The 72,089-nt window shown below is 34.9% G+C and overlaps 2 non-coding genes across 2 annotated transcripts; both read right to left on the reverse strand.

Annotated features, from left to right (window-relative positions):
* Window positions 1-12,091: 12,091 nt before the first annotated feature.
* Trnac-gca lies at window positions 12,092-12,163 on the reverse strand. Its single transcript has one exon. It is a non-coding gene; the product is annotated as a tRNA-Cys (tRNA).
* Window positions 12,164-17,147: 4,984 nt separating this feature from the next.
* On the reverse strand, window positions 17,148-17,219 carry Trnac-gca. Its single transcript has one exon. It is a non-coding gene; the product is annotated as a tRNA-Cys (tRNA).
* Window positions 17,220-72,089: the final 54,870 nt, after the last annotated feature.

Below are 72,089 nucleotides of genomic sequence, written 5' to 3' on the forward strand. Positions count from 1 at the left end.
AATTGAAAGTTAAACGAAATATATTGAAAACAAATCATTAAAATTTTCACCTAAAGATTCAGCATAGTTAATTTAGTATGTTGCAGCTCAAATCTACAAACAAATTTCGTGAAAAAGGTTTATTAACAGTGGGTACCTGTGTTTTAACAGCTACACTTAATACTATTTTACAATCTCAGATCTAGCTAATTCCGTATTCTCAGATCGTTCCATTTCAATCTAGTCATCCGAAACCACGGATTCCCGTTACTCCCATCTCATTCCCGGAATGAAACCCGAGAAGAACAATATGTTTCAATAAAGCCACACTTAATTGGATCTTATTCGGTGGGTGCCTAAAGAATTAAACGAATTTAAACGTAATATAGAACATGATAAAGACAATATTTCTGCTTGTCCGGCGAGCAACTCACCTAATAAATCACGAGATAGTTCAGAGTGTATAAGTGCAGTATTATGGCTTGAATAAACAAAGGAGTCTATCTCGTACAAGATTTTATCGCCACCATCTGAATACCTACTCCAGACTTCATTCAAACGCAGCGTAGGCAGTTTCATACGCCGCCAAGTTATCTACGAATAGATCTGTTGCGCTACCTCTATATACACTGTGGTTTTCACTTTTCAGGAAGATCCAAGATATGATCTAATGTCGTGTGCCATTTTATGGTGCCTTGGATGTCTAGGGCTTTGCGTACATTTGTGCGATAGAGTGAAAATTCATACGAGATGGTGGGTAAATTTTTGATAATGTTTATTTATTTATTCATCCTCCTAATAAATACATGGAAGATTTTTTTAACCCATCAAAAGTACATTGGGAGTCACCATCTGATGTAGAAAAAATATATAAAAAAACATCAATACCATAAAAAGCTAACAAAAAACAGATAAGTCACAGATCCAGAAAATATTCATTCATCTAGTAGTAGGCCTTCTCCAGTAGATACTTCTTTAAATGACTTTCAGGGTTCTTCTTGTTAGTTGCCTGAAAACCTTGGGGTAACTTATTATAAACCTTCAGGGCTGTATGATTGATGGTCAGCTGGGAAGATCCTACCCTATGATGTTGAAGGACAAGGTTGTAAGCATGTCTGGTAGAGTAGTCATGATGAAAGTTGTTCTTCTAAAAAGTATCTAGGTTATCATGAACAGAGAGTACACAGGCCAAGATCAGGAGAGATGGTAACGTTAGTATAGACTCCCTAACGAACAAACCTCTGTAGCTATCTAGGCGTCCTGCACCACACAATGCCCTAATGGCCTGTTTTTAGACCTTTTTCCTCCAAATTATCCAAAAAAACTCTCATTTTGCTTTGTACCTTCAATTTAGAATTTTATGATGATGGTCCATGACAATTGTTTGAAAAATTACATGAATACTAATTTGAACAAGTATGCTTGACTCATATCTCGTCACTGCTCAATATTTTTCAAGCAGAGTCATGCTAAAAATATATTGATAGTTTGCTTGATTAAATAAATTTGTTTCATGATGTAAATTATTATAATATCTACATATATATTATCATAAATTCTTTCAACGAACAATATTGAAGAGATACCAAGGTAGATACTGACAAAAAAAAAACGCTATGATAAATTAGCATCGATATAATCTCGCCCTGCATTTTCGTAAGTGAAAGTATTGAAAACCAGTATGCAAAACACGGTCATTTTTGTCCATTTTTTTCATAACACTTTTAATCGGCTTTTCTGGTTACGATAAGTGGATTTATTGTTATTCGATAATTTGTCTCGATTGCTATCTCTATTGATTTATTCATTTCAATTATTCCATTTGTGTACTGCAGTGTGAAGTCATCAATCTTTCATTTCAATCGGGTTGTTAAATAGTAGAAATTTAAATACTTATATAGTCACCTACCTGAACTGAATTTTATTTCGACCGGAATAATTTTTATTTGATATTCACTTTCCAAAATGACACTCGTCTTTGGTTAAAACAAACTAACCCAATACCCTGCACTAGTAGGTACTCTACACTGTGTCCGTAAAGTATGGAACAAATTCATCTTCATCTAAACAGACCTTTAAAAATAATCCTGAAACACGTCGATTTTTTATTTTAATTTACCGTATTTTAAAATAATAATATAATATACAGTTTGAATTACTTCCGAGTAATCATGTCACTGTCATTTCGTTTGAATGGAACACCCTTATTTTGTCTCAATTTTCCGATTACTCTAGTTGAGCTGATTCCAAAAATGTATCACATGTAGGTTCCAGTTGGTACAGGGTGGACAAAAATACAATAGTTTTGTGTGTGCCATTAAAGTAACGCGTAACATTCTTTATTAGTTAAATTGACAATATTAAACTTATTATCTAGCGGCAATTGGTTTGAATGTAACACCCCATAGTTTGTTACATTTTTAGATTAATAAAAATGAGCTGTTTCCAAACATGTTTGGTACTTTTGGTTCAACAGACAGAATATGAAAGAAATTATTTCTTATTTTTATACATTTTTATTCATCTAAAAATGTAATAAACTACAGAGTGTTACATTCAAACCAATTGCTGCTAGACAATAAGTATTTTTGATAATATTGTTAATTTAACTAATAAAAAATTTTACGCGTTACTTTATGAGCACACACAAAACTATTGTATTTTGTCCACCCTGTACCAATTGAAATCAAGATACATTTTTGGAATCAGCTCAGCTAGAGTAATCCGAAAATTGAGACTAAATGGGTGTTCCATATAAAAAAAAATGACGGTGATGTCATTACTCGAAAGTAATTCACCCTGTATATTAGATTATTATTTTAAAATACGGTAAATTGAAATAAAAAACCGTCGTCTTTCAGGATTATTTCTTAAAATGGTCTGTTTAGCTAAAAATGCATTAGTTCCATACTTTACGGACACAGTGAATAACAATAACACTAATAAACTTTCAATAAATTGGTTTATTTGTTCCTCACTATAATATCTAAAATATCTATTATTTTATATTTGAAATGCATCCGACATTCATTATATTGCTATTAGCTTCAACGAACTCAAACACTATAAGTATAAGAACATTAATTTAATATTTTTTTTCTAATTATCTCCAAGACCAGATGACCTAAAAAATCAACATCAGAATATGCATACTTTCAAGGAAGCCGTGAAGTTATAACTTAAAAAAAAAGGATATTATAGTGTCAAGGAATTTTTAGATGATGAATCTCTTCAAAATAATGTATTAAGATTGTATTATATGTTTGTGTTAATTTTCTCTTAGAAATAGCTTATTATTTTGTACTTCATTATATATGACTTGTTCCATACATTCTTTGTAATGTCGAAGGGATCAATAAAGAATGAATAAAGACCACAAATAGGTAATTGACCTTCAAAAAATGAGAAAAATAATGTGTATTGAAGAACTTTATACATTGCTTCGTCCATAAATTAAGCACAATACTGAGTGCAGATAGGATTGATAAGAAAGACAAAAGAAGGAATTAGAAAGGCCCACGGTTCTTCTTTGAAGCACACCTAACACATGTGAAGGTGCGCCATGAACAAGAACAATTTCTCCCATAAAAGATTAAATGAATTTCCAGGCATCCCAGAAAATTCAAGCAAACGTTCGCAGAATCACAAGCACTGGGGCATAGAAATTCCCAGCGTAGTACCTATCTGGGTGGCGACATAGAACAATAACATTAATGCCACCTTAACAGAAGCATAAATCTCCATAAACTGGCATAAGTAAAGTTAATTGGTTTAGTAACAATGTATACCGGAGCAGAGTTACTCTAAAATCGTGACTTACATCTTCGAAGATTCACAACAGATAATGATGAGTTTTTCCCCAGGCTTAGATACAACTGAACGAACAATAATAATACAGGTAAAAATTGCTTTTGCAGTCTCGATTTTCTATTACTTAGCCGCCATACTGCGATAGTAGATGAAAGTGTGCGGTAGCTTTATTGAAACATAATTGTACTCATATATCATTGGCAATAAACAGGTACACAGGGTTGAGCGCTGACAGAACAACTTTTCATAAAGAACGTTCATTTGATTGTGTCGATTGAGATCAAAATCAAAAGTTATCCTGATACTTGTTGAGATACTTTTCCCCAATTGACTTTATTTTTTTCTGGAATTTAAATAACAATTCATGGTTATTTATTAGCTCACCGAAACACTTTGCCATCTGAAATATCATGTAATTTTAACAAAAAAAAAAATTAAGGAACATATGTTCGATGTCGAGTATTTGAGGAAATTCAAAAGTTTCATTCATTTCATTGTTATTCAATAACAACACCCTCTATATCTCAACTTCGTTGGTTTTGTGGTCACGGAAAAATTGAGTATATTTTTTCGAATTTTCTATCATTCTGAACTTGAATATTGAAATTGTAATTATACAGGCTCACTACGAGAAATATTTACATTTTAGAAAAAACAAAACAGTAATAAATTTTCCAGATGACTTATTCGACTTATGTTACATAGTTGTGGGTATACGCCATTTACTTTGACATTTTTCTTCCCTTAGAAAATTTTTATTCTGTCCAAGAAACTCATCCTTACTTTTTCCATTGTGATGTTTTTCTGGAACAGTGCCCGCTTCTTTTCTCCAGTTTTTTTTTTTGGTGGACCACTGGTAATATAGAAAAATGTAGAAAGAAACTTTGGTACAGTATTACACCTTTTGGTCTCTTATAGTTTTGTTCTATCTACTCTTGATTGGAGGAATCATGTTGATAGTGTTTGTGGGTTATCTAGTTCTTATTGTGCTATAAGACGGGTTCTAATTTCTTTGCAACTATTGTGAACCTTCCTTTTACACTAGCACGTTTTTTAACAAGCATTCTATCCATAATGAATTATATACTAATACACCTACTGAATATAATTAAATGAATTAAATTTGTTGACTCAAATAGAATTGGCAAGTAAAACAAAGGATATTCAACAGATGGATTTCTTTGGATCTTTCTCACACGACAACAGTATTCTTCTGGAGATTTCCTAGCACTTTCTTGGTTTCCAACGCTTGGGAACAGAAAGGTCACTAGTTTTCTTGTTCAAATAAACTTGACTTCAACTTGAAAGATGGACTTGATTCCTCTGGCACTTTTTTGGTTTCCAATGATGTTTTCTTTAAAATAGGAACAGAAAGGTTACCAGTCTTCCGATGTAATAAATACATCGGAAGACTGGTAACCTTTCCTTTTCTAGGAAGTATCAATTTAGTCTTTGTGAGACAAAAAAGGATAATTCGACTCATTTTCAATCTTAAACCAAGGGAGTCCTCTAGATTCCGTATTTATCAATTATAGAATTCTTACTGAACCTTGCATATACATCTTGAAATCCCTGCTGTATATACATAAAAATTTTAATTCAATGTTAAAATGTTCTGAATATCATGAAAATCATACCAGACAAAAAGAAACTCTTTGTTTTCCAAGGTATCGTACAACTAAATTTTAGCAGTCTCCGACATACAGCGGAGCTTAACTTTTCAATCATCTGCCTCTTAGGCTGAAGGAATTGGAACACAGAAAACATGTGAAATCACTCCTAGCGGAGATATGCTTTTATAGCAGAATAGTTATTTATAATACAAGTGCAGAAGGCATTGATATTCTTCCACGAGTTCAAAATTCAAAAACGAGCCACGAAGTGGCGAGTTTTGGAATGAACGAGTGGTAGAATGAGCCTTCTGTACGAGTATTATACATTATTTTCTCTAATTCATTGCATTTTCGTTGAAATTAATGAAATATTTCCATAAATATAATTTAGTGATTTTTGCATTGAAAAATGTTGGTTGGCAGAACTAATTTCTTTAAGGCAAATTGATGAATTGACAGATAAAGCCGTGGCGGAAAGTTCGGAGTACCAATATAGAATAATAAAATATAACCATGAAAACTGTGCGTTTCTGATATATTCTCGCACGATTTTGTTCTACAAGATGTGGAAGAATGAACGGAATAACCACAGAATTAGAGAAATGAATATTTAAGTTCAGTTATTATCTGATTTGATTTTTGTTTGGGTATAATTCTTTCTTTCTCTTCTTTTACTTTATATTGATGTATGATGTACCCTATACAAATTTTGTATAAAAGGGTGAATAAACTACCGATTTAAAAAAAAATCAACAAATTCTTTAGTAATCCTCAGGGAAATCCAAATTATTCAAAGATGTAGTTGGTAAGATTGATAAAGAATTGATGAACTGGTATAATCATCACAAGAAATGAGTACTACAAGGAACACCCTGGTATCTCGAAAACATAGCATTTATAGAACTTTTTTCTTAGAATTATCCAAGGGATCTCTCATATTCCTTTGTACCTCCAATTTAGGAACACCCTATAGAAGCGAGATACTTGTATTGGCAAAAGTATCTAATGACTATTGCTATCGAACCAAACCTCGACTGATTGCGATTATATGTGTAAACTAGGACTTATTGTGATTGATGTATCACGCCAAATATACAGTAATTCCGTCTGTATGCTTGAAAGGATCCGGCCAAGTCTTATTCTGTGACTATTTAGCTAATAAAAACGATTGGTAGGAATTCGATTCAACATTGTAGGTGCTTCAACCAGGAAGAGCAATCTAAACTAATCGAAAAAACACGAACGTGTTCTATAGGAGAGGAGTTTTGAAGTTCATCGTTTTTGATAATTTCCCCTATACTAGAACGTAGAACATTATTGGAGTAATTGCGCTGTATTCACTATTAAAGACTAACGGAGAATTAATAGTGTTTGGAAACGCCTTTCAATATTGGAATTATACGAAGCCTATATAAGTTATATCATGACTTCGTTCACAAAAATATTCGATAAATTGCAATGCACTGGAAGTAATAAATAGAATATTTCTAAAGTGAAGTCATGATCTGCTTCGGAATCAAACAATTGAGTATATCAGTCCGCTGAGGAGTACTTCTTGGAGATCTACCAAGATCTAGCTAGATGATCGGCTGATCTACCTCCTTCACAGATCTATCATCTATCTAATCGCCTAGATCCTTTTTGAATATTTTTATAATTTTATTCCGTTTAATTTAGGTACAGTTAGTATTTCTACATCTACATAATATTGGTATGACTTACCATCAAGAGTGATACGTGTACACGTACAGCAACGGTCCTGTAACAATTCAATACCTTATCTGTATAAAAATACTCATTTCAACCTCAGCAATCACTTGATCATTAGAGCCAAATTTCCCTGGAGCACCTTTCAATTGTTGTTGTCGAAGGACCAAAATCTGCATAACACTTATTAAACCATTGCTTCACTTTTAATTTTTCCTGATTTCCCTGCAAAAACTCATTTTCCAATATGATCCAAAGTAGAACATGTGCCCAACGATTTTAAGTCATATGTTCTTATTTGAATAAATCCAAATCAAATAAAATACAATGAAAGACTCGTCCCCAATTTGAAGAAATGCTTACTGATCAAATTTGGATTGAAGGAAGTCCTTCACTTCTTAACTATGGCTTAAACACCTCAATTTCCAAGGACTCCACGAAGTTCTTAGGTATCTGCATTGCTCAATATAGTCCATATTAACATAAAACTCAGTTCTTTCTTCTATGAAGTCCGTCGTTTAAATCATCTTCCACTCACAGATTTTCTGAATGTCTATTTTAGCTAAATGTAAAGCCATGTTGCCTACAATATTATGACTTGGGGTTGCTTTGTCGATTTTGTCATGGTATTATTAGCTCAGAAATGTATTCTGAGAATGATTTTCGGATATCGCAAGAACCTGTAGGAATTGAAAATAAACAAAACCGATCAAAGAAGATACATGAATAGACCGAGATAAATATTTCAAATTTTTTTTTGACATCCACATCGTCATCGAGGCGAATCTTGTCATTTGAGACAATTTCATGGTTGAAAATTCTAAAAATACAGATATACACTGTGTGGAACAAATTCATTTTCAGCTAAACAGACCATTTTAAGAAATAATCCTGAAACACGTCGATTTTTTATTTTAATTTACCGTATTTTAATATAATAATCTAATATACAAGGTGAATTACTTTCGGGTAATGACGTCACCATAATTTTTTTTGAATGGAATACCCCCATTTTGTCTCAATTTTTGGAATACTCTAGCTAAGCTGATTCCAATTGGTACAGGGTGGACAAAAATACAATAGTTTTGTGTGTGCTCATGAAGTAACGCATAACATTCTTTATTAGTTAAATAAACAATATTATCAAAAATACTGTCTGTCTAGTGGCAATTGGTTTGAATGTAACACCCTGTAGTTTGTTACATTCATTACATGTTTTTGAATTGATAAGAAATAATTTCTTTTATATTCTGTCTGCTAGAGCTAGACCCAAGTACCAAGTATGTTTGGAGACAATTCATTTTTTCTCATATAAAAATATACCAGAATACAGGGTGTTACATTCAAACCAATTGCCGCTAGACAATACGTATTTTTGATAATATTGTTAATTTAACTAATAAAGAAAGTTATGCGTTGATTCATGAGCACACACAAAACAATTGTATTTTTGTCCTCCTGTACCAATTGGAATCAACATGTGATACATTTTTGGAATCAGCTCAGCTAGAGTATTCCGAAAATTGAGAAAAAATGGGGGAGTTCCATTAAAAAAAAAATGACGGTGACGTCATTACTCGAAAGTAATTCACCCTGTATATTAGATTATTATTTTATTTTGAAATAAATAAATTGAAATAAAAAATCGACGTGTTTCAGGATTATTTCTTATAATGGTCTGTTTAGCTAAAAATGAATTTGTTCCATACTTTACGGACACAGTGTATATCTTATGATAAGGAATTTTTAAGTTATTAAAATTGCAATTACATACTGATCCAACTGATTCATTCCACCGTCTCACATGCGCACCAAGACATCTATTCAACGCGGAAACCCAAAGATCTTATCTCCCGAACCAGTAGGAAGCAAAAAAGAAACTCACCAATTACTTGCAAAACCGATTAAGGTACAGGGAGTTCCGAACAGCTACCAAGGGACCAGACGATCTGCAATATACCCCCTACCAGGCACCTCGAAATTAAAAAGGAGATCGCCTCTTGTTACAATACAATGCCTCAAAATAAACAGACAAGGCTCCAGAGGCACCGTGACTTATTACATTCGTACATGCACTTTTGTATCCATTGTGTCATTGTATGTGGCATAATGAAAGCCAAAATCATCATTTAAAAGCGGTGAATGCCGGAAACCATGTCGCTTGATTAAATTCCTTGTAATTTTTGTGTCAGACATTTACTTGTGTGAAAAGAGAAACTACTCCTGATTGCAGTTGGATTGAAATATGAGGCTTTGTAAGGGGATTGATGATTAAAATTCGAGATGTCTTGATACGGATGTTTTTGAATGTTCAACATATTTTTTTTCTGTTTGGTAGTGTTGATCTGAAACTTTAACCGAATGTTCCAGATTGTCATCATCAACTAATATTTCTATTCATATTGAAATTTACCTACCATGAAATTCATCGTCTAAAAAATCCTTTCAAATATACATGTACTTAATAATAATGCTTATAACTAATGAAACATCGTAATATCTTTAGAAATATCCTTTACCGCTTTTTCTAATAGTGAAAAATATTATATCGAGTGATTTTTTTGAAATTAATCTCGATCAAGAAACATATTACGGAAAAATGTTTGGAAATCTGATAAGGAACGCTAATTATGTCAGAACCTTTTTCATCAAGTTCCCCCTTGTGTGGGGTATAGGTGTCATTTTTGAAATTTCCAATGTGGTAAATTTCATTGCAGATTCGTAAGAATCAAAATAAACAAAAGTTTTTTACGAACAAATTTTCCCGAATCCCAGTATTCGACTTTGAATTCTTCTTCTGAACGTCCGATGTTTCCTTTTCAAGATTTTTGGCTGATACATCTTTCTTCTTGAAGGAAACTATCCTAAGCTACATGTATTTCATGTCTCAATTTCCAATCCTTCTTCCTATGATGTCACAAACCTTCTAGGCACATCCGGTGCCTACTCCTCTTCGATTTTGGGCATTATTTAACCACACTTGACAACATCTCATAACCGTAGTTCGATTTCTGTTCGTAGGATAGGCGATTCCTGAAATGACAATCCTGCCTCCCTCAGACTAATGATTTGACCTCTTTCAAATTCACTTAGCTGGCGATAAATTCCGCATACACGTGCTCTAGGAATTTTAAAAACAACATTAACTCCGGATCTCCTCGAACAGCTGGTTTGTAGTTAAAATTCAAAAAAACTACAATATTCAAGTAACAAAAATTGTTTGCATGAAAAAACCTTCACGATTTTTTCTTCAAATGCAGTATTTAGTCGTTGCTATACTATCTATGTTTTACCAAAAAAAAATGTAAACAGCTTCTTCAGAGTGTTGCAGTTTCTTTGTCAGTTAGTATAATTCCTAGTACGGTTCTGCATCGAGCAGATCACTTTCTTCAATTGTTAACATTCTGTTATTCGCCGAAGATATCCTCTCAATTGATAAGGGTCAAGAAAAAGTGCACTGTATATCATCAGCAAACCTATGCATATAAATAAGTTAAGACAATTGGAAATCCACCCAAGCGGAAATAAACGATGCACGCGAGGTAACTAGTGCAGAAAATTATACTGAATATCACTATCAGATGCTTAACGACATGACTTATGTGTCACGTTGCTATAAGGATATCTTGAGGATGTCTTCACAGTTTCATGAGAGGATTTTTAACGGATTCGAAAATTGACAATGATTATCTGAGGTTTCTCTATGTTTTAACAGGAAACTGATGCTTTGGTTAGCATTTCAGCCAGGGACTCATTACATGCCATCAGCGAACCTTTCTAGTGACGAGATGATAAAGAAAAAAAGCATCGAGAAAACCTTCACTACTATAATAAGTACAGGAAGGAAGATTGGAAAAGGGAGTTCACAATCCCAGCTCTCAAAAAGAATACCATTAAATGGTATACAGATAGTTCTAAAACCACAAGGGGACTAGCACTGGCACCAAATGCTCAATGCTCATTTTTGTTAGGCCATTGTCTAAGTATCTTTCAGGCAAAGATATTTGCAATAGAAAGATATGTGGAAATTAACTTAGCAAGCAACTATCAGAAATGTGATATAGTTTGATACATTCTGATAACAATGCTGCAATCAAAGCACTACATGAGCTCACATATCATCGATTCTAAGATGATATTGGAGTGTCGAAGAAAACTCAATGAAATAGGCAAGAATAACAAGGTCCTTTTAGTATGGTTTCCCGGCCACTTGGAAATTAAAGGGAATGAATAGGTCAACATACTTGCCAGGAAAGGAGCACAAACTCTTTTCATTGTACCAGAATTCTTCTTTGGTATAGGCCCACAAGAAAGTGTTTCAGTAGAAGACAAAAAATCAAAAGAGAAATACTCTGGCGGAATCTCCTAAGTTGGATCATTTCAAAAAGTTTCTTTGGAACTTGAATAAGAAGAATATACTACACCCCTTCACTGGATTCTTCACAGGGCATTCTCTCCTTAGGAAACACCTTATGTATCTAGCAGAAAATGACGAGTGCAGATCCTGTGGGGACGAGGAACCAACTCCAGAGCATCTGGTGACGGAATGCCTCGCCATCAATAGCCAACGCAAAATCTGCTTTGGACAAGAAACTTGTAGAAGTGAGGAAGTAGCCACCTTGAAGCCATCCCATATACTGAAGTTCATTAGAACTCTGGAACTAGAAGTCGACCTGTAGATCAAGCTATGGCGGGAAAAGCTCTGATGGACACAATAGACCATTAGGTCGCAGTGCAACGGAACCAACTCAATTAAAAATTAAATCTTAATCTAAGAGCCAAAAGATTCGAATCCTCCGTTCAGAAATAGTTGAGTCTTGTTGGGCCCTCAAATGGTTACTGCAATTTTTGAGTTTTAATCCGGAAATAGCCTTAAACGATAAGGTTCGACTCACTGATGACTACTACGTTCTCAAATTCGATATTACCCCTATGGGTCCATTGCAGTCTGCTAAGTATTGATTGGAATACATAAAAAAATAAGGGGGCACCCGGGTTTGAACCGGGGACCTCTCGATCTGCAGTCGAATGCTCTACCACTGAGCTATACCCCCTTCCACTTTCATTGATCATAATATAATTAATCAATTTTGAATCGAAAGGAACCATGATAAATCTTTCACTTATTTATTATTTGAATATCAAAATGAACCTTAGATTGTAAATCCATCTTGTATTATTCTTATCAGATAAACTCCTAATCTAAGAAGGCGGCGAATATCAGAATATAGTATCGTATATACCCTTATCATTTGGATTTCCTGTTGATAATTTCTCATTGACTATGTTACTTGTACTCAAAAATATTCAATTGATATTGCAGATGTTTTGTGATTTATTTTGCTCATGTTGGTACCAGGTCCAGACGGAAAGAGATGGCGCTTGAATTGAAACTTCTCAATTCTTCCAATGTCATCTTATTTGGCATTAGTTAGGTTGATGAATTCTTTGATCTGTCCGTGATTTGTATTTTTTTAACTACAGTCCATTCAGGAATTATTGACATCGAAGTAGGCCATGAACGTCTAGTCGCGGCTTTATTTCTGGTTACAAAAATATCACTAAAAATTGCTATGGTTCATCATAGAAATAACCAGTTTAAATTATTTTCATCATTTTTGTATGCGAAAGATCCTGAATTTTCGAAATTACTATTATTACGAAGGGACGCATACAGTCATGATTTCATAAATTGAAATTCAGATTATATAACGTAAAAATATAGAGAAATCTCTTTTCAAGGAAATCCAATGAAGAGATATATATTCATTTAAGAGTCGCCCATGAAAGATCCCTTTGAAGATCATTAAAATATGCATATTCCTTTTCACCAAAGGCTCTTCAAAAATTGTTGCATTACTGATGGACACTGGATACCAACCTGCTTGCAAAATTCTTATCAAATAACTCTTATGGATCATTTTAACTTTAACTGTGGTGTCTAAACTGGTGAAGAAAACAGAAAAAACTGGTTGATAAATTTAAATAGTGTAGCTTAGTGAATGAAAGAGCCATATTATAATAAGACAGAAATAAAATTCAAAGAATCCATTTAGTATATGAAAAATTTTGACATCACAGTTGTACTGCAACTTTCAAAATTGGAACCAATTTATCAGCCGATGTGTAAATTACTTTCTAAAGTACCTATTTATTGAAACTGACATGAATGATTGATTAAACTTGTATGAAAAATATAGGTACTATTTGTACTCGAGTTTTCTGTTTTTTATTGAAATGCTTGTATACTAGTTTCTATTAAATTACATAAATTATTTTGCCCATAACAGCTTTAACTCACTCACTAAAAGCATTTTTGCATGAAATTATTTTTGATTTGTGAATTTTAAAATTTAATTGCATTCTATTATTATCTTCAAGTGGGTAAGAGGTGAAGAAATTCTTGAAGTTACTCTTCTGAATATATTTTTCGATTAAATACTCAGTAAAAATTCTATAAAGCAATTGGAATTTATTAGATTTTTGGATTACTCATTGAAGAACAAAAAACAGATATAACAATACTTAATTTCAATATAGAATATAAACTATAGATGCAATGCCAAGACTTTGTTTAGCAATCCAATTATAAAATAATTCTCTCTTCATAGATTTATAAAATCCTCATGATCACCACTGTCAAAACAAAACATCCAGGTAAAAATCCAAATATCCAGCATTCAAAATAGTGCTCCTTCTACTTTTACCCTTGAATATACTTGAAAAACATTGTGTTTTCTTTCTAGAGTCCACTGTTGAATAATGCTGGCATTTTCAAATAACCAAGTTTCCTCCAGATAAATGAATTTCACATTTTGTTGCAAATATTCTCTGTATTCACCATAAAATCGTACTCAACTTATTATATTTTTCTGTTCATCAATAAGAATTTTCCATTTATTAACTGTTTTGAACTTGTAACCAATTAAGTTCATGTAATGTTGTCTTTGATTGATTAAAATCCAGATGCTTTTTGGTCAAAGTTCATCCAGGCTAATATATTGGTTGCTTTTGGCTCGGCTTCTGGTAACAATCAAATCATTCAATGATTCTTTGAAGGTGAAATTGTATTGCACAGGTATTCTTCCACTAATAATCCAGGTTGTAACGACTTGCCTTCTTCTTTTTTCAAACAGTACTGTGAGAAATACTCAAATAAACTAATCAATGTGTGTTTGAAATTGATACAACTTTTAAGTTTCAAAATTTTTTCGAACAAAACAAACACAAACAAACTGAAATCTAACCTCCTGTCAATGACATTTCAAATGCCAACCCGAAATCTGCAATTCAAAATGTTACTGAATGAGCCAGTACCAACTTAATTTCGATTTTCCAAAGCCACCCGGGATGTCAATAATTCCTGAATGGACTGTATAATGAAAGGTGTTAACTAGAAATTTGATCGTTATACAAGGTGTTCCTAAATTGAAGGTATAAACGAAGAAAAAAAAAATCCTATAAACAAAGGAAAGGATATTGCACGCCAAGAAGAAGTGATTTTGAGAGTCTGATCAGATTCCTCATCTCTTTATAGGATAAAATTGGACCTTTAAAATATCATTGAATTCTAACCTCCAACAGATTGCTATAAAAATTATTCCAAATATCTCTTTGAAATATTGCATATACAGGGTGTCCCATAAGTGGCACGTCACAGTGACACCGGAGGTAGGTCAGCTAAAGAGGGACCTAACCAGCCTAACATGACCCCAGTAAAAGTTGCATGGTTTTCGAGTTATTACCAAATTACGTTTTTTAGTGAATTTTCACCTTTTTTAACATTGTCAGGGTCAGAATTCTGCTAGAAAGCTCTCGAAGCTTATTTTTTTTTGTTGTAATGGAATCTTAAATAGTTATTTAAGATGACATGAGTATGATTCTGTCAAAAAGTTATGTGGATTTCCGTAAATTAATGGATAAATCTTGATTTCAATTGCTAGCAAAACGAGAATTTTGGACACCTGCTGTGAAAAAAAAATCCTTGAAACAAAACGAGCAAGTAACATCAAAAAATTGGGCATTTTAGACAGATTTAGAAATGGTACAATACACGAATCTTATGCCCATAAAACTAGGTATTTTCATCATTTTACCGATGCCCTACTTAACTAAGTTGAAACTAGGAACCCCGCTATCAGGTAATTTTGCCGCTTGCTATGACATTACATTTGATACCGGGCTTTGTTATTATTTGTTAAAGTCACAATAGGGAAAAAGATGGATTAGGGGAAGCGAAAAAGGAATATTATTGAAAAAAAAAGGTAAATTAATTAAAAACAGACTTAACTTTCGATTAAAAAAAAGGAATTCATAATGAAAATCACTGTTTTAGTATAGATAGGGTATCTACTTGATACTTATCCCAACTAAACTATATACTTTATCTTTTTTATTGATATTTCATTGTGCAATATATATTTAGGCAAATTAAAAATATCGATCATTTACATGTTCAACAAGCATCAGTGATTAATTTGGGAATATTTGAAATACCTATCAAATGGTCTTGTGAAAAACAAGCCAAAATTGGCGGAATTCGTTTGGCTTTCGCAGAATCTGAGGCACGTACGAAACTTCAAACAAATAAATATTTCAGCAGGGATTTATATCGACAGTGTAACGACAAGACCGACGGACATTGGATAATGAATGTTCGGACCAATATAAGAATCAGTTGTAATTTAATTTGCATGGTTGACCGACAGAAGAGCCAATTGAAAATCATGTGAGATGACTGCACGCACGCTTTGTTTGCATGTGACGCGCTGAAGAAACCACTAAATCCGATTCGACAGAAGCACAAATGATGAGCTTTTTATTCCAATGCGGCGAATCGTCTGAGGATATCGCTAACTGGGAAATTGTAAGCAAAAAAATTACGTCCTGCTACTTTTTTGCATTCTTCGTTCTTCTCCCTGTTCGAGACGGAAAAATGTTAACAATCTTTGCACTCCATTTGCCTATATCGGTTTTTAGAAAGAAACTGTTTTATTGACTCTCGAATGCTTCTAGGACAAGAATAGAGCCTTGTGGAATTCGAGTCAAATAAAATTTGAACTCTATTATGCAAGCATCAATTCGAGAGAAGCACAAATGATTAGCTTTTTATTCCAATGCGGCGATTCGTCTAAGGATATCGCTAACTGGGAAATTTTAAGCAAAAAAATTACGTCCTGCAGCTTTTTTGCATTTTTCGTTCTTCTCCCCGTTTGACAGAGAAAAATGTTAACAATCTCTGCACTCTATTTGCCTATATCGGTTTTAAGAAGGAAACTATTTTATCGACTCTTGAATACTTCTAGGACATGAATAGGGCCCTGTGGAATTCGGGTCAAATGAAATTTGAACCCTATTATGCCAGCATTGATTCGACAGAAGAACAAAGGATGATCTGTTTATTCCAATGCGGCGAATCGTCTGAGGATATCGCTAACTGGGAAATTGTGAGCAAAAAAATTAAGTCCTGCTACTTTTTTGCATTCTTCGTTCTTCTCCAAGTTCGAGAGAGAAAAACGTTAACAGTCTCTGCACTCTATTTGCCTATATCGGTTTTTAGAAGGAAACTGTTTTATCGACCTTCGAATACTTCTAGGACAAGAATAGGGCCCTGTGGAATTCGAGTCAAATGAAATTTGAACCCTATTATGCCAGCATTGATTTGATGTTCATTTGTTCTGAACAATATTCGAAATGAAAAAGAACATCTATTTCTTTTTATTCCAAATATTCAGTTAAAATCTTCATTATAAAATGTCTTTTCGGTATGGAATATATGAATTAAATAAGGATAAGAAGAATATAAGAAGAAATAGTTCCTTGTACCAGTTTTGTTAAAATATATTCATTTTATTAATTAAGTTCGGCAAATCAGGAATTATGAGCAAATTCGTGCAAATATTTTGCACATAAATTTTCTATTTCAAGAATAGAAAATTTTCTTTCATGATAGCACTTAAGTGACTTAAGCGTTTGCAACATATTAATTTTTTATTGGAGTTTCATTAAAATTATGGATTTAAAATATGTAAAAATATTAGGGGGCACCCGGGTTTGAACCGGGGACCTCTCGATCTGCAGTCGAATGCTCTACCACTGAGCTATACCCCCTTCCACTGTAATAGGTTATAATACTATTCAAAAACATATAAACGTAATTTCTCGATAAAGAATTATCAACCAAACGATTTAATCAATAACTAAGAATGATCACGCAAAAAATTTCACAAGGTGGTCAAACTACATGATCACATGAACTTTTTACCGAATGAAACGGATATCAAAGCAATATCGTAATTCGTTTATATTTCTATTAGTTTGAATCAAGTAGGTATATCTTAAACTGTAGAATGAATTACCTATTAACTATAAAAATAAATTACATACATTAGACATCAATATCATTATTAATTATGATTTTCATGATTCAATTTGGCCATGATTACAACACAAAAGAACAGTTTCAGTTGAATTGAAGCATCCATTCTCCCATTTTTCTGATCTAATTAGGAATGTTACAGACTAATGAATTATTCAACTTCTTTGAGTATTAATTTTCCACCATATCATCAGCTATCAATCATTCCATCAACTTTTACCTGTTGAAGGATTGCTTGGCATCTTGTTCTTATCTTAATTAAGAGATAGGGAAGGATGTGAAAATTGCTTATTTGGATAATGAGCAGATAAATAAGTGATGAACTGTGAGCTTCACAGACTTTACAAGAAGGAACCTGAATTGAACACTAATTCGATGATAGGAAAGGCATCAGACTGGGAAGATGAGATGATAAATAATATTTCAATATTTTGATGTTACATATGGAAGCCGCTTATTTATTCTGGAAAATATAAAAATTACAAAAAATTCTCAAAGATAAACTTATATTTTCAATTCAATTGATCACTTCAAATATTCAGCCATGAACCTTTGATATGGTTTCAAGAAACCCCAAGAGGAATATCCATTATAAGTCACAACGCTCAATAATTTGATTGTGTAAAAATTTAATCAACGAATTCATCAACCAGCGATTAAATAAAAGGGTTCGATCTGATCCTACTGTCGTTGGCATAATCATCATTTATTTACGAGCTATAAATGTCAAATTGATGTTAAAAATGAAAAACCGGGTAAAATTAATAAACTTCTGATGTGAAAGCTCCTAACTACTCGAATTGAAAATCAATCTCAAGAAGTGTTTGGAAATTCAAAGGACATCGGATGCGATTAAATAACTTTATTTTTCTTTATTTATTATTTATATTCTTTATTGTTTGTTATTGAGGGGAGGAATGTCACTTTGATAATTTTAACGTTTATAGGTTACTTTTGGGGTTTGCCAATTAAGTTCTTTCTCTATTCTTGTATTTTAGTATGTATTGTTATAGTTGAAGTATAGTATTCAACTTGGGGTAATGGTCATAACCCACTTGATGAATTACTGCATTACCTGCGGCTCGTAACTTCATCTGCGTGAGTTTTGACCTACATTACCGCTCGTTGAATAATACACTTTCATCTACTCCTATTGAATTATATCTTCATTTTTGAGCAATTAATAGTATCTATTAACAAACAACGTGAGTTATAACAATTCACTGCTATAACTCACTATACTGAATCGGAAAAGATGGCTCTGTGCTTCTATACTTCTGTGCTTCTATTCGGTTGACCGAAAGGGAACATTCCATTATTGTTATTGAGGGGAGAAATGTCTCTTTGACAATTTTGACGTTTATTGGTAAATATTAAAGTTTTTCAATAATAGTATATTATTCAACGAGCGGTAATGTAGGTCATAACTCACGCAGATGAAGTTTGCAGCACGAGCCGCAGGCGAGTGCTGTAATTCATCAAGTGAGTTATGACCATTACCGCAAGTTGAATACTATACTTTATCTACGACTTCATCAATAAATACTAAGAAAAAAATACAGACTTAGAATATAGACAGAAGGAACGGGAAATAAACATATGTGCTCGATCCCGTACAAGAGAGATGGAAACTTAGTGTCACCAATCACAATCGAACTAGTTTCGGCTAGCTCGAATACAGTACAGAGTACGACAACTTTATTGAAAAACCTTAATAGTTGCCTATAAAAATGCATTAAAATATATCAAAAAACATTCCCTGTAAACGATGACTTAATGATCTTACTGCTACACCAATCTTGAAAATGTTTTCAAACTCCTTTATAATTTTTTGGTCAAGTAATTCTGTATGGTAACATTAGCTGTTTGTCTTTTGGACATGTATGCCTATATAATATTTCATCTTCATCATCTGAATTAATCGCTTTCAGCAAAACATTCACAATAATTAGATATCAACTTAATTTGAAAACGTCAAAATTATTAAAGTGACATCCCCTCGGACATTCCTCCCCTCAATAACAATAATGGAATGTTCCCTTTCGGCCAATCGAATAGAAGCAGAGAAGTATAGAAGCACAGATCCATATTTCCTATTTATTATAGTGAGTTATGGCAGTGAGTTATTATAACTCACGGTGTTTGTTAAGAGATACTATTAATTGCTCAAAAGCAGTTGAATAATGAATAGATAATTCAATAGGAGTAGATAAAGTTCTTTCTCTATTCTTGTATTTTAGTATTTATTGTTATAGTAGTGGATGAAGTATAGATATTATTCAACTTGCGATAATGGTCATAACTCACTTGATGAATCTGCGTGAGTTATGACCTACATTACCGCTCGTTGAATAATATACTATTATTTTTTAATTATCCAAGGAATCTCTCATTTTCCTTTGTTCCTACAAAAATTGCTTGCTATGCCACTTTGATCTGAACTACATGAACTGTTTCTTTACAAAACTTTATGATCGTTGAAAATTTCCTTTTTTTTTTAACAATATGAAGCTTTTCATTTCGAAAATAATAAACGGTGAGCAAAATCGCCAACTATTCAGCAGAAACGTGTCATTTTTTCATCATCCTGTGGACGGCTACTCATCCTTAATGAATCACATCAGGTAGTCAAATACTCGCTCATCCTGAAGCTCAATTCTTGAGTAACCATGTTTGTCTTTTTGCTAGCCGCATCAGCCGCCTTGATTTAGTGATTAATTGTGAATTATAGCTGCGAGGGATAAAATTACGGTAAATTTGGCGAGCGTGCTTCGAGATTCCTAAGTAATTCCTCAATATCCGAGCCTTTGATAATAAGTTCGTTACGAGGCTGCTCCCTCATCGGAAAAAGTTTATTAAAACCGCTAACAAGACTGGCGAAATTAATGACGAACGTCGATCGAATTCCTGGGATTTAAATGACACGGCCACTTCTTATCACTTCCTGAAGGCATCTGCCTCGGTTATCTGGTCGGTTTTCTCTCGCAATGATGCATTGCTGGTGAGCGGAGTCGGTATTAGTTGGTTATCAAAAGAGGAGAACGAGATTCAGTAAGCAGCCAGAGACTATTACCTTCATCTGTATAAGGTATAAATGTTCCATTAGCTTTCTGTTAATGTGATTTTCTTAAACTTGTCGCAAACATATATGTGAGAATATTTCGCCTCGACTACATTACTCCGAAAAGAGGTTAGATTCACACGCTGGACGTCATTGGCGCACCCGTAGGGGTTTCAAAGTGAAATATCAATTTTTTTTCATTGTTAGAACCTTCAAAAGATGCTTGTTAAAATTTCGGTACATAGAGTTGAATAGTATTGATAAAGGTAGAGCTAGAGAACTTTAAATTGCAATGAAACAACGATGGATTATTCAATTGACATGAATTTTATTTATCCGCAAGATAATCTTGTGGCATTTCATTTTAAATATGATTTCTGGCATATGACCGCCACGGCTGGCTCGGATGTAGTCCAATCTGGACGTCCAATTTTCGATGACTTCTTCCAACATTTGTGGCCGTATATCGGCAATAACACGGCGAATGTTGTCTTCCAAATGGTCAAGGGTTTATCGCTTATCCGCATAGACCAATCACTTTACATAGCTCCACAGAAAGTAGTCTAGCGGTGTTAAATCACAAGATCCTGGAGGCCAATTCACAGGTCCAAAACGAGAAATTAGGCGGTCACCAAACGTGCCTTTCAATAAATCGATTGTGGCACGAGCTGAGTGACATGTTGCGCCGTCTCGTTGGAACCACAGCTCCTGGACATCATGGTTGTTCAATTCAGGAATGAAAAAATTTGTAATCATGGCTCTATACCGATCACCATTGACTGTAACGTTCTGGCTATCATCGTTTTTGAAGAAGTACGGACCAATGATTCCACCAGCCCATAAAGCGCACCAAACAGTCAGTTTTTCTGGATGTAACGGTGTTTCAACATACACTTGAGAATAAGCTTCACTCCAAATGTTGCAGTTTTGTTTGTTGACGTAGCCATTCAATCAGAAGTCCGCTTCATCGCTAAACAAAATAAAATGGACGTAGTGCGCGATACGTATTTCGCACAGAACCATTATTTTCGGAATGAAGTTGCACTATTTGCAAGCGTTGTTAAGAAGTGAGGGTATTCATGATGAATTGCCAAACCAAACTGAGAATAAATCACTTGACTGCCATTAAATCGGTCGGCATCTTGAACAGTACTGCCAACTTAAAGTTATATACTTCGAAAAAAAAACACCCTATACAATACTCTTTTTTAATGGAAAAAAATACTTTGCAAACAAAGCAATGGCTAGTTGAAATATTATTATGCCTCTATTCCTTTTACAACAAAAATTAAAATGTGGTATGCTGACTTTAAACGAAGAACCATTGACGATACTGAACATTCTGGTCGTTCAATTTTGGCTGTGTTTTCAGAAATCATCAAAAAAATTTCGAGCCATCGTGAATTGAAATTTGTGGTAGAGCTGAAGATATCAGAAGGGGAGTGTATTCACTATTTGCAATTTTTCCATGAGAAAGCTTTGTTCAAAATGGGTGCTACGATTGCTCACCACTGATCAAAATCTAAAACGCATCGTCGATTCTGAACGCTATTTGGAGCTGTTCAAAAGGAATAAATATGATTTTTGGCATTGATATGTGACAGAAGATGAAACATAAATTCATCTTCTCATTCCTGAGTTGTAAGAGAGCGTCAAACAAAACCTAAAGTTATAGGATCGATTGAGTGCAATTAAGGAAAACATTGCCTCAAATGAAAAAAAAATTAACAGTCACAAAGATGGTGGCTAGATTGAATGAATTGCGCTCTCAATTGCTTGATCATCGAGCTCCTTCTCCAGATCCCTAAGTGTCCCCGAGTGATTAGTAGCTCAATACAGACCTAAAAAGAAACGTTCAGGGAAGGGAATTTGGCTCTAATGAAGGAGTGATTATCTAGATTGAAGCCTTTTTGGAATGCAAAGAAGACAAATCGTACTAAAGAAAAGGCATTGAAAAGTTAGATCAGTGTAGGAGTATATGTACCTTTATATCACTCCTGAAGCTGACTATAGTACTCCTAACCGATAGACGCGTGGAACCAAACCTAGAATGGCACTATTAGAAATATGACATAAAAATCCATTTTAACAGTCAAGCTGTTATTTGATAGTCTAAGATCCCGATATAAAACGACCTCCACCGAAATGCTTATTTGATAAAACGTATTTTATATTTAATTTAACATGTCAATAAATATATCACATATGGGTTGCCTGACAAATTTAAGTCCAGAGTAGGTTTAATTAATAATTAAAAAAATTTTTTTTTTAAACATTTCACCGGTTTGATTATTAGATAAATTCTATACCAATCGAAAGTATGAAGCCCATACAATGTGCAAACGTTAGGTTGCCTATTTTTTTCCGGTCACAACTCTCGGGTAGCCAGGTATAAACAGGTAAATCTATACTAGCATTTTGCAACGGTCTGATTATTGAATCAAAATCAATAAAATTGAAGATTATTTTATTATGAACACGGTGGTATAGGGTTGCCTGCGAAAAATCAGTCCCGAATCCCGATTGTCGAATTTTAAAAAGTTAAGTATCCCAATCAACCATCTCATGCGATAGAAGAGGACACAGCATAGCAGCGGCTTGAAGTCCGTCCAGTGAAAGAAAGAGAGTGCGCATGCTATTTGTTCTTGGAAATGAAAAGGATAGCGATAGACTCGTATATGCGTGCATCATTTTGGAGTAGATTGTCGCTATAATCACAACTGAAAAAACGTGCTACTATTTATTGTTGGAAAATGGCAAAAAAGTGTTTTTTGTGTGTTTCGGATGGTTATATAATTGATTTTAACGATGAAACTCTTGAAAACTGTGTAGTAAAATTAGCTTTTCGTAAAAAAAACTTCAAATACAATTTTGTTGAGCTACCCAGTGCGTCACTTGAATTTGTAGGTTATCATAGTGTCACATAAAAAATATACACACATAAATCATTAATTGATCAAAAGAAAAAATTAAATATCTATTCCTCTATTTTGATAATTATCTACTCCAAAATGATGCACGCATATACGAGTCTATCGCTATCCTTTTCATTCCCAAGAACAAATAGCATGCTCACTCTCTTTCTTTCACTGGACGGACTTCAAACAGCTGCTATGCTGTGTCCTCTTCTATCGCATGAGATGGTTGATTGGGACCTCTCAGTCGCACACATTCACTCGCAGCAATATTTAACTTTTTAAAATTAGACAAACGGGATTCGGGACTGATTTTTCGCAGGCAACCCTATACCACCGTGTTCATAATAAAATAATGTTTAATTTCATTGATTTTGATTCAATAATCAGACCGTTGCAAAATGCTAGTATAGATTTACCTGTTTATACCTGGCTACCGAGAGTTGTGTCCGGAAAAAAATAGGCAACCTAACGTTTGCACATTCTATTGGCTTCATACTTTCGATTGGTATAGAATTTATCTAATAATCAAACCGGTGAAATGTTTAAAAAAAAAATTTTTTTTAATTATTAATTAAACCTACTCTGGACTAAAATTTGTTAGGCAACCAATATGTGATATATTTATTGACATGTTAAATTAAATATAAAATACGTTTTATCAAATAAGCATCTCGGTGAAGGTCGTTTTATATCGGGATCCTATACTATGAGTACTAAGCTCACACGTCACCTATTCCAAGTTGATATGAGACTGCCGAAGGAGAATCAATGAATTAGGAAAAAAAAAGATCTTTTTAATCTAGGCTCCTTGTCACAATCAAAGGAAAGTGAGAGGCCAATACACTTACCAGAAAGGGATTACGAAACCTTTTACTATGGCTCAACACTTTTTTGTTGAACAGAAGAAAGCACCTATAATAATAATAATAAATGAGAAAGCTTTCGAAAGCGGCGGGTGAAACCGAAGAAAAATACTTTGCCTAAATCTGCCAGATATGGATCGCTCCAAAAAGTACTCCAAAAACGTGTTTGGGTCTCAGAAAGAAAATGCTTATGTTTCACCTCTTCACTGGCTCCATCACAGAGTACTACTGCCTTTAGAAGCACCGAATTTAAATATAGACTGACGAGTAGAGATTCTGTGGAGAAAAACAAACTTGTGGTAACATGGTCACAAAATTTCTGCTATTGCATGCTCAATCTAAAAATGCTTTGGACTAGAAATTTTCGGGAATGAAGAAGCCTTAAAGCCAACCCAGATACTGTAGTTTGTTAGAATTCTGGATCTGGAAGGCGAGTTGAAGATGGTTGACAAGAAAAGCTTTGAAAGGGGACACAATAGATCTTAAGATCAGGGTGCAATGTAATCCCATAGCAGTGATCAGTAGTCAATGCAAGAGACACGAAGTTGCTGGTGATCGACCTGAACATTAAAGACCTTAGACTATTTATGCAAAATACGGTGTAATGTCGTTTGTGGAACGTCAATTCCAAAGATCAATGAGAAATCGATAAATCTGGGTTTTCGTCAACACAAGCAATATTCTTTGGTGTTTGTTCTTAAGCGATGCACACGATTTTGATTCTTCATATCACTAACCTGTCCCAAAAACTCAAATTTGTTCACCAGTTTCAAAATTATTATTTTTAGTAATCAGGTAGTTTTACTTGACAAATAATTGATGACAGCAGCCCAAATAGCGGGCTATTCAAAATGAAAGCTCCTATTGTACAGTGCATCCCATTTTGGGTGAGACTGCCAGGTTTCTCGCTTGTTATTTAAGATAGAGCCTTGCGGTTTTCACGTTCCTGTCCTACTTTTTCGTGAAACTCAAGTTGGTCTAATCAGATTTTGCATAACTGTTTCCGTTCAAGAGATACAGGGCGATTTTGGAAATTGATACTTTTCGGACCCCTCCTTTATCTCCGAAGTTATTAGAAATAATGCTGAGGTAAAAACTACGTCTGAATCAGAATTCTGCGTAGAATCCAGTGGCATACTCGAATTTTTTTTCGGGGTACGGTTTTGAAGATTCAACACAAACCTATTTTTTTTAGAGGAACACCCTGTATATTATTACTTCGTTGGATTCGTATTTTTTTTTCCTTCAAAATGATGTATGATACTATGTAGGTAGGACGTTCAGAAATATAAAAAAAACACTAAAACATCAAATAATGATGGTTTTTTTGTTAATGGGTCATGAATTTCCCAAGTTTCAATAAGAGGATTATTACTTTTGATTTTTAGAAAGTAGTAGGTCATTGATGATACAAACATTCTTGATGTTATTATGGCTACTATGCATTTGGCAGCATTGTTTTATCAAGCCAGCATAAGGAAGAAAAAACAAATCTGATCTAGCTGTCATCGCAATGAATTATTATTATTATTATTTTTTTTTATATGGAAAATCCATTGCCCATTAACAAAAAAGCATCATTATTTGATGTTTTAGTGTTTTTTCATATTTCTGAACGTCCTACCTACATAGTATCATACATCATTTTGAAGGAAAAAGAATTACGAATTCAACGAAGTAATAATATATAGGGTGTTCCGTTAAAAAAATATAGGTTTGTGTTGAATCTTCAAGACCATACCCCGAAAAAAAAAAATTGAGTACGCCACTGGATTCTAAGCAGAATTCTGATTCAGACGTAGTTTTTAGCTCAGCATTATTTCTAATAATTTCGGAAATAAAGGAGGGGTCCGAAAAGTATCAATTTCCAAAATCACCCTGTATCTCTTGAACAGAAACAGTTATGCAAAATCTGATCAGACCCACTTGAGTTTAAAAAAAAAGTAGGATAGGAACGTGAAAACCGCAAGGCTCTATCTTAAATAACAAGCGAGAAACTTGGGTGTCTCACCCAAAATGGGATGCACTGTACAGGGTGGGCAAATAAGCGAGGTAAGCGGCTATATCTCAGGAACCACTCATCGTAGAGACTTGCGGTAAAAAATTTTACCACTAAAGTAAACAGAATAAAACACTGGAAATTGTTTTGAAGTTCATACCTCCACCGCTAGGGGGCGTAATAGCTAACGTCGAGTAGAAAAATGCATTTTACTCGAAAAATTTTCATATTAAGTTGGAAAAGAAATATCATCACTGTAAACCTTGGAAAATTCTCTATCTGTTTGAATTGTCACTTTCGATTTTGCGACATCAAATAAGGGTGGGGGAAAGATAGAAATCTGACTGATTGAAATGTCTGTAACTTCAGTTTGGCTCAACATTTTTGAGCAAATTAGATCTTATTTGAGAGACAACATCTTGTTGATTAAGGAAAAAATATACTCATGATGACTTTGATTCAGCTGCTTCTGATAGGGAGCGCTGAGTCAGAAGTTCATTGTTTTGTTCATTTTTCTCTGAAATTTCAAATGTAATGATAGGATTTTCTTAACAGAAACAAAAATTTCATTGAATTTGCATGAAAAAACCTGAAGGTCGCAAAGCGATAATTTGAGGCGTTCTGAAGAAGATATTCTTCAACTGATGCACTGCGAAAAACCAAATTGAGTCTTCAAGTTCTAACAGAAACAGAAATCCCATCAAATTTGTATGAAAAAACCAAAAGGTCGCAAAGCGATAGCTTCAGGGGTTCTGTAGTTATGGACGAAAAAAGATATTCTTCAACTGATGCACTGAAAAACTAAATTGTGTCTTCTTTCGGCCATAACTCCAGAACGCCTGAAGCTATCGCTTTGCGACCTGTTGGTTTTTTCATACAAATTTGATGGGATTTCTGTTTCTGTTAGAACTTGAAGACTCAATTAGGTTTTTCGCAGTGCATCAGTTGAAGAATATCTTCTTTCGGTCATAACTTCAGAACGCCTGAAATTATCGCTTTGCGACCTTCAGGTTTTTTCATGCGAATTTGATGGAATTTCTATTTCTGTTAAGAAACTCCTATCATTACATTTTAAATTTCAGAGAAAAATGAACAAAACAATGAACTTCTGACTTAGCGCTCCCTATCGGAAGCAGCTGAATCAAATTCATCATGAGTATATTTTTTCCTTAATCAACAAGATGTTGTCTCTCAAATAAGATCTAATTAGCTCAAAAATGTTGAGCCAAACTGAAGTTACAGACATTTCAATCAGTCAGATTTCTATCTTTCCCCCACCCTTATTTGATGTCGCAAAATCGAAAGTGACAATTCAAACAGATAGAGAATTTTCCAAGGTTTACAGTGATGATATTTCTTTTCCAACTTAATATGAAAATTTTTCGAGTAAAATGCATTTTTCTACTCGACGATAGCTATTACGCCCCCTAGCGGTGGAGGTATGAACTTCAAAACAATTTCCAGTGTTTTCTTTTGTTTACTTTAGTGGTAAAATTTTTTACCGCAAGTCTCTACGATGAGTGGTTCCTGAGATATAGCCGCTAACCTCGCTTATTTGCACACCCTGTACAATATCAACAAAAGAGCCTATTGCAGCAAATGCTGTCGTAATTTCTAGCCATCCTGTATATTATATGGATCGCGTGGCACTTTTCCCATGGCTCTGACTTTCCGATTGCTCTCACACAATATGCATATTTCGTTATAATTACGCATAGATACTCGGAGACATAACATACACAGAATATCATCGCACTAATTACGCATATTCTCATTGCTGTTCACGTAGATGGAATCGAACCTATGCACATTCAACATAGGATTGCTTCATTAGATTAATAGAAGTATCGATCTATGAGATCTGAATTGCGGCAACGCTACGTACGAGTTGGGCATGCAATAATATACTACTGGGAAAACTGAATTTTTGCTTTATTACCAGTAGCACTTCTTGTACCAGGGAATGTTTCGCTAATGATAGGAATATCTGAATATCTAACAGGGTTTACTACAGGCGGTCTCGCTTGATGATGAAATTTATATATCGTCTTCTGTGTTGCGATAATTTCAGATCGAAAGGTTATGTGTAGATATGTTGTATCAGCAGATTTATCGATGTTGTATCCGAGATGGAATTGCTGTTATATAAAGACAGATTCTCTAATGAATCGTTTCGAAGATACATTTTAGAATTAAATAGATTTCTTGAGGTAACTTTGACTCAATTTCTATTTTATTCGTATAACACAGTACATTATTTTGGGGAGAGATGAAATGTATCGTCACAATGTCTGTAATTTTCGAATTTTGAGTCGGATATTGACACAAACCAGATCAAAGGTTTACTCACTAATGACAAATTTGATAATGTTCGACTCTAAACACGATAACTCTCTAACGAACAAAATAAGCAAAACTTCAAGCCACGTGTGAAATTTCAAGCTGATCACATCATCAAAACCATATCTAAAAAAATCAAGAAAAACCTCTAAAGAAACATACACAATTTTTCCGTGACAATAAATTTGATCAGGTTGAGAATTTGCGTGCATATAAAGAGTAACAATTTCAAGGACCATTAAAAATTCAAGCAGATAATCAAAAAAAAAACCTTATATTACTGTCACAACAAATTCTACTAAGTTGAGATTTTGCAAGTGCAGTAAAATCGAATGGTCTCTGTAATCTAGTCTCTGAGTTGAAAGTGGGCCCTATCACTGAAGATGATTTTTCAATGAGGTTGTGAATGATTTTTATGCATTTTAAGGACCCAATCAAGAAAAATACGACGTTTTAGATAGTGGACTATTCAAATTGAAACCTTTTATGGAAAATCTCTTCACAATTACTGAACTAAAGTGATACAGTTTTATACTCGACAACAGTAGTTATAGTATATCCAAAGTAATTCGAAAGAAGCCAGAATATTTCGATTATACAAGGGTTGTCCAAATTTCCAAAAAAATCATTAAGAGCCAGGATATTCATTGCCTAACAGTTCTTTTCAATAAACTCTGGTTTTATAGAGGACCTCTTGAACCATAATATGCAGATCAGGCACGTTGATAAAATAAGCATTTCTTTTTGGTTTCTGTTCATTGTGTAGCTGATTTTTTTTTTTATTTGGATGAACTCACTTGAATAGGCCAGAATATCTTCAATATTCAAGAGTTTTCCAAACTACCAGAAATTTATTTGGAAACAGGGTTAGCAGAGAACTTATTGTCTTAAGTACCAGCCCTTTTGAATAGATCCTAGTATGCTTGTTGAACGTCTTATGAAATAGTATTTGTCGATTTGGTCACTTTCATTGCTCGAAATAGTACACGTGTTGTGGTGTGGCAATATATCCCCCTTATTGGCGGGAGATACTGCAATCATCGAGAAAATGAGAGAAGTTTTTAGTGATCTCGACGATGGTGTTTGGCAAAATTCTGTGACTCATGTTAAGAACTGAAGATGATAATTTTGCCACCAAATCTATTTCTCCATTTAATTTCAAAGTCGGTAATGATACTTCTAGTTCTAAAGAAAATAATTTCTTATCCTAAGTACTGTCATACCACAGTAGAAAAGATTTCTGGTGGAATACGAAAAGCACCGTGTGAGGTAAACCAATAAAATTCTTCATACATTTTATGATCAATTTCATCAATGCTATTACTAGTTAACAACAGACAGATCATCTCCAAGTCTATCTTAAACAATTTTGTGGGCTTATAACTTTACGCAATGATTATATCATCAGAGTTGATAATGTTCCTCGCTACTATATTATAAGTCGAGAATAAACAATTTTCAACTTTTAACACAGTAGAATAACATGGTCGTTCAAGTAAGATTGGAAGAACTATAGTTTTCTGAGTTTTTTTTTTTACTTATAAAACTTAATGAGTCCATAAAAGCTTCAACCTATTTAGTCATCTGTTTCATACTGTTTTTCTTCATTTGGTCTTCGTATTGTACTGATAATGAACATTTTTCAAATCAAGTGAAATGAAAGGGGTACAGTTATATTTCTTTATTGATTTCAAGAGCTTCATTGTCTAAAGCATATTGCTAGTATGAGTCATTATAATGATTTGAAAACTTGTATAAAAAAAAAACATTGATTTGATTCCTAATTTCTCTTCTTAGAGATAAACAATGAATGACTAACAAGATATTTCGTCATGATTATTAACTACTTCCCGAAAAATAACCATTTATAGTAAACGGCACCAATTTCCAGAAGCGTGACTGTGATATCATAGATGAATATTCATGAAAGATTGTCGGCAACTAGATCTAGACGCCATCAAGCGTTCAATTCAAAGAGACAGGTAGCAGTGATATTGTGTAGGAGGCTGACATAGTGGCATAATCAAGGCTATCGGTGTGTAGGTTGTATACCTCAGTGCTCAGAGTCTGTTTGTTTGAATATCACGGACTGAAGAGGAATCGTACGTAATCAATACAGGGAGTTTTCAAGGATAATATCCTTTCCTGGACGTTTCTACGTTTGTTGAAAGGGAGATATCGACGGCCGATCAAGCGAGAAACTAACAAGGTATTCCATATTCATTAATATTTGAGGAGGTTCTTGGCATTTTCGGTTGGCAGAATCGATAGCTCAGTGATCTATGTACATAAAGGGTCTTCCATTTTTTGAGAGATCGTTTCTGAAAGGGTATGCATTGAGCATGTGCAAATGTAAGATTTCTGGGACTTATATATCTGACACTCTATACTCGTCCGGTAAGGATATTCAGATCTTGTAGTTAAAGGTTTCATGAAATTTTACCCCTTTTGAATGGATTCGAAGTTGAAATACCTTTGATTGTAATATGCCTTCTACAATTTAGAATTGGATGGAATTTGCTAAGATAACACAGGGGAACAGCTGTTTTGGTGACGAGGTTTTTTGAGTTGCTTCTATATCAATTTGATGTCCTGAATTCGAATAACGTATTCATTTTCACCTGAGAGGTTAAATTTTTAAGATATACAATTTTAGAGAAATAAAAGTTACATTATTCTAACACAAATCCGTAAGTATAGTAAGCAAAAGTAGATACGAAATTTTTATTTTAGTTATACAAAATATACTATTATGTCGTACTTACAAACAAAAAAAACATTGAAGAAATCAAATAGTCACTCAACACTCCGAAAGCTTCTTTTCCGCAACATTCTTGAATGTTTTTTGAAGTCTCTTTTTAAACTTCAGCAGTAATCTGACATCATGTGCATGTCCCATCTTCCTTGGTAGTTGTCCTCCATAACTTTAATATCTTGGTGAAATATTCCACCTTGTTCCTCACTCATGTCTCCTAAATTTTCTGAAAAACGGTCTAAGTGGCTGTGTAACTAGTTTATTTCAATACTCATATTGCCCCCTAAGGATTTGAAACTATTAGGCATCTTGTTAACCATTTCAACATAGTTTTGAGCTCTCTGTTTGTCTAAAAAAGTTTCTACAACTGCAACAAATGATGTGCAAGCTTCTCGTTCAACTTGATTCATTGAATTTATGAAAGCAGGATCCTTAATTAATTGCGTTGTTTTTGGGTCGTCAAATATCTTTGCTTTGAGTTTTTCTGTGCTCAACTGATGCATTTTTACCCCTTATATGCGAAACATGACCCATTTTCATCCAAAGCATTTACAAATAGCTTCATTAAGCCCAACTTTATATATAACATATAGGGAGTATGATTTTTTCTCTTTCAATCAAAGCGTCGTTAATGACATTTTTTCCCAAACGTCCATGTTTTCTCTCTGAGGCAATTTTTTTTCTAATCCAGTTGTGTGTTTTGTTCATAATATCCCATAAGGAACAAAAAACAGATATTTCGTGTAACCACTTAGCTGCCAAAGAAGTTTACCATTTTTGAGTCTACACAAATCATCCATTTATGTTCGTGATACTTCATCTTCTGCAAAACCAAAGCTATAGTATTATATTCTTCTTTCAGTTTCGTTGTGTGAGCTAGTGGTGTTGAACCATATTTATTCCCATTATGTAGATATAGTAGCAAAGAACGAATATGAAAGAAGCCGAACACATTGTCATAAATTTTTATGATCACTACAATGGACTAGTTTTCATTTTTTTGTTAAGGATTAATTCTAAAATTTCAAGTAAAATGAAACAAAAATGTGGAAGAATCATTGAAATATATCTAGAAATGAAAAAGTTATGGGACTTTGAAGTTGCGCTTGGAAGAATAATTTCATAGTACGTGTAAGTGTCGTGACGTCACACACTAGACGACTGGTATTCGCAGAGTGCTTACGAATTCATTGGTGTACAATCACTTGTGCCGTTCGTGTCGTGTTTTGTTCGTTACACGATGACTGAAATAACTTACTATATACATACATATAAATTACTTTTTTCTCCTTTCACTTTTTACTCCTCACATGCCATTGATAGACTTCAACAACCAGTACTCAACTACAAACTGTTTATGAAACGTTTTTTAAATAAATCATCGTTACGAGTTGAACCATGATGAAGCAAACTCAAAAATAGATACTTACTCGAAAAGTTTAACTCCTTTTATTTCAGCACTGACATAAGATGGAGTTGAAGAAAAAAAACTCCATCACTGCGAATATATCTATTTTAGGCAAATTGTCACTTTGTCCTTTCATGAAGCCTTCTTCCATTATGGTGACATAGAAACAAAACTCGAGTTAAAACTACACTGTACAACTACAAACGGCGCGAGAGCCTTGGCGCGGCTAAGTATTTAAACGTAACTTATGGTGTAGCGATCACAGGCAAGTGCCGTGACGTCACAGACCAAAGACGTTCCGCGCTAAATACGTAAATTTAAATAATCTATTTTTCAGTCATTTATTGATGGATTTTCAAAATTTTTTCACTGATTTATTAGTTTTGCTCTATATTTTATTTCTATCGTGTCAAATATAGTTTTATCAACATCACTAAACTAGTCCATTCTTACAAAGATTATTGTTGCACCATTTAAAGAAATAATACAACAATAAAGATAGCATTTCTCCTGAATAATCCCAATTTCATTAATATTGGAGAAAATCCAAATTATATGAAATCCAACCAGTGGTTTCAAAATGTTCAAGTAATAACATAAAAATTTCGTGCCCCAACGAGAATCTATTGGACTGCAACAAGGTTAGAGCTCCAACTGTAGGTTAAACGCCATGTGAAATTCAGAAAGATGAAAAATAACCCATAATGAGCAACCCGTCTGCATATCTACAAACACAACTGCAACACAGTAAACCACTTAGTCTGTACTCGGTACTTTCGAACCACAAAAAAAATCTTGTCTCAGCCTCCTGATCTACTCCTCCAACCACGCTCTTTGGCGGTCACAGATAATGCAAATTATACACCCAGAGCGGAGTTTACAAGATCCTTGTATTTATCATTTCCTAATACATGGAATAATCATAGCGCTGCCACGTTCAGTGCCTAATCTAGCTACACGCTATTCATCATGCTGTAATGGCTCCGCAATAGGACGAAGCTACTGATTATGGAAAATTGCTGGGCAGACTGTGTTTTCCACGAAAACGGTTCACGATCTGTGATATTGGCGAATGGGAATGTGGGGGTTGGTTTCCTTCTCGGGAGGTTTGTTTAACCATAGAACATCACACAGTCCATATTAATATAATAAATCGGAAGAGGTCAAGAAAAAAGCTAAGTGTCATTATTTTCGCTTATTTCAATATATTTAAAATTTCAGTTGTTATCATGAACTCAATTTGAATAAGTTTTAGAGTTTTTAGCGGACCTGGTATTTCGCTGAACTTGAAAGAGCTATTATTATTTTTCATCTATATTAGGCCAATTATAGGCCGGCCTGATGCACAGATGGCGGTGCTAGTATTAAATCCATATGATTTTCACTTAGTACCAACCTTTATCCTTCAATCCGATCATTATTTCGTGAGATATTGCGTTGTGAGTGCAGCTACTTTCGTTATTTGAAAAGATATGAAAAAAAAAAGAATTTCATGTGCTGACAAAATATTGCTTTTTGAAGAGAAAAAAATCTTGGCTTGATGAATAGTTTCCGGGGTCTGCTCCAGGAAAATCAACCATCATTGATTGGTATGCTAAGTTTAATCGTGGTGAAATGAGAACCGAAAACGGCGAACGCAGTGGACGCCCAAAAAACGCTGTCACCGACGAAAAAATCAAAAAAGTTCACAAAATAATTTTGAATAACCGTAAAATAAAGTTGATCGAGATAGCAGACATTGTGAAGATATCATCCGAACGTCTACATGATATAATTCACGAATATTTGTACATGAGAAAGCTGTGTGTAAAATTGGTGCCGCGCTAGATCATAATCGATCAGAAGCAACAAAGTGTTAATTATGCTGAGCAGTGTTTGAAGATGTTTAAGTGCAATGAACCTGAATTTTTGCATCCATATGTGACAATGGATGAAACATGGCTCCATAATTTCACTTCTGAGTCCAATCGACAGTCAGCTGAGTGGACTGCACAAGATGAAACGAATCCAAAGCGAGGAACACATAACAGTCAGCTGGCAATGTTATGGCATCAGTATTCTGGGATGCGCAAGATATAATATTCATTGATTACCTCCAAAAGGGGCAGACCATCAACAGCGATTATTATATAGCGTGATTGAATCGTTTAAAGGATGAAATTGTTAAAAAATGGCCCCATTTGAATAAGAAAAGGTACTGTTTCATCAAGACAGCTCCGTGTCACAAATCGATGAAAACAATGGCCAAATTGCATGAATTGGGCTTCAATTCACTTCTGCATACGCCGTATTCACCAGATCTGTCCCCCAGCGACTTTTTTCCCGTTCTCAGACCTCAAAAGAATGCTCGTTGGAAATAAATTCAGTGCCAATGAAGGTACAGTTCCAGTTTTTTTTCCTACATAAGAGTCTAAAGATAGTAGTAAAATTGTTTTCAATACTTAATCTTCTGATCCTTTCATGATTCGATGATGTAAGAGGACTGAGAATGGGATCATCCTTCTATCACTAAATTTAGAAGTTTGAGATCTGTAATAATCTCACGTAACTTATAAGAGATCACCTCATAGCTACCTCCGGCTTGCCTCATTGGTATCACAATCTTGACGTATTTTGAAGTCACATCTCCAAATTTTTTCAGCTTTACTTCTGCACACCATCAAAGCCTTCATAAGTATACTAGCACTGAGCTCAACATGCTTATTCCACAGAAATTCTTGATCTTGTGCTATTCCCACATATTTTTTGTCAAAACTTCCATACATTCATTTTATAAGTTAATTGATTTCGAAGATATCTTATGATCCTTGGTAAGGAAGGTTAGTTATGATTTGAGTTGAGTTGTTTGTATTTGAGTCGGAGTCAAATATTCAATCTGATACTGCCGAAATATTGCCTTTAACTTTCAATACACTAAGGCCGGCCATCCACGTACAGTTGAAACTGTCAGTTTCGACTGAACAGTTAAAACTGTCAGTTTCAACTGTGAACTGAGATGTGCACACATGTGCAGTTCAAAGCTTCAGTTTGTACCATGATGGATTCGAGAAGGTCCGACGATCTGGCGGTCCTCGGTTTAATTTTTGCAATTTTACCAAGAATAAAGACTGTTAGATTCTGCTGGAAAAGAGGTTTTCAACTATCGATTGTCTCGAGCAAGGCATATTGTCGAAAATGCCTTTGGGATACTTGCCTCGCGATTTCGTATCTTTCAGACCTCAATTAATTTAGAACCGTGGAACGTAGAGAAGGTTGTAATGGGTGCTTGTGCTTTGCATAACTTTTTGATTGAATATCAATCTAGCACGTACGCCCCACCAAACTATATTTATCAAGAAAATAGTAATGACGGGTCTATTATTTCTACTGGTATCGATAGTTCACAATCAAATATGATTCCACTTCACCCTCGAGCAGGAAATATTTGTACTGACGCAAAAACTGTCAGAAATGATTTTATGAACTACTTCATGAATGAGGGAAAAATCCCTTGGCAAGATAAACATATTTTAAAAAACAAATAAATACTAAACATTAATTACATCGTGTTTTTCTTACCTCTTTTTCATTTTCACTACTCTATAAATTAGAATATGATACTCTCGGGGTGTCTTGGTCATTCAGAAAATCAAACAGGTCATAGTACCAAAGTACCGGCTTGTAAATGCTGTCCACAGATGTTCCAGATTTTTTCGAAGCCTCAAATTTTTTTTTTTCTTTGCGGTAAGCAGATCTCAAGCTGTTTATTTTTGACAGCACCGATTTCTTGGTCGTACCAGGTTCCATTTCTTCCAACTTTTTCGCCAGTCTGCTGTATGCCGCATCTTTTTTGGCGCGATCGTGATAATCAGCCGATGTCACTTGCCATAAACAAGGATCCATAAACAAGGATATAATTCGATAAAATCGACTATAACCTGGTTATGTTTAAGCGACATTGTGATGCGCACCCTTGCTCGACACGAAATCAACTGAGAACTCCACAGTTGAACCCCCACACACTGTCAGTTCAGTTAAACCTTTCAGTTAAAAATATGAACAATTTCATTTCTCTCAGTTGAACTGTTCAGTTGAAAAATTCGAGTTGAACTGAGACTGAAATACCCACTCACGTAGAGTTTCGACTGACAGTTTTAACTGTCCAGTCGAAACTGACAGTTTCAACTGTACGTGGATGGCCGGCCTTATGTTGCATCATCATCTTAATGTCATAACTTGGAAATCCTTCAAAATTTATGAACACTCCTATCGAATTGGCGACTGCGTGACTTCAGATATCCATCAATTATGCTACTTTTTTGCAATTTTTCAACTTCCACCGCACCCCAATTGTTTCGATCGAAATGAATAACTGTCATTGCTGATTTTCGCGAAGATAGGTGGTCATTTACATCGCACAGTGTGAGTCACAAGTCGGCATATGCCTTAGATGGAGATGAAGTTACCCTTGAAACGAATTTCTACAGTTTCATGACAGTATAGAATTATTTCGAATAATAATTAAGACTGGTCGATCGACAGCGCCATACATGGAGAAGATAATTTGCGTTATGTAACGTAACACGGTTTTATCTTCATCATTGAACTTGACACTAAAACTAGACTTGATTATCGTACTTTTACAGAATTTTCGATTTATGTTGAGAGACACTGGCGGCTCGTCCACTGAGGTAATAAGCACAACACTGGGGTTCTCATTAAAACTACATGAAAATCTGTAGGTATTCGATATTGGTTCTTACGTTTCATCATTGAGCAAATATTTCCTATTGGTCTGAGTCATAAAATGTTACAGTTCTCACTTTTGCCTGGTGTCCTTTTGAAGGGTGTTTTTTTTTAGAGCTATAGAACTTTAAATTGCAATAAAACAACGATGGATTATTCGATTGACATGAATTTCATTCATCCGCAAGATAATCTTGTGGCATTACATTTTAAATATGATTTCTGGCATATGACCGCCACGGCTGGCTCGGATGTATTCCAATCTGGACGTCCAATTTTCAAGGACTTTTTCCAACATTTGTGGCCGTATATCGGCAATAACACGGCGAATGTTGTTTTCCAAATGGTCAAGGGTTTGTGGCTTATCCGCATAGACCAATGACTTCACATAGCTCCACAGAAAGTAGTATGGCGGTGTTAAATCACAAGATTTTGGAGGCCAATTCACAGGTCCAAAACGTGAAATTAGGCGGTCACCAAACGTGTCTGTCAATAAATCGATTGTGGCACGATCTGTGTGACATGTTGCGCCGTCTTGTTGAAACCACAGCTCCTGGACACCATGGTTGTTCAATTCAGGAATGAAAAAGTTAGTAATCATGGCTCTATACCGATCACCATTGACTCTAACGTTCTGGCCATCATCGCTTTTGAAGAAGTACGGACCAATGATTCCACCAGCCCATAAAGCGCACCAAACAGTCAGTTTTTCTGGATGTAATGGTGTTTCGACATACACTTGGGGATAAGCTTCACTCCAAATACGGCAGTTTTGTTTGTTGACGTAGCTATTCAACCAGAAGTGCGCTTCATCGCTAAACAAAATCGGTTATGAAAATCGGGAACAACGGCAATCTCATTTTGGCCCCATTCGACAAATCTACGCCTTACTTGATGATCGTTTGGCTTCAATTCTTGCACGAGTTGGATTTTGTAAGCACGCAAACCAAGATCCTTCCGCAAAATCTTCCATAAAGTGGATGGACACAGATCCAATTCCTGTGCTCGATGGCGGATAGACTCATTCGGGTCTTCCTCGATGCTACGCTCTACAGCAGCAATAGCTTCTTCTGTACGCACCGTACGGCGTCTCTGGGGATGCGAGTTATCAATAAGAGTAAACTTGGTGCGAAAACGTTCCATGGTTAATCGAATAAACTGCTCTGATGGACGATTTTGTCGACGATAAAATGGACGTAGTGCGCGATACGTATACCGCACAGAACCATTATTTTCGAGATGAATTGCACTATTTTCAAGCGTTGTTCAGGCGTTAGTCTATTCATGATGAATTGCCAAACCAAACCGAGAATAAATCACTTAACAGCTGTTAAATCAATCGCCATCTTGAACAGTAATGCCAACTTGAAGTTATATACCTCGGAAAAAAACACCCTCTATATAAAGGATTTTCCAAGAACAGGTTTCATTTTGAATCTCCGCTATATGGAAAACTGCCACTTTTGTAACTATCATCTTTTCCTATTTGACAAGTAAAAACTATGTCATTACTAAAAATGGAACGATACGCGCTTCAAAAATGCACTGAAATTGAATTTTATACAAAAATACTGAAAATTTCACAAAAGTGTAGCACCTTTAGGTCGTCGTGAAGCTTCTTCTCGACCAACGAAAATGAAACTGGTGGAAAATTTTAGGGCTATTAGAACATGTTACTAATGTGAAGAGCTGAAATCGTGTGCGTCTCTCCAGAAAAACTGAGAATATTGCTGCTGTAGCCCGTGTTGGCAAAAACCCAGATTTGTTGATCTTAGGATTTAAGCATTCCACAGTTAAACCAAGGACTCCATTAAGTCGATGATCGATCATCAGCAACTTCGTATCGTCACTGATTGGGTCTTTGAAAGGCATCGATTTCCTTTGAAAAATAATCTTCAATAATAAGGCCCATTTGCCACATGCCACAGAAGCAATGAAACAATCGCAATTTTCCAAGAAAAGTTTCCTGGTCATCTAATTTCTCACAGTCATAATTGACCACTGAGATCTTGTGAATCAACACCTTTGATGACCCATGCCGATGCTACACAATTAGTGATTCACGGCTTGGCTTGATTTTCAAGCTACTTTGGCTTGCGCTTGACTTGATTTCGAGTCAAGATCAAGTCAAGTAGTAGCAGTATAGGTATGATGTAGTTTTTTGTGTATATTTTTTTGTCTTTTATGGGTTAGGTGGAAGAGCAGACACCTCACTTGGAGTGAACTGAACCTCGCCCTTTGCCTTACTTTTCAGTGACTATGATGTATTTTTTTCTCTGTCAACTTCAATAAAGTCTTTCAATCTCAAGTCAAGTATTTATTTATCAAGTACTTGAATCATATCAAGCTTCTTTATTTTTAACTTTATTAAATAGAAACATAAAGCAAATCATTATAAATTATAACAAAATAAGAACATTGAGTTTCTTAAAATTGAGAAACCTCCTGGCTTTGTTTGATTTAATAATTTTTCATCCAGGATCTAAGACACATGAGACATCTCATAGATTTGTCGCCTAACCTATTGCGGGTTTTTGTAACTGTAAGGGCAGCTTTGGATAATTGTCCTTCAACAGGAGCTGAAGATGCTGGCGTTGATAAAAAATCCTTGGCCATTTTGGCCAAGTTTTAAGATATTTCCGAAACTACCAAAAGCTACCAAAAGATTTCATAGGAATGTGAGAAAACATACTAATAATATCACACTGGCGAATGCTTCAGTCTCTTGGCGCTCGAGAAATCCCCTTATTTAGTCTAAGCGCACACGAGATTGCAGAAATATATGACGTGCGACGCGAGCATATCAAGCTCAAGTAATATCAAGTAGCTTGATATCAATCATGCAATGAACATCTAAAATCAAGTCAAGCTCAAGTATGTAATTTTTCACGAGCTAGATTTTCAAGTCAAGTATAGTTGGTCAAAATGTCAAGCTACTTGTTTTAATGAATCCCTATACACAATTGATTCCAGATCTCAAAGATGAAATTCGTGAAGTTATCGAAGACACACAGCCTCAAATGTGCGAATTGATCATGAAAAATTTGATGAAGAGGTACTGCCACTGTAGCTGTGCCTGTGGCGGCCAATAGGCTAATAATCGTTAAATATGCATTGATTTTTCTTAAAATATACTAGTTTTTTTACAAAATCAAAATGAAAGCTACCAATGGAAAACCCTCTCAAAGAGAAATGAATGAAAAATAATGAACCATTCTTGGTTAGATATAATCTCCCTAAGATCCCTCAGTCACGAATCGCCACTGTTGAAAAGTAGTTTGTAATTTTGCATTTCAAGTTCTATCTGATATTTGACTTTCATAATATTCAATAATTCCAAGGGAACCGATTGATTGATAGCCCAATATTAATTCGAATTTATACCAATAAAATTTTACTCGTTTCTCTCAACATTTCTCCTAATCAAATTGACAGAACGACGATCGAGAAAAGCGACAGTCATTAAAGAGTCAAGGATACCCCTTTCGTTGACATATCAATTAACTCCTTCGCCCATCTTATATGCATAATTATTGCCTCGATCAGTTCCGAATACTCCTGTGCACATTAATTTTTATCTTTCCCAATAATCCAAGCTACTGTTCCCCATTTATTTAATCATTAGAGGCATTCAGAAAGCCAAGAAACCGATACGTGTCGAAAGTTTTTTGAGAGGTTTCAGTTCCCACACCGAGTGCGTCTCTTTTCGTTGTCAGGCATATTTCGACAACACTTTAAATCAATTTGTGACCTCCAGAAAAACCATTTATATACTTCACGGGACGCTAACAGAGCTAGGAAACAGTGCGTGCTCAAGACCATTAGAAACTGTTATGGGAATATTAATCAATTAGTAACGTTTTTAATGAATATTGATTCAAAGGTAGACCGTTGGTGGAATCCTTGATGAGTGCCACTAATCAGGCTGATTTTCGGCCTAATTATTGGAAGATACTGTTGACTAATTTTATCTCGCCTAGGGAAGTTTATATGATGAGGAAGCTTTGGAGTTGGGAAAGCTTTCGGTTCGATATAATTATTGAAACGATCTGAAGAAATTTATGATGATAATGAGGTCAATTTTAGTTCTTGAGGTATTATTTTCAGAATAAAATTGATACATGCAATGTTTCAACTACTATGAATTGCATTTTTCGAACAATAGTTTATAATTTTTGCCTATCTCGGAGGAGTGTTATTGATAGGGATTCAAGCCAAGTAACCAACTACTCGACTTGAAAATGGAACTCGAGAAAAATATTTGAGTTTGACTCTTGACTTGACCTGATTTCAGTTATTTATTGCTTGACTTGATATCAAGCTACTTGATATTACTTGAGCTTGATATGCACACTTCGCACGGTATATATTTCTGCAATCTCGTGAGCTTAGACTAAATAAGGGGATTCCTCGAGCGCTGAGAGACTGAAGCATTCACCAGTGTGACTTTATTGGTAGTTTTCTCACATTTCTATGAGATCTATTGGTAGATTTTGGTAATTTCAGAAATGTCTTTCCAAACTTGGCCAAAATAGCCGAGGATTTTTTATAAACGCCAGTATCTTCAGCTTCTGTCGAAAGACGATTTTACAGAGCTGATCAGTTACAAAAACCCGCAATAGGTTCGGCGACAAATCTATAAGATGCCTCATGTGTCTTAGATCCTGGATGTAAAATTATGAAATCAAACAAAGCCTGGAGGATTCTCAATGTTGAGAAATTCCATTTTTTATCCTTTTCCATTTTATTATGATTTATAGTGATTTAATTTATCTTTCTATTTCAGAAAAGTTGATATTTTCGACTTTTTTAAACAATTAGTTCAATAAATAAAAGTATTTCTGCATGGTACCTTCTCATTCCATAATTTTTTTATTGATGTGACACTACACAATAAAACTGCCAAAACTCAAGTAGCTTGATATGATTCAAGTAATTGATAAATAAATATTTGACTTGACTTGAGATTGAATAACTACTACTTGACTTGAGCTTTATTTGAAATCAAGTCAAGCTTCTTCTTGATTATAATGAACACAAATCTACTATCCAGACTACAGTCTCATTCAAACTTAAAATATGGCGAATTTCGTGAATAATTAATTTGACAACAGCAAATGACGAATCAATTCGCTGTGATTACCATGATACGGTGATGCTGTATTATAGTGATCACAGAACAGAGTTCACGGACGAAAAGTGTTAGCGGTCGAAAAATACTCGCTTACAATAATAGTCGATTTTTCAGTCGGAAATTAGGATGTAAAATGCCACTTTCCTTAGAGGTCGACGAGAAATTGAATTTTCAACTACTTAGTTCTTAAATCCACGAGCGTAGCCAGAGGAGGAGTTTTGGGGGTTCAAACCCCCTCGAAATGTTCAAGATGTCAAAATTTATTAAAACGAAACATCAAGTTAACAGGAGTATACAGGGTGTTTCCTAAACATGCGGCAAAAATTCAGGGGGTTGTTCCTTGGACTATTCTAAGAATATTTTGTCCTTTGATGATTTTTGAAAAACCTATTTGTTTCGAAGATATAGGGGAAACAAAATTTCAGATAATAACATTTTATTATGAAACATTACATGAAAATTCAACTCAACCTACAAAAACTGTTGAAAATGACCACCTCTAGCCAGCATACAAGCATCCAATCTTCTCCTCATTGACTGCCGAACCCTTTCAAAAACACCACGATCATTTCTTATTAAGTTACACCCAGCAATGATCCGATTTCGCAAGTCTTCCACATTTTCTACTGGAGTGGTATAAACTAATGATTTTATCAATTTTTAGTCAAAAAACTGGCCGTTTTTAGTAATTGGAATGTTGTTAAACAAATTCAAAAATAAATTGTACCTACTTAGTAAACACAGTGCGGTACGCATTTTTATTTAAACTATTATTGATTTTAAAAATATGAAAAATGTTGTTCGCCCTGTATCTTCGAAACAAAGAGGTTTTTCAAAAATCATCCAAGGAAAAAACATGCTTAAAATAGTCCAAGGAACAACCCCCTGAATTTTTGCCGCATGTTTAGGAAACACCCTGTATATTCGTAAGTAAATAGTAATGAGATTTTTTATCAATTCTGAACATGCATTGTGAACTCCACAATTTAATGTTTTTTTTTCGATCTGATTCAGTAGGTTGAATTATCTGAAACTGAAGTAGTAACTTCAGATCGTTCACTTTGAAACTTATTTTTTTTTTCAAAATCTCCAAAATATTTTTTTGATGGAATTGGTGAAAAGTGAATGTAATTTTCACTCTCAGTTTAATTCATCTGTTATCTGAATTGAATTACCTCCACGTAATCCAGTCAATTTGTGCACACATGTGCCCCTCAAGGGAAAGTTATGGGGTAGTTTTGATGTTTCGATCGTATGTATTTTTTGGGTGCTGAATCCGAATCTGAGGTTTAGCACCAAAATTTCGTGATGAAACATTAAAAGAAAATACGAAAAAAATTTCATCTTCTGGCGTTTTCTTCCATCACGTTTTTGTCCGATATACCTGGCTCAAATGATAGTTAAAAATTGGCGTATTATATCTATCTCTGCTAAAACCCAGTTGATGGGGTAGTTTTTGTAGGTAGGTTTTTTGCATATAAACTTTCTACACATAAATTTGAATTTGAGTACTCTGTTGTATAAATACTACGACGCTATTTATTTCCTGAATATATTCATAGGAATCGATGTAAATAAATAAACTAAATTTCGAAAAGTGAAAATTATTTTTTTCTCAAAACATACTTGAGAAATAAAACTAGTGAAAATAGACATGAAGTTGATCTATTTAAAAAGAAAGACAGCAGACTTCTTTTATAATATGTAAATAAAATCAAATATACTTGTTCTTTTTTGTTTTTTTATATGATAAAATATATATTTTATATTAAATATGATTATGTTTATGTCAAGCACTTTTATTCGCTTTATTTTCTTGAACCAGTGGTATATACAGAGAACGAGTTTGATATTTTTGCGATATCATGTACATGGAGGAACAATACAAACACTCAATTATTTCTATGAAAAAAATTCTTATTTCTCCCATTATCCTTTCTGTATACGCCATTGTCTTAACCCCCCCCCCTCGAAACTGAAACTTGGCTACGCCCGTGCTTAAATCACACTTTCTAATTCCAAAGGGTTCAATCAATACAAGCAGTTTATAACGCAAGAAATAGGAACCAATAACATATAAGTTATTTCAGTTAGATGCTGATCCTTTGCTCATTTTCGGATACTCAACTTTTGGTAGGTACCTTTCCTTCAGACAGTCAGAAGTTAGCACCTAAGGTGTAAGTTGGGATCGCGTATAAATAAATTTCACGAGGCCCGAAGCCAGGGTTAATTTCGTCCAAGAATGTACCGGCCTAACTTCTGAGAATCAAGCGAGAAAAATCCTCTTTAATTTCCTTGACACACTCTGGCCGGGATAAACTATGGGTCACGAAGCAATAACCATAAATCCATCGGCATCGTTTAGGATAAATTAAACGGTCATTCCAAGATTCGCGTGTTTGCAAATGTCTTAAATACACGCTCTCTCGGACAAGCGAAAAAAATCCGCGATTTCGTTCTGAAAAATTTATTATTGTTCTCCGGCAAATTTACATACCGTATTACATGGCAATGTGTAATTAACACGCTATATATTCCCTCACTTTGATATAAATTAGGAGTGGTTTGTTGTCTCTGCCCGAGTTACAGGCTGAGTTATTGACCTGTTTCTCATTCGGGTTTTAATAAGATCGTAAAGTCCTGTAAATTAGAAACCAGATCGCCAAGATCGTCGGCTATTTTTGCTGGAATTCTTCTGGAGTGAATACGAATGCTGGACGTTGCGCAATGCGCTGTTGAAATCTAACGATGAAGGTTTTGGAATTCTCGATTTACTCTTACCTATATCTGTTCAGTGGAGACTGTACTTGTTCATTAAATAACAGGAATTTTTTGAATGGCGATAGGTCAGTGAAGGTTTCAAGCGGAATATTTTTTCTCTAATTCTGTGGTTATTCCGTTCATTCTTCCACATCTTGTAGAACAAAATCGTGCGAGAATATATCAGAAACGCACAGTTTTCATGGTTATATTTCATTATTATATGTTGGTACTCCGAACTTTCCGCCACGGCTTTATCTGTCAATTCATCAATTTGCCTTAAAGAAATCTGTTCTGCCAACCAACATTTTTCAATGCAAAAATCACTAAATGATATTTATGGAAATATTTCATTAATTTCAATAAAAATGCAATGAATTAGAGAAAATAATGTATAATACTCGTACAGAAGGCTCATTCTACCACTCGTTCATTCCAAAACTCGCCACTTCGTGGCTCGTTTTTGAATTTTGAACTCGTGGAAGAATATCAATGCCTTCTGCACTTGTATTATAAATAACTATTCTCCAATTCTGTGGTTATTCTGTTCATTCTTGCACATCTCGTAGAACAAAATCGTGCGAGAATATATCAGAAACGCACAGTTTTCATGGTTATATTTTATTATTATATGTTGGTACTCCGAACTTTCCACCACGGCTTCATCTGTCAATTCATCAATTTGCCTTGAAGAAATCAGTTCTGCCAACCAACATATTTCAATGCAAAAATCACTAAATTATATTTATGGAAATATTTCATTAATTTCAATAAATATGCAATGAATTAGAGAAAATAATGTATGATACTCGTACAGAAGGCTCATTCTACCACTCGTTCATTCAAAAACTCGCCACTTGGCTCGTTTTTGAATTTTGAACTCGTGGAAGAATATCAATGCCTTCTGCACTTGTATTATAAATAACTATTTCGAATTTTGGGAAATGACATGGGCTTACAACTTTGTTCTCGCCGTTTTTTACGAAATTCGAGGCTTTATTGTAGAAAACTAGTTATAATTTATGATTCACAGTATTGCCCATCGCTGGTCACTACTTTCTTCCATCTTTCGGACAATGAACGGATCCCGCGTTGAAAAAACTGGTCATTATCATGCTATAAAATCACTTCATCATGTATCTCGTTATATTGAGGCCGCTTGTCTTCTAATGCTCCGATCAAACGCATTAATTGCTTTTCATAACGATCGCCTGTGATTGTTTCAGTCAGTTTTAACAACTCATAATACACTACGCTGAGCTGGTCCCACCAAATACTGAGCCCGATCTTGGAACTGTGAATATTCGGTTTGGCCGTCGGCGTGAAAGCATGTCCAGGATATCATCATGATTTTCTGCGCTTGGGATTATCGTAATGAACCCATTTTTCATCTCCAGTCACAATGCGATGCAGAAACTCTTCCGTCTTTGCCTTGCAAGCAGCTTTTCACAAGCAAACAAACGCCGTTCAACATATCTCGGCTTCAACTCGTACGGCACCAAATTTCCTTGTTTCTGAATCATTCCCATGGCCTTCAGGCGTTTTTAAATGACTTGTTGCGTCACTCCCAATGATCCCACCAACTCTTGTTGCAGTGACGGCTCGTGCCCTCGTGATGTGGGTCGGCCACACTCCGGAAAATTACGAACGTATATATCAAATTTATTAAAATTCATTAGTTCCAAAAAATGAAGTGATGAAATGTCTTTAAACCTTATTTCAATTTGAGTTATAATTAAATCCAGAATTTCACAAAAAAGCCGTTTCATTGAGGAATTATCCGTGAGCTGAATTTCGGAATCTATTTTACGTTTTCGACGTCTAGCACTCGGTGGCATTACTTCTGGGAGTTTTTCTACTTCTGAATATAAGCGAATGAAATACTCATCTTCTGTGCGAAATTTTTTCAGAGTCGATAATAAAGAAGTGATTCTGGCGTTGCAATAAGTTATATCTGATAACTCATGCTGGATTATAGAAAAAACGGGATCTGTGTATGTAAAAATCAAATTAAAAGAGTGGAGAATGAACAAAAATTCGAAATCATTCAACATTTTCTTCAGACCGGTAGCTTCACGTATTGTAATATCATCCCATTCATCTAAATTGTCGCTGATATGATCAAAAACTTCAATTAATTCTTCTCTCTTATCGAATATTGTTTTTACAGCGCGAGATTTGAAATTCCAATGAGTTTCCGAGCTAGAGGGTAATCTTTCTTTGCAAATTTCGTCTAGAATATTAGTGCGTTTACTTGATTTAGTGAAAAACGACGAAAATCCTGAAAGATTCGAAAAAAACACGCGACACTCATTGATTTTCTTGGTCGAATCTTGTAACACTAAATTCAATTTATGTGCATAACAGTGCGTGAATAGTGCTTGAGGAGCAATTGTTTTTATTCGCGCTTGTAACCCATTAATTTCCCCCGCCATCACAGCTGCCCCGTCATATGTTTGACCTACTAATTTAGTCGCTAAATTGAAATCTTTAAAATTGTCCAACAAGGTATTGAAAATATCATTCGCGGTTCGACCTTTACTAACATCGAAAAAACCCCAAAATCGTTCGGATATTTTACCTTCTCGAACGAAGCGGAAAATTACTGACATCTGACAAAAATATTTAACATCCGTTGTTTCGTCGATTTCCCAAGAAAAGCACGCAGAATTATTTATTTCCTCGCGAATTTTCTCCCTCGAAATTACAGAACTTTTGAAATCAGGATGTTTTCAAAGTTAGGAATATATTAATTATATTTTCATGATCAGACAATCAATACCTAACTACTATCGAACGGCATAAATAAGTTCTTTTCTGATTAAGACGTAATATCCCACAATTAACCATTCATTTGAATATATTAATTATATTTTTATGATCTGAAAATCAATAGCTACTATCGAACGGCATAAATAAGTTCTTTTCTGATTAAGACATAATGTCTCATAATTTAATAAAAATATAAATAAATACATAAATTAACCATTCATTTAATTATCAAATATTTGAAATAAACTGTGAAAAGTTGCTGCTTGACGCTCTGCAATAGGATAACCGGCCAGCCGACCCTATGTATTGGGAAGCGACCTTACATCGAGTTGTTGTGCCGTTCTATTGAGTGGTCGTATTCTGGGCGTATGTCGTAGTATCTTTTCCTTTACGTAGCGCTCTCGGTAGCGCTGGTTCCGTCATCGGCTCTTGGCCGACCTAACGTGATGAGATGCTTTCAGTAACATTCCAGGGGTTGCAATTGTATAATTGTAACATTTGTGTTACATTTCAGACCTAATGTTACGGTGTTACGTACAATTCTGGAATAACCTGTTTGGGGTGATGTTACGAAAAGTAACCATTTACGATTGTGGTTTGTTACAATTTATGAAAGGGAATAACAACGCTGGATGCTTTGGAAATCGAATATTAGGTGGGTCCGAAAGAAAATATTGGCCGGTATAAGTTATATTTTCCTGTTCTGAGTGGAAATATTCATTACCGAGGGAATTTGGATATCGAAATCGATAACTCCGATTGAGTTTGAATGAATTGAATATCTAGAATTATTTTCTATTTCCCGATAATTTTTGGGTCGGCCCGGCCGACCCTGCCGACCCTGACGAGCCGTCACTGTCTTGTTGCATTTGACACAAGTCTTGATAAAGCAATGCTTTCAATTCTACATCTTCGAAAACATTCTCTCTTCCACCGCCGTCAAAATCGCCGTTCATAAAGCGTTGATACCACTCTCGGCACGTTCTTTCACTAAAAGCGGCCTCTTCATAGGTATTTGAGAGCATTCGATGAGCCTCAGCCGCAGTTTTCTACATATTAAAGAAGAAAATTAAAAGTTCCCGCAAATGTCGAGAATTTGGCTCGTAAGCTGACATGTTTAATCGAGAATAACTTCATGATGCAGACACATATCGACTAATATTTCGATGATGATGATGATATTGCTTTATACTCACTTATTTATAACATGTTTACGATTATATATTCATATTGAACTGACGCTAGGTTTATGAAGGTTTTTACCGAGATTTTTCTTTGAATTTCTGCAAATTGGATACTATTGCTTTATGACAAGTATACGACCTTCACCTGCTTGTGAAATAGGTATAGTTGAGTTCGTTGCAAAACTAAATTTTAATATCAACAATGTCAGAGGCTGATCTAATAATATGATTTATTTCTAAAACAAGTTTCTGTTTTCACTAGCAATAAAATTAGATATTAACAATTTTATTGGTAGTAAAAACATAGAAAGTATCAAACTTGTTTTGAACTTGATCAACTACCATGTAGTAACGGCAAACAGTTCAATATTTGATTTAATACTTAAAAAAGTGTGGTTTATCGTTTATAAGTCAATTCGAATATTCTACCTATAATTTTATTCTTCCTTTGGAACTGTAAAAAAAAATGTTCTTCTTCAGTTTTTTTATTGATCTATTGTATAGATTGATGATTATCAATGAATATTTGATTTCGTCCTCAGTTCCATGCCACAGACCTGAGGCATATTGCCCGGAATAATGAATATCTGCATACTGAAAACAAAATACTCATATATGAAAAATTTATGACATCGAAGCAAGAGCTGATAAGATGACGTAATTTCAATAGAACTTTTGAGACATAATTACATGTATAGGACAATTCAAATACATATAACCAAAAATAAAAAAGAGGAAACAAAGCTAATTATCGCCTCTTTATACCCTTGACATAATTCCTCCAATGAGAAAAAAATATTTCATTATAGTTATACTCGTTTTGCAAATAGAAAAAAAAAGTCTGAAGTTCCATTTGCAGAACACGGTAATCTTAAATAAGATTGTTTGAGTTTTCCATAAAATATTCTTCATCTCTTGCAAAATGCTTTAGTTTTTGAGCCGTTATTCTATGAACAGATCGCTCTATCCTTTCATCACAATGAGAGTGTATGTTCTTTGTTATCTGACCGTCCATCCGTAAACACGATAACTCTAGGATCTTGAAATTTTCAGGTTCTGTTCCAGAATGCTGTGGTTAAGTGTTATGGGCAACATTCAACTTGGAGTTTCGTAAATAAGGCCGTTAAAAACTCTGATCGGGGAACCAGCGCCATGAAAGAGCACTGCGATTAAACTCAATGATAGATCAGGCTCAAATTCCTTATAAGCATAGAGGAACGAATCTAGTGCCTATTCAATACAAGAAAAATCATTTGAGAGGGATTTTGACATGGTCAATTCCCAGTACCTTCTTGACTGAATGTAAATAACTGAGTCATGAGAATTTTTGATCTAATTTCTTCATAAACGATGGATAAAGTCATCTGAGAATGAAAAAACTGTATGTTTGTCAGTTCAAATGATGACAAATTAGCCAGCATGAACTCTTTTAACGCATGAGCGGTAACTAATAACATTAATATTGATCCGTCGAGCAGTTAAGCGTTACTCTCAAAAATATAGAGACAGTTTATACATACCTGTACACTAGATATATTACAGCAATCCATAACCGATGACAGATTTATCGCGTTGCGTATTAATTCATTAATTTATCTAGGACATACAGGTGGGAGCGAAATGTCGAGTCACCTTCAGAAGGCCGTCCGCCGTAGAAATTCCAACGGAAGTTGTGCATGTGCTTTTACTTCTTGCACCCAATTGCATCTCGTGGCGAGAGCATCAAAAGCTTAACTATATCACGCACCTGTGGACTGATTGAAATTGGCACGCTTGCTTGGACATCCTAGATGCAAGTGTGCCTCGGGTATGAGGCCTAATGATGTACTGACAGATGAATAGATGGTTTTTTTAATCTATGCGAATTTAATAGAATATCTAACGATAGACGAAATACATATTTGAACTATGAGCTATGTTTTCATCAAATTAATTTAATTCTTTCTACATTCATGCAAAAAGCAAAACTTTATTGAACTATATTTAGTGGAAAAAGATGTTGTTTATTGCACTAGTGCAATAAAGTTTTTATTGCACTCATCTGTCATTCTACTTCAACATGCTGTCACCAATTGTTCATTCACTTTCAACATTGAGGGTAAAAATAAAGTTTGAGTTAAATTGTTCGTAACGTATTAGTTCCTGTTTCAATGCAAATCGATATTAATAATAAAGTATTCAAGTTGCGCTTTTCATTTTCCTACACCTAGTGCCGCACTTGAATAAATCATTTTTTGCTTTTTGCATGAACGTAGCAGAAATGTTGTATGCAACTCGTGCAAAAATTGTTTATTGATAAACATTCACTTTTTGCACTTGTTGCATAAATAACTATTCATGTTTGCTCAAAGGAATAAAAAAAAATTGTGTGATTTTGTCAACTCTAAATTATTTCAAATATGTAGAATATCACGCCACCCTTATGGCTGTTTAGATTGGAATGAAATATTGGTATCTATGATAAGCTTCGCGTTATATTCTGAGTTCAAGAAACAAAAAAGTCGCATAAAGAATAATCATAGTGATGAATCCAAATTGGCAGACCTAACTGCGAGGAACAGCTTCTCCCAGAATCAAAGCTATATAGTATCAGAAAAATTGGTTAATGTTAATGTAAATTGTCTGTTGGCCATCAAATATTATGCTATTATAATTGATTTCAGACACTAACCCATTTTTTTGGTACTATCAACCTTTGATTCTGGGAGAAGCAGTTCCTCGATATCTGGTGAACGTTTAGCTTCCTCGGTAGCTCAGTTGGTGGAGCACTGAACTAGTGATTCGGAGGTTGTGGGTTCGAGTCCCGTTCAAGGAGGTTTTTTTTTCGGAAATATTCAAATAGATGAATTGAGTGAATATTAATTGACAGAAGAACATTTTTCTGTACCTACGGAATTCCTTAATTGTTTGTATAATTTTGAATTGGAAAATACTTGTAAAAAACCTTGATAACGAAAATACTAGTTTTTGAATGGCTGAAGTCAGAGCTGTCGCTAGTCAAACTGCCGCCCTAGGTAGAGACCCAAATTGACGCCAACGAAAGTCAACTCTGCAGAAAGCAAAAAATTTTATTGAGTAATTGAGGTCTTCTACCGAAAGATGAAAAAATTGAGTTGAGTTTATTGTTCCCTGACTATAACCTTTCAAAGTTACCTCCAGTCGTTTTTCCTAAAGGCGCAAATGCTAAAAAATACTGCCTGATTCTCATAATTCCTTTCTCGCCATTATTCGTGAAATGATTCTATATCTAAATATATCTACAGATGTTTTTATAAATATAATCTATTCTGCATGACTTACATCATAGGTATTACCCAGTGCCGAAAAAAAACTTGAAAAAATATCGAAGAAAAAGAAGAAAAGTTATTGAACTTGAAGTTATTAAACATAAAGACATGTCTTTATGTTAATTTAGTTGTTCAATTTGTTAACCGTTTACTCAATTTGTACAGTTTTAGTCATTTTGAATTTTCTTTTGGTTATTAAATTTGTCATTTTTAGAATTGGAATATATTCCAAGACAAAAATGAACTAAATAAATCATACAGATATCATATATTATTGTGAAGGATTAGACACAAAGTTGTCAAATTATTTGATTTATATTAAATATCCTTTATCAAGAAGACTCATTTAACTTTTATAATAAAAAATAAGGATATGATAACACTCACTTTGCATATACATCAAACAATTGTAAAATAATTTTATAACTCATTGTGGTCTGAGACGAAAACAGTTCTTATATTTCTGTAAATGGAAATGTGGTAATGAAATAGTTTCTCAAATGTTCTGCATGTGTCTGAGGAATCAACAATCTTATTGAAGAATTAAAAATGAAATGATTCCTGGAACATGAAAATGAAATAAAAGTTCACAAAGTTTATTAAAGAGAACGCCGACAAGTTTGATGAGTACATGAGTTCTACACATGGAAATTTTGTTGATCAAGCTGGAATTTTGGCGCACTAGGCGACCAGACATACCCCTTAACGAAGGCCTTGGCTAAAGCGAATCTGAATTTATTTTTCCATTTCAGAACAGTTTTCTATAGTGCTGAGACAAAGATATACAATAGCCATATCCACTGATCTGTGATTACAGCCTTGTACGATACATGTAGGAAGCGCCTTGCCCAACAAAAAAATGATCAATGGAAAGCTGATCTGACCACAAGGAAGGAGGCGTTTAAAGGGTCACCTGATCTAGAAACAAGAATGTGGGAGGACACATGTACCACTTATCGTTACGTCATTATTAATAGTGAAATGTCAAAGCCATAGACCATAGAACGTGGTAGGAAAGAAAGGCTATTGCGCCACAGCCGACTAGTTTCCATTGATGCAAAGACCGAGCGCGTGCCTTCATTTGCAGCTAGCTAACCTCGAATTAGAATAGTTTTATGAATGGGTTGAAAATGCACGTGGGATGCCCGGAGTGACAGATTTCACAAGAGGCTAGAAAAGCATTATAGTAACGCGGCGGAGAGATGCTGTTAACTCGAAGAATCCAATTATGCATTTCTCATTTGAGAACTAAGTGTTATGATTTGTTAAAATTTGAGGTCAGTGTTTGGAATTAGTTTTTCGATATTACTTTTTGTAAAGGACAGTTAACGACTAAGTTAATTTTTTTTTTTCAGGTTGGGAATACTAATTATTATGTGTGGAAAAATCTACCACTACGTTAATTTTGAAATGTCATGGGAAAATATTCGAGGAACTTAAGTATTGAATACACTAGATTACTCAAGAAATAAACAATCTATGTTCTCGGAATAAGATGAGTATTTTCCTTTATTTCAACTGCAATATATCTGATAGAAAATCTTTGTTTGTTATTCTTTGCTTTATGCAGACTGAGACAAAATAGGAAAAAAGGAGGAAAAAATCTAAATTTATCATTTATTTAGTTATGAATAATTATAGTTATTCCATGACTGAATCCTAATTCAATAGTTCGTATTACCACCTTTTCTTTGAATCCACTGCCTAATACTCCTAGGCCTCCCACGAATCAAGACATTAATGAACTTTTTAGGCATATCGTTCCATTCTTCCTGAAGGGCTAAACTCAATTCCTGAAAAGTTGAAGGTGGATTTTGGCGATTGGATATTGCTCTCCCTAATAATCCCATACGTACTCAATTGGATTCATGACTGGTGAATTTGCTGGCCAGTTCATTCTCTGGATATTATTCTCTTGAAGAATATTTTGAACCCTTCGTGTGCGGTTATCATCCTGATATTCGAAATTATCCCCAATGTTTTTTACGTATATGGCACCTGTCAATGTTCATTCAACTATAATATGAGGGGTACGGTGACCGAAAATTATACCCCCCCACCCCATTATTGATCCGCCTTGAAAGAATACAACTTTCCGGGCGAAATTGAAAGCTCTAGTCTGCCTGAACCTCTTCAAACCCTTTCTCATCGACTATCACTTCGTAAACCGAATTGTGACTCTTCGAAAAAAAGTACGTTGCGCCATTGTGGTAAGAGCCAGTCTTGGAGGTGTTCGGTCATTGCCGACAGGTAGCTCTATATCCAGGTGATAGCCGAGATACTCTTGAAGGTCTTCTTGCCCTTAAATTGGAGAAATGCAACCGTCTCCTTATGGAACTGTTTGAGACTACCGGTCTTTAGGACCTCAAAACATGACTTCGAAGGGCTATCACAAAAACCGTTCGATTCGAGTAATATTTGCGATCTAATGGCCTTCATTGAAAGGTCCCCGGTCTGATGCACAGAATTCGATGCTAGTATTAAATCCATATGATTTTTAATTAGTAGCAACCTTCAAACGATTCGTGTTGAAATTTGGAAACAAGTCCTACCGTTAGTTCGTGAGATATTGCGTTGTGAGTGTAGCTACTTTTGTTATTTGAAAAAAATTGAAAAAAATTTCGTTGCTGATAAAAAAATTGCTTTTTGAAGGGAACAAATACAGTTGAAGCAAAATCTTGGCTTGATAAAGAATTTCCGGGTCTGCACCATGAAAATCAAACATCATTGATTGGTATGCTAAGTTTAAACGTAGTGAAATGAGCACCGAAGACGGCAAACGCTGTGGACGCCCAAAAGAGGTTGTCACCGATGAAAAAATCAAAAAAATTCACAAAATAATTTTGAAAGACCGTAAAGCGAAGTGAAGTTGATCGAGATAGCAGACATTGTGAAGATATCATCTGAACGACATATCATTCACGAATATTTGTACAAGAGATAGCTGTGTGCAAAATGGGTGCCTCACAATCGATCAAAAGCAACAATGTGTTAATGATGTTTAGGTGCAATGGATCTGAATTTTTGTGTCGATATGTGACAATAGATGGAACATGGCTCCATCATTTCACTCCGGAGTCCAATCGACAGTCAGCTGAGTGGACTGCACACGATGAACCGAGTCCAAAGCGAGGAAAATCACAAGAGTCAGCTGGCAAGATTTGGCATCAGTATTCTGGAATGCGTAAAGTATAACATTCATTGATCACCTCCAAAAAGGCCAGACCATCAACAGCGATTATTATTTATAGCGTTATTGGATCGTTTAAATGATGAAATCTTTGAAAAACGTCCCCATTTGAAGTGAGAATGCGCCGTGTCACAAATCAATGAAAACAATGGCAAAATTGCATGAATAAGACTTCGAATTGCTTCTGCATCCACCGTATTCGCCAGATCTGGCCCCCAGCGACTTTTGCCTGTTCTCAGACCTCAAAAGAATGCTCGTTGGTAAGAAATTTAGCGCCATCAAAAATGAACCGCCGAAACTGAGGCCTATTTTGAAGCGAAAGACAAATCGTACAACAAAAATGGTATCGAAAAATTGGAAGATCGCTTTAATCGCTGTATCGCCTTCGAAGGCCACTATGTTGAATAATAAAATCGAATTTTGCCGAAAAAATTTGTTTTACTATGGCAGACCGGAGACTTTTCAATTGGCCTGTTAAGTGTGCGGTATCCTTCACCTGAATTTGAAACAGCCTGTACGAATTTTCCGCATAAGAAATAAGTCGGACAGTAGCAGATCCTTTTCTCCAAATGAAGCTCTGCACAACCTCGAACCAGCACAAACAGACATATTTATAAGGCCGAATCGTATGTGTCCCCAATTCACAGAAATATTTCAGCGACTTCTGTCATTAAATCGCTTCGTTTTCTATAGATGCCGCATTCAATCCGGACACGCACATTCAATTTTAATTCTGCGCTTTTCATGCATTCAATGTTAACGCATATTCATGTCGTTCGATAAATCATGCCTTTAAATAACAATATTCTAAATTGCTAGCCTTCATTGCATTTTTAATGAATCGATAATTCATCTCTCCAAGCTGGCTCTTCACCCCGCTATATTATGATGTGCGAAATAAGAACCCGTTACTTTAGGGCATAGCAGGCCTTGGAGCAGTCAAAACTTTCATTTTGTAGCTGCCTATTATTTGAATTATGACGCTTCGATGCCTCCAGAGGACTCTGATGTATGTCCCTTGCGCGGGAACAAGTTATATGGGTACTTACGTGCATGCAACTAGATGAAGAAGGAATTAAAAGTTTGTAATCAATCAAGGGTGGATGTTGCCGAAAGGGGTAATTCAGGAATTAGTGGTGAATTATCGAGTTGATAATTTACCAACGCATTTTATGAATTTTTTGGAAAATTTTTCTCGACAATGTAAAATCCCATCAAAAGTGCGTTCGGAACTGATGAAACATTTGAAATGATCATTCTACAGAGTGTTTTCAAATTAGACGTGAACCTTTGAGGACGGGTAAGTATGATTGATTTGCTGTCGTTTAGGCCATATTTAGTGATAACCAAAAATCATTCAACTTACTTCATTTTTCCTCAATTTATTCTACGTTGAGCAAATTTGATTATAAAGGGTGTTTTTTTAAGAGCTATAGAACTTTAAATTGCAATAAAACAACGATGGATTATTCGATTGTCATGAATTTTATTTATCCGCAAGATAATCTTATTGCATTACATTTTGAATATGATTTCTGGCATATGACCGCCAAGGCTGGCTCGGATGTAGTCCAATCTGGACGTCCAATTTTCGATAACATTTTCCAACATTTGTGGCCGTATATCGGCAATAACAATGCGAATGTTGTCTTCCAAATGGTCAAGGGTTTGTGGCTTATTCGCATAGACCAATGACTTTACATAGCTCCATAGAAAGTAGTCTAGCAGTGTTAAATCACAAGATCTTGGAGGCCAATTCACAGGTCCAAAACGTGAAATTAGGCGGTCACCAAACGTGTCTTTCAATAAATCGATTGTGGCACGAGCTGTGTGACATATTGCGCCGTCTGGTTAGAACCACAGCTCCTGGACATCATGGTTGTTAAATTCAGGAATGAAAAAGTTAGTAATCATGGCTCTATACCGATCACCATTGACTGTAACGTTTTGGCCATCATCGTTTTTGAAGATGTACGGACCAATGATTCCACCAGCCCATAAAGCGCACCAAACAGTCAGTTTTTCTGGATGTAACGGTGTTTCGACATACACTTGAGGATAGGTATTCCGTACAGAACCATTATTTTCGAAATAAAATTGCACTATTTGCAAGCGTTGTTCAAGCATGCGTCTATTAATGATGAATTGCCAAACCCAACTGTGAATAAATCATTTGACAGCTGTTAAATCGGTCTCCATCTTGAACAGTAATGCCAACTTAAAGTTATATATCTCGAAAAAAAAACACCCGTTAATTTTGAATTATTTTCGTGGCAAGCGAAAGGTCCGGATCCAACACCATTAGAGAAGACGAAGCAGTGAGAAGGTTGAGAGTAAACTTCAGGCGGAAAGCAACAACTGAAGAAATAAGTAAGAGGGCACGTGCTTGAATAAGGAATGGTGGTGTACATTTCAAACTTAATTTATGAATACATTTCCCACTGAAATTTTGGGTAAAATTGCAATAAAATATATTTTATTCATTACTTTTCTATCTTTGCTTCTTTCCCTATTCGAATCAAAATTTGATGAAACAAAACTTGTGCATGCATTCTAACGAGAACTTTTTAAGGAAAAAAAGAAATAATTTTTCAAGTTTTTTGGCGAAACATTTACAATTTTTACTTCTTATACCAACTTTCAGATCATACTAATTCTTATTCAACATCTAATACAAGGCATAGTTTTGCCTTTTTCATATAAATCATAGCCTTTTCTGATAAAAATAATCACAACTTGAATCAAACTGAGTCAATTTAAGAAAAATTGGCGAAAATGGAAGTGAGAAAAAAAAATACAAGCAGGAATTTGGGAAAAAATTGAATTTATCTCCAAAAATCGTTATACCTCCTGAATTATTAACCATAGAGCCCTCAAATAAAAACGTTTCTTAAACATCAAGTTCCGATCTAAAACATACTGAGGTTTCAAGAGCGTAGCTTGCGTCCAGGAGAAGTTGCACCCTCCTATTAATTTTTTTCTCGAAAATTTCAGATTTTTACCTATAATTTCTGAAATAATGTACTGATCGCCCAACTGCAAACATTTTCATGATCTAACATAGTCGAATCAATCAATAAAATGATACAATATTTCCATAAAGGAACTTTTATTTTTTTTCAATTTTCTAAGGGTAAGGGAAAATTTTACGAAAATTTTTCGACAAAAATGTTTCAGGTGAGATTGAATTTGGGTTAATCAGAAATCGTCAATTCTGGCACCGCTCACCGATTCTTCGTAGAGCTCACGGTTTTGAGGAAATTCGAACTCGAAATTTGGGAGAAAATTGAATTTGCCTCCAAAAATCTTTATATCTCCTGAATTATTCGTCATAGACCCCTCAAATAAAAACGTTTTTCAAACATCAAGTTCCGATCCAAAGCATACTGAGGTTTCAAGAGCGTAGCTTACGTCCAGGAGAAGTTGCAGCCTGGGGAATTTCATCCATTTTTTTTTTCGAAAATTTCAGATTTTTACCTATAATTTCTGAAATAATTTACCGATCACCCAACTACAAGCAAATATCTCGGTAACTGTTGATTTTTGGTTGGAATGATATTCCTATACTTATGCACACGGAATAGTTATGTATACTCAATACAAGTGCAGAGGCTTTGATATTTTTCCACTAATCTTATTTGTGTGAGAAATCGATCCTAACCATTCTATACAATTCACTGGGTAATTATTTTGACTGGAAGTTCATCCTCTTAATAATTCTTATGTGTGGGTATTCTAAATCCACCTACATGCCATAAACTATCGAACAACTTAAAAAAATATCTATTCCCGTGGTTCAATGAGTCATTTTGAACCGATAGGAAGAGTAAATCACCTGCCTAGCCTATTACATAAATTTTATACGCAGAAAACCCGCAAAACGTCCATCACAAATCGTATGAAACATCCGATCCAACCTGCTTCTTTTCATTTATGAATGAGTTACGAAATTCAGAACGGTGCAAACCTCCATCTAACCTTTCTATTCAATAACAAAGCTGACGCGTGGGCGCCATTGACTGACTATGGGGCTAACCACATCATTTAGTGAGCATATAATTGGCGCCATGCTTGGCCTCCAGCGAATTGTGAATTGTTGTTTTTATATATTCAGAGTTCGTTTTAACTTTCGGTAAATATTGCTTAGCATAATGTGTAATCGGCATTTCCGGTCTAGGTTGATACGAGTATATGTATATGCGGAATAGTTGACTGGTGAAAGTTGTTTCTGTATCAGATACTGTTGAAAAATCGCAACCTACGGGATTTCAGTTCTTCTGACATTTGGTCCAGTTAGAGTTTTTAGAGCGATCGGTCGCCGAAGAGAGTGCTATATCATGATTTCTATATTTTTCGAATTTTGAGCTGGCAATGGTCTCAAACGATAAGGTTGACTCACTAATGACGAATTCAAATCAAGTTCGATGAATATTGGTTCCTGAACACGATAGCTCCCGTACAGAAAGACCAAGAGACTTGAATGAATAGGTTCTAATCTCTAATGCCTTGGCTAACACTAAATAATCTCAACAAGTTTTGGTGTAACATGCCGAGTTAGTCTGATATAATTCTTCTATAGCAGAAACGATCGAAGTTGGATGATAAAATTTGAAAAAGATAAAAAAGTGGGAACCATTCTATGTTTCTGAGCATTCCAAAGGTACCTTGGGAAAATCTTTAGTCATGGTGGCGTCGGTGTACGGGACGCCCTGTATATAGCCGATCGGAATATTTTTTCTCTAATTCTGTGGCTAAACCGTTCATTATGCATCTTGTAGAACAAAGTTCTGCAAGAATATCGCAGATTCGCACAGATCGTCTAACCCTTCTTCGGCCATTATGTGCACCCAAGAAGAATCGAGATTCATCAGAAAAGACGCCATTCCACATTCTAATGTTGACGTTCTCTGCACCACTGTAACCGTTGCCGGCGATGCTCAACCGTCAGAGGTAACACAAGATAAGGTCAATAATGCTGCAGTCCAAAAGACCTTATCCGGCGCTAAACCGTTCAGACAGTTACAGGATGGCCTTGTTCTCCTAACCACCCATCAGCCAAAAATCAAGTTGTCGCAAATCTGTCTCTAATGGCCATATGTCTTAGACTTCGATCTTGAACTTCATTTGTGCTCCTTCGTCGTTCGGTGCCTACTCTTCTCCGATTTGGGCATTATCAAACTACGCTTGATAACATCTCATAACAGTACTTAGTTGGATTTCTGTTCATACGGTTAGCGATTTATCGAAATGACAACCCCGCCTCCTGTAGACCAATAATTCGACCTCTTTCAAATTCACTTAGCTGGCGATAAATTCCGCATACACGTGCTCTAGGCATTTCAACAACAACTTAACATCGACTTTGGATCTCCTCGAACAATATTTGAGTAACAAAAATTGGTTACATGAAAAAACCTTCATGATTTCTCCAAATTCAAGCATTTACTCCTTTCTATACTATCTATGTTTTATGAAAAAAAAATTATAATTTAAACAGCTCCTTCTAGGTGTTGCAGTTTCTTTGTCAGTTAGTATATGATGGTACTTGTAACTCTTCTGCCATGGATTTATCTATTATCTGTCAAATTTGCGCTTCAGAAAACTAGGTATTCTGAATTAGAGAAAATAATGTGAAATACTCGTTCATTCAAACAACAAAATTTCTGATTATTATATTTTCGAAATCAGTTAATCAATTTGGCATATTTCTACTTCAAATGTTTCATTAGTGAGTCCAACATCATATTTAGAGATTATCACCAAGCCAGAATACGAACCTCAAAAACAATATGCCAAAACTATTCAAACCAAAGTGCAAAAACAGATTGATGCCAAACTATCGTTTTTTTTCTTATTCTACGCGACAACAAAGAAAACACAATGCGAAACACCTGCAAGATCCAATAGAAACAATCCTTATGGAAATTCAGACACATTATAATCGACTATGAGTCGCAAAACAGCTCCATCTCTGTTCTTAGGATAGAAGGTTTAGTCAACCGAATATCAGGTAGGTACGAAATGAAAAGAATATTATGCATACTTTATAAATGTTTAATGTAATTCGTTTTCTCTGACGCATATAGAGGAAATAGCTGCCCACGCGTTCAGGAGTGGCTTGTGCTAATAATGAATAGGTGACATGAGCCTGTCTCTCAGTTTCAGATCTAAGCGATCATAATGGAACCAGTTGGTCTCAACGCTTGCATCTCGGATCGAACAATGGAGCTTTGACGAGTAAAACAGTAGCGAGTGGTATAGGATGATATCTCTTCATCTATAGCTACCATCTTTAATCGAGAACAAGTTTCAGTTCAATATGGAAATTATTGCAGTCGTTTGAAGAAAAAAGAATATTTTCTGGTGTTTGATGGAGTGCAATATATCAATCTTTCCTCAATAAGAGATTTGTATTTGATCAATTATTATTGAATGAATTATTCAGTGTTCCGGTAGGCACACCAAGAAGGAACGTAGACATTAGATACTGCTAATATATATTCTTTTGAGATAGAGCAATACAAATAATTATCAACGTCAAACAACAAAGTATGTGAGGTGTAATCTCAGTATTAGCAGGGGAGATGTAAACGGGGTATCATACATTTCAAAGTATGATACAAGAGTTCAAATAAAAACTTCAACAAAAACTCTGTCTCCCCGTATAGATGCAGTGACTGGTTTGTGTATTGTTTGCAGAATAAGCTGACATATTTATATTGAAGGGCTTCCTCTTCATCCAAACAAAATCTTCACCATCCTTTCTCTTCACCAACGGTTCACTACTTCATAATTAGATCTGAAAACAAAAAAGAAAAGAACCAGAAAGGAGTGATAAATTTTAGTTTCCATTATATTGAAGTTAGCGACCCATTCTAAAGAAGAATCTAAAACTGAATGGATAGCTTGGAAGCCCCCAGAAATTTTTAAAGGGGACAAGTATTCACTAAATGATCAATGGTTTCTTCTACACCACACTAACATAGTGAGCTATCAATAGAATTCCATTTGAAGAGCATACTATTACAACGACCATGACCAGTCCTAAGTCGATTTGAAATACACCAAATTTTCCTAGGAAGATTGAAACCTAGAACTTTTTCTGAAGAATCGTTGATTAGAATTATGTTGAAGACATTTCAAGAACTCCATTCCGAAGTCCGAACGCCAAATTTCCTTGTCACTTTCATTAGATTGGTGGCTAAAGGTTTGCGTGACTTCAATCTGTCAGTTCTAGTATCTGATGGGAGGTAAGATACAATTGGAAATGTGTTCGGGTAGAAAACTTTTTAAAGAAACTATAAATGTTCAATATTGTCAGTAGACGTGATATATTTTCCTCAAATTAGAGCTACATCTTTATACTCGTCATTGCCATTGAAGTTCCTTTGCTTCTATTCTTCCTGACAGTGGAGCAGATTTTTCAGCCATTAACCTACTCGGTGGTTGTAATCGATATCTGTCGTTGAAGGTTAAATTAAAAACTTATTACAAAGTAAAGTACTGAAATTATTTTTATGTAATAATCGTTCGAGAGTGTGCAATTCTACAACTGCAGCTTCCACCAGCTCCACACATTCTTGAACAGATATCGTAGGGAACGATAATAATAATAATAATATATAAATGTGAATTACTCGAAATGTCACACGTTAAATATTCCCTCTATGAACTCCTAGCATTGTTCAATCGGTATCATGAATATCAACATGAAGGACATAGGAACATGAAAAATTTAGTACAGGTCAAATTTATCTACATATTGAGAGAAATAATAGTAGTATATTCTAAAACAAGTTGCAGAATTGTCTTCTGCAATGGGTATTAGACGATATTTTCTCTTTTTCAGTCAAGTTTTGTGGAATATTGTCGAAATTAAATGAAAAATTCAGATTATATATCTCAGTGACTTTTGTATTGTATCTTGGCAGTTGTTGAAAACTGATAGGATTGGAAGTCAGTATAGACAAACACAAATCGAGAAATGAATATAACTGAAAAAGATACTGTAATGAGTTCATTACAGCACTGTTTTTAAAACTGCAGTTAACTCATTACGATACTGAAATAGAGAAACATTATTTTTCAATCAAGATTTTTATTTCAAATCAAAATATGCGAAAAAATCTTGTTATCAACTTGTTTATTGATCTGGCCATGTATGCATGACATTTCACGCTGTCATTAAAATACTAGTTGATTAAATATCTATTACACATGGGGAAATCAAATCAGCTAAAACGTCGGTTACTGTTCGTTTTTATTCCGTTAATAAATTAAACAAGCATCCTCACATTTCATCAGAAGTAAAAAAAGTTTAAACTTATTTTTTCCTTCAATTCCACTTCCAAGAAACAATTCATCGCCTTAATGAAACCCAAGATAAGGCTTTAAATTTGCGAGTTAAGTCTTATATCACCAAAAATGTTACTTAGGGCCCATTAAGATCCAACCACAGATTCTTTTATTTACGAAGATATGGTCGAAAAATGCACATAGACAACCATTTGAATGATAGTTGATAATCATCTAGCATACTTCCAGTGTTCGAGATGTCTTAGGAACCCATTCAAATTTATGTTAATACGTCCCGTAGATTACATCTGTAGCGTAATGCGAGGCGCATGCACATGAAATTCTCATAAATACCTGAGCGCCCACCTCAATAAACCAAATTAAGGAAAGCGGACAGATATCTGAAAATCGGCATGTAAATCTTGGGCGCTAATTAAATCTCATAGTTTATATACCAGATTTGAAACTTGGAACGGTTTAAATCGTTACGAAACTATCTCATTAGGTGCCTTTCGGTAGCGATTGAGGGTCTTCATAGCTTGTTACGATTTTCATATGAAAGTGCACCGCTTCAGTGAAATAAGTTCGATTCCCTGTTTTACTGATGTATGGCCTTCTTCTTCTGCTTCCGTTGCGGTAGAAATGTGGGTCAGATGCGCGTTGAGTGCAAAATTTATGTGCGGTGTTGATATGCTGAGAGTTGACACACCTGAGGATTTGAAGCAATTGGTTCATGTTGATCGTTTACAGTGATCGAAAAAATGCCGGCAATTAATTGATGTAGCAGAATATGAAGATATATTTTCACTTTACTGACATTCTATCAGAATAGAAGAAATAGAGACAAAATAGTGGATATGAAATATTCGAGTTAGGTATCTTCATTCGAAGTGAAATCGCCAATTTGGTTTTTTATAGGGTAGAAAAGGCTAATATTCCTCGAATTAGGTTTTCTAGAGTCTATTCACTTCGAGTAGTGGAAGTCTTCACATCCTTTCAAAAATAAGACGGAGCAATATAAACAGAGTAAATGGCATGGTTTACGCATAAAGGAACTGTTATTCTTCAAACCGTTATAAATCCTTTCCTTAATGTATGTTGGGGATCCTACTCACAACGGAATGTGGATTTCATTTGTAAATTGATGAATTGTATATCCATTTCACAGAAGAGTAACAAGGACAATTTATTGCTTTACTTGTTGAGATATTATTCAAGTTGAGATGTTTTTGATATATTTTCTATAGATAAATATGAAATACAAACTATACGATTATGTGTATCATCCTTAATTTGGACGGACAATACATTTTACTATTCGAAGATCCTCCTGTTTGTGCGTGAACCTATTTATATTGCTCTATCTTATATCTGAACAGACTGTATGAAATTTTTGTACCAATTAAATACTTCTTGCCTCTGTTTGAAGCGTTCACAAAGCATTTTATCCTTTCGAAATTAGTTTCGTAACTCGAATTATTCAACAATAGTTCCGTAATCGAACACAAAATTCAAAGCATGCGGATATTTCAAGAACCAATTATCGATGTTGATTTTGTGGTGAAACTTGAAAAACACCTTGCATGTATGTCTGAGTAGGTACTGTCGATTCCGTCAAATTTGAATCATTTTCTAGACCAAAATTTACAAGAGTTATTGACCGATCCAGCACTATCCTCCTGTTTGTACTAATGTAATCAATAAATATCGCATTTAGCGATGATTGAATGAGACGACAAGTGTAACGTACGTATAGGTAGATATTTAGAGGAGAATATTAAAATCCGGTGTCACTCAAACATACAGTGAGGTCCAACGAAACCTCAACACCTTGATATTGATTCTTGATTTTGAAGTGAAATTTCAGGTTCAGATAGTACTCGATAAGATCTTTAAAATGAGATCGCAACACACCTCATCTCTATTCAAAATCAAGGGGTTGTACTAACCTCAGTTAGGAGGTTGCAGATTCCCCCTCGAATCTGAAATTGACGGATCCGAGCAATTTTCCACATTTTTATTTTAAAGCCTGAATTTCGAGGTGTTAAGTTTTCGTTGGACCACACTGTATAATTCATTATTGTTGAATTATCTCTAGTTCTCATGACAAGGTCCTCATGAAATTTCAGATATAGCTTGAAATGGCTATTATACTTAGAGATTTACGGCTTGACTTGATATTCAAGCTACTTGACTTTATATTCAAGCTATTTGACTTGAGCTTGATTTGAAATCGAGTCAAGTTCAAGTGAAGTAGTACCTAGTTTTTCAATGTTATGTCAAGTATTTAATAAATAAATACTTGAATTGAGATAAAAAAAACTACAACTTGACTTGAACTTGAGTTGATTTCAAGTCGAGCTCAAGTCAAGTAGCTTCAATATGAAGTCAAGTAGCTTGAATATCAAGTCAAGTAGCTTGAATATCAAGTCAAGCCGTGAATGCCTAATTATACTCCCATAAGCAAAATGTTCACAAAAAATATAGTTTTTTTCCGATTTTCTTCCTCAATTTTCTTTGGTTATGATGATGCGATCAACGAAAAATTTTGCAACCAGCTCGAAAGTGTTATTATTCACCTGTTGCTGCTAAAATCTTTATAAGATCAATTGTTGTTACTGAAATATTAGGTATTTCTCTTTATTGAATTTTCTCTGGTTGGTGAAAGTATAACAAATGAATCATAGACTATAATCTATATCCTCGTTATTTTTAAACCTTTTGCGGAGAATTTTCATAGTCTTCTATTCAATCACTGAATTTTGATCAATTGTTATTGAACGATCTCCAAAAAGCTTCTGACCGGTCTTTTTTTTATGCTATTTAGAAATTTTCAATCAAACAGAACCGAGCATTAAACTGGAAACTAAAATAACTTCCTGGTCTACATTGTCCTCCTAGTCAAACTCCTGCTGTTTCCAGTATTAATTTCAGATGGTTATTTTCCCAGAACGATAAATCGAAGATATTGAAAATAAATTAAGCCCCGCTGAATGATCCCATGACACCACACAGAGACAAGAAATTTTATTATAGTGGCGGTGGATAAATTATTCGGAATTGGATAGTATGTCATATCCATGTTTCCAATCATTATATGGGATATGCATGCAATATCAGGAGAAAAAAAGCAGGAAGTCTCTCTATATCGAATTTTTGCGACAATGGATGGTGTAAATCATAAACGTTTATGGTTACACTGTGTGAATTATTCGATATTTAATATCAGTTTATACTGAATATTGGTAACTCTGAATACTTCTCATATTTCGAATAAGATAGAAGTATGTACCTTGAAAAATTATAAATCTGTCAGATTTCAAGGAACTGCAGAAGTCAAAAGTTCTTACAGCTATTATAATAAACAGTTTTCAAATCGCTATTCATGACTCATGAGTTGACCCCAAAAAAATGGATAAAAGAACTGAGCCAAGGAAACTGCAGAAAAACTTTACTGATCATGATTCCTCATCTTAATGAATGAAATTCTGTCTATTGTTTTTATTCGGTGCCACTTAGGATAATTGTAAATTCTTCATTCATAATTATAATCGAAAAAGGGATTTTATTTTCTGCTTTGATATAAAGAAATCTGCAGCTGAGGCTCATCGAATGCTCTCAAATACGAGCTTCAAGAACGGTGATTTTGACGTCAAAGACCAGGTGGAAAAGATAAAGTTTTCGGAGATGCAGAATTGGAGGCAATATTTGATCAAGACTCGTGTCAAACGCAACAAGAATTGGCAGGATCATTGGTAGTGACGCAGCAAGCCATTACAAAACGTCTGAAAGTCATGGGATTGATTCAGAAACAAGGAAATTGGGTGCCGTACGAGTTGAAGCCGAGATATGTTGAACGGCGTTTGTTTGTTTGTGCTGCTTGCAAGGGAAAGACAGAATAGATTTCTGCATCGCATTGTGAATGGAGACGGAAATTGGGTTCATTACGATAATCCCAAACGCAGAAAATCATAGGGATATCCCGGCCATTCTTCAACGTTTACGACAAAACCGAATATTCACGGTTCCTAGGTCATGCTCACTATTTGGTGGGACCAGCTCGGCGTAGTGTATATGAAATGTTAAAAACGACTGAAACAATCACAGGCGATCGTTATCGAATGCAATTAATGAGTTTGAGCCGAGCATTGAAAGACAAACGGCCACAATACAACGACAAACATGATAAAGTGATTTTACAGCTTGACTTGTTGGGAAAGTGGTCAAGACATACTTGGAAACATTGAAAGGGGAAGTCCTACCCCACCCGCCGTATTGTTCAGAAGTTGCTTCTTATTATCAGGAATCGTTATTCTTTCGAAATACACCACCACCAATTTTTTCTCAAAAATATGTGACAATAACAGTTGTATTATCCAATTGTAGTTCTTACTATATCGTATTTTCCTCAAGTTTCTCACCCAGAAGAATCCAAACAAACAGCCCACTCTGTACTCCACATAAAGCTATTTTTGTCAATGACGTTGAATTTTCCGGTTGTCACATTCCACAAAATTATCCTCAGCCATATTTACATCCATATACTTTATCCCTCCATTTTCCACATCGACTCAAATGGTCCATTGAATAATGCAGCAGCGTTCATAGAATTTCACACCACAAAAGATCTCCAGTCCGCTATCGGACTATGAAATCTTTGAGTAATTTGAATTGTACTGGTTCTGTATAAATAATCCTTCCTACACGTAAAAATATCACATTGGACGCCTTTGCAGGACTATAATATTCACGGACACCTGTACCCGATTAGATTACAGCATGTAGATTATTCTGCCGATTTGAGCGTATCTTGGTCGTATATTGCCCGTTTTTATTATCAAACATTACATTCTTCGATTGGGTGCAGTCCTGTCCTGTTCTAGCGAGACCACAAAAATGGAGCTTCAATATATTGGTCGATGTCGTACGCTACAATGAGTATGTAATCTGCGAAATATATAATAATGAATCATTCGGTATGTCTGACATTTCCAACATAATGCTGAACGATATAGCACTTTAATTATTTTGATTGTAACATGTACTCTAGTGAAAAAATTTAGGAAAGAACTGACGTTATTTCAAAATCAAATTGTGAATTTCTAATTGATTTCATTCATTTTTTTTTAAAAGATGCCTTGGGAACATAGGCATGCTGATGCTTCCAACACAATTTGCTACTTTTTGGAACACATTTTTCGATGAAACGGAAAAGCATAGGTATATAAGCACAAAAAGCATGAAAGTTCATATTTGTTGAGCTTACTGTGTGAATCTTATGTCAATCGGTAGCCTGACATTTGGGAATTTAGTGACTGTGGAACGTTTCTCCGGAGCCGATCGAGCGTTGTGCGTATTATAAATTTTCAAAAATGCAATTCTGCTACTAAAGCCTCGGGCGCCGAAGGTCATTGAAGACGTGGAACGGGTTATTCATTTTGTTCGTGATGATCCCCACCTCTTCATTTGGAAGCGTGTAAGTGCTTCGAATGTGAAACAAAATATTTACCATGAAATGGAAACCATTATGGAGCATACTAGCTAAGCCTCCATCAAGAATTTTAGTGTTAGAATAAATGCAATGGTAGACATTTGGACGTTTTTCTTGAAAAATGAAATCCCAAATAGTATGTTATCGTAAGTAATTGCACAAGTGCATCAAAATTACCGATAATTTTGCATGACAGCGTGTTGTCATAAAAACTGCACGAGTTCAGTTCCCTCCACCTTCGGTGTCGGGCTCTTTCTCCAAAAATGAAAATGACCGAATGCAGTTTTTCAAAGAAAACACGCTGGAATGCGAAATTATCCGGTAATTTTGATGCACGAGTGTAATTCGGGGGAATATTTCCCGAATAAACTGTTACATTACCTGTCAAACTGATTTAGAATGGAATTGCCATAGATTCGAACTGTGTAAGATGCATAGAAACTAAGCATCTATGAACAGAACAATTATCGCAGTGCAGTTTCGCTTCATACAATGCAATTATCGCTGTAATTTTCGATAATTGTTCTCCAGATACATAGAATTTTTGACAGGAGGGAAATATTCATAATTAATGAACATTTTTTCGAAAACAGTCTATGTACTTAATAGATATAAATCCTGATATTCTGGCAAAAGTAAGTTATTAGGAATAGTATATTCTAAAACAAGTTGCAGAATGGGCTCTTATTCCTACACGAATGCGAAATTCAAAACGAGCGACGAAGGAGCGAGTTTTCGAAAGCATGAGTGTTGGAATTGCGTTCTGCAACGAGTATAAGACGATATTTTCTCTATTTCAGTCAAGTTTTATGAAATATTGTCGAAATTCAATGAAAAATTCAGGTTATACATCCTAGTAACATTTGTTATGTGTATCTTGACAGTTCGTGTGACTGTTACGAAATTTGACACATACGGAATTTGAAATTGAACACGATTATTTCAATTTGAGTACGTTTCGAGTTTTGAAATTATTTTTAATTACACATTGAATTCGTGAATTATGTCTGACGAAATCGATTTAAAATCAACAGAATCAAGAGTGTGTTTTTTTTTATGTGAACCATACTTTCTATCACAAATAATTTTTTTCCTTTTCCTGGAATATAAAATCATGATATACCTATAAATTTCTTACCAAAATATGAAAATCATAAAAAGTTTCAGTTTCATACGCCAAATCAACCAAGTGGCTATCTTCGAGGATCTGTGAAATTCAGATAATTAAAATATATTCGGTGACCACCAAGGTCTCCGGATTCAACACCGTTAGATTTTTTCCTTTGGTCATATTTAAAGCACAACATATATCAAAAAGTGCCAGTAAATTTATTTGTGTCAGTTTATAGCACCACTTATAAAGAAGTTATGTAAACTTTTCATTTCACGCCATTTTCCAGTTTTCTCTCATAACTTGAAAACAGTTGAATTTCTGGGGTTGCAGTTTCCACCAAATTATTTCTCTCAAAAATCGAGTCCAAAAATGTGCCACTCATGTTTTTCTAGCCCATAGAGATTCTGAGATCCCCTCACTACACAACGAATTCGGGATACTCAATACATTCGTTACATTTATTACTCCACACAACTCAATTGATCACTAATCATCACAGAAAATGGAATGAAAATAAATAAGACAAACCCTATAAGCACAAGCGCGGACCCAGGCAATCAGAACAACTTGGCCAAGGCCTGTAAAGATAAAGACATAAATATTTTTATGATCATAATGCATTGATGCAACAGACTAGAGGTAATTCTCTCAAGCGGTCAGTACTCGAGAGGCTGCATAAATATTGGAAATGTCCCATTTCCAGTGTTCACTGGCGCCAAGACAAAAAGCATTGACATAACTAAATGGAAGTCACTTCATTATCAACAACTCTCACATTTTTATATGATTGCGGCAGGCAGATTTTTCTGTCCATCAGCTTGTATGTGCAATCAGAGAGGATGATAATGAATTTCGAAGAGAAATCTGAAACTTGACGATGGATTTACGCTTGCACCGATGTGGTTGCAGAAGATGTTGACATGTTTAGGTGAGGAGGTAGGTATTTAAAAATAGCAGCACAAGAATGCAGTGGAGTATTCTTAGTTGGTCCTGAAACAATACGGATTCTTGTTTTGGGTTTCATATTTCAGTTTACCTTTGGGTAAATTCCTCAGATAAGTGATTAATAATAATCATGATTGTTGTTTCCAAGTCTAGTGTAGTAAGAGGAAGCTTTGTGAACACTTTTGACACTTCTCTGGAATTGTTCAAGAGAAGAGTGCGTACTTTTTCAGAGCTAATTCAGATCATAAAATCCACTAATTTAGGGGTGGGATGCTGTAAAGTCATATTAAAGCGATAACGTGAAACCTTTTCTTATAGTCAAGATGTCTGACGATACGATTATCCAAAAATGCAACTATTG

Source organism: Harmonia axyridis, chromosome 7 (assembly GCF_914767665.1).
Source record: "Harmonia axyridis chromosome 7, icHarAxyr1.1, whole genome shotgun sequence".
Classification (NCBI taxonomy): domain Eukaryota; kingdom Metazoa; phylum Arthropoda; class Insecta; order Coleoptera; family Coccinellidae; genus Harmonia; species Harmonia axyridis.